Source organism: Aedes albopictus, chromosome 1, assembly GCF_035046485.1.
Source record: "Aedes albopictus strain Foshan chromosome 1, AalbF5, whole genome shotgun sequence".
In the NCBI taxonomy this organism is placed as follows: Eukaryota; Metazoa; Arthropoda; class Insecta; order Diptera; family Culicidae; genus Aedes; species Aedes albopictus.
In genome coordinates this window covers 330,462,449-330,534,537 of record NC_085136.1, presented here as the reverse complement: position 1 = coordinate 330,534,537, position 72,089 = coordinate 330,462,449, and the positions used below count along the sequence as shown (strand labels likewise).

Genomic DNA, 72,089 nt, shown 5'->3' with positions numbered 1-72,089 from the left:
AAAACTGAAAAAAAAAACACTCCCCCGATTTACGCACTAATTCCCAAATAGCGCTCCCCCCAAGTTACGCTCCCCCAATTTACGCTCCCCCCGTTTTGAGCGTAAATTGGGGTTTTAGTGTATTACAGTTTATTCTGATTTAACGTCATGATCACCAAGGAAACCTTTGATAATGTCATTTGCAATTTCATGAACTTACCTTACCAATCAGGCTAAGACCGGGGTGGCCTCTGCTGTACATAGTAGCCTCCTCCATTCCACTCGGCCCATGGCAGTTTGTCTCCAGTTCCGCACTCTGCGTAGGGTCCGCAGATTGTCCTCCACTTGGTCGACCCACCTAGCTCGCTGCGCTCCACGTCTTCTTGTACCGGTCGGATGACTCTCGAGAACCATTTTAGTCGGGTTGCTATCCGACATCCTGATAAGGTGCCCCGCCCACCGTAGCCTCCCGATTTTCGCGGTATGGACGATGGTTGGTTCTCTTAGCAGCTGATGCAGCTCGTGGTTCATTCGCCTTATCCAGGTCCCGTCTTCCATCTGCATTCCGCCGTAGATGGTACGCAACACCTTCCATTCGAAAACTCCAAGGGCGCGTTGGTCCTCTGCACGTAAGGTCCATGTTTCGTGCCCATAGAGGACGACCGGTCTAATCAGCGATTTGTAGATAGTTAACTTCGTGTTACGGCGAACTTTATTCGATCGAAGAGTTTTGCGGAGTCCAAAGTAAGCACGATTTCCTGCCACAATGTGCCTCTGAATTTCTCTGCTGGTGTCGTTATCGGCGGTCACCAGTGAGCCCAAGTACACGAATTCTTCAACCGCCTCGATTTCATCACCGTCGATATAAATTTGGGGTGGCGGGCGCGGTGATTCCTCCCTGGAGCCCTTTGCAATCATGCACTTCGTCTTCGACACATTAATGACTAATCCGATTCGCCTGGCTTCACTCTTTAGTCGGATGTGCGTTTCCGCCATCGTCTCAAATTTACGAGCAATAATATCAATATCATCAGCGAAACCAAGCAGCTGAACGGACTTCGTACCACTCGTGTTAATCCCCGCTCTCCTTATTACACCTTCTAACGCAATGTTGAACAGCAAGCACGAAAGACCATCACCTTGCCGTAACCCTCTGCGAGATTCGAAGGGACTCGAGAGTGTCCCTGATACTCGAACTACGCACATCACTCGATTCATCGTCGCCTTGATCAACCGTATCAGTTTATCCGGGAATCCGTATTCGTGCATAATCTGCCATAGCTGTTCTCGATCGATTGTATCATACGCCGATTTGAAATCGATGAACAAGTGATGTGTGGGCACGTTGTATTCGCGGCATTTCTGCAACACCTGGCGGATGGCGAACATCTGATCCGTTGTAGCGCGTTCACCCATAAATCCAGCCTGGTATTGCCCCACGAACTCTCTTGCAATCGGTGATAGACGGCGGCATAAAATTTGGGAGAGTACCTTGTAGGCAGCGCTCAGTAGTGTGATCGCGCGGTAGTTCCCGCAATCCAACTTGTCGCCCTTTTTGTAGATGGGACACACGATACCTTTCATCCACTCCTTCGGTAATATTTCCGCCTCCCAAATCTTGGTAATGACCCAGTGTAGTGCTCTCACTAGTGCTTCTCCATCGTATTTTAGAAGCTCGTTTGGTAGTTGATCTGCTCCAGCGGCTTTGTTGTTTTCAACCGGCTAACATCCTCCTCAATCTCTTGGAGGTCAGGGGCCGGAAGTCTTTCGTCCTGTGCACATACTCCTAAATCTGTTACCACGTCACCTTCGCTACTTGCAACGTCGCCATTGAGGTGCTCATCGTAATGCTGCCGCCACCTGTCGACCACCTCACGATCGCTCGTGAGAATATTCCCGTGATTATCTCGGCACATGTCGGCTTGTGGCACGAAGCCTCTGCGCGAGCGGTTCAGTTTCTCGTAGAACTTTCGTGTGTCCTTAGCGCGGTACAGCTCTTCCATCGCTTCGCGATCTCGTTCTTCCTGCTGGCGCTTCTTCATCCGGAAGACTGAGTTCCGCCTGTTCCGCGCCTGTTTGTAACGTGCCTCATTCGCTCTCGTACGGTGTTGCAGCATTCTCGCCCATGCTGCATTCTTCTCGTGTTTCAACTGTTCACATTCGCCGTCGTACCAGTCGTTTCTGTGATTCGGAGTCACGAAGCCTAGTGCTGTAGCCGAGGTACTACCTATGGCGGATCGGATGTCCCTCCAGCCATCTTCAAGTGTAGCTGCGCCAAGCTGCTCTTCCGTTGGTAGGGCCACTGCTAACTGCTGCGCGTAGTCTTGAGCCACTTCTACGTTACGCAGCTGCTTGATGTTGAGCCGCGGCGTTCGACTTCGACGCGTGGTGATAACTGTCGAAAGTTTTGAGCGCATGCATACAGCGACTAAGTAGTGATCCGAATCTATATTCGCACTGCGGTATGTGCGGACGTTGGTTATATCCGAGAAGAATTTACCGTCGATTAGAACGTGGTCGATATGATTTTCTGTTTGATGGTCGGGTGATCTCCAAGTGGCTTTGTGGATATCTTTGCGGGGGAAAAAGGTGCTTCGGACTACCATACCACGGGAGGCTGCAAAGTTTACGCATCGCTGGCCGTTCTCATTCGATACGGCGTGCAGGCTGTTTCGCCCGATTAAAGGTCTGTACATTTCCTCCCTTCAGTCGTATTTTCTCCTATGTTATTCGCAATGGGGATTTTTACGGGTGGCTTATTGGGCCTACGCCAACACTCCTGTCTCGCCGGAGGGCCATCGTGCCAGTTCTGTTTAACGTCCCAACCAACACTAGGACGACCACGCTGATGGGGATGGATCTAGCTGGGCGTGGTGCAGCGTTTCTTACTCAGCCGCTGGATGCCAGAACAGACGCTGTTTGAGCCGCACCTCCTTGGTGAACAGACGCTCGGATCGTACCTCCTCAATCTAGCTGAAGTCAGAAGGACAACAGTGCCCAGGCTGCACTACCAGCTAAGCACACAACTCTTAGCTGGCGGTCTTTGTCATCGCATGACCCGTGGAAGCATGCGGTGGAACTTGTGAGGATCAGAGCTATGTTAGACGCTCTCCTTATCGACTCACCGTATTGCAGCCCATTTCATGAAACATTTCAAATAACAGAAAATCATGGCTTACGCAGCAATTTAAACTGTTTAGTGAGTCCCCTTATTACTAAAAATGGAAATTGACCGAAGGAATGACTCACACTTTCCAGAACTGTACCAATAAATTAATGCTGCCGCTGCCAATTAAATTGCGAAAAATCTCAGACTCCCTGCAACAGGTACGTTTGAAAACTATAGCACAGAAAAATGTCCACCAAAGTAAGGACAACGAATAAATGCAGAATCACCAAACCCAAATCCAGCTGAAAGTGGTTGATGCACTAATTAAAATTCCACTCTGCGCATTGCGAAGCAACCAACGACCACGGCAAACGAACCTGCCTACTTGGATAGAGTACGATCCTCGCGCTGCTTCGCGCTCACACGGTCATTTGCATAAATCAATAGAGATCGCCGCGAAGAAGAGCGCTTGAAAGTTTGCAAACTTTCGCGCAAATTCTTACCGATGATGGGATGGGACCCTCTTCTTCTGCCGGCCCGCGATGCCGAGTGAACCGAAAAAGTCGCTCCCGAAGCGGAATTATAATTTCAACACTTTTATTGCTTTATGGGTCCATATTTTATTTCAATTTATTTGTCTCTCGGGCGAATCTCAATCACGGGCTGCTTGGGCTTGTTCGGCTCCCCCCAGTCAGTGGACAATAAAGAGTCTGATTGTCTATCCCCGCTTCGCTGTTTAGCCGATTGTGTTCATGTCTTTATTCCTCCTCCTTATGGCTAGTTTCCACCTGGTAAGTACTGTGTAAAAGGATAGGACAAGTAATGGTGAAGTAAAACTTTTGCAATCAAAATTACTTTAGCGTTCGCAGTTGATAAGTAATTCGCAGCCAAAAAGATTTGCCAACAGATGGCACTGTCATGCGATGCTGTCAGTCATGTTGTTAATTTTCCGTACGGAATAATATGTCGATGTATTATTCCGTGAGTAAACGTGACATTTTCTCTTTCTTTTTGTTTCTTCTTTCGCACCAAAGACATCAGTGTGCATTAAGCTGTTAGTACACAGGGGCCTTAGGCCCAAAGTACACAGTGTTAAAGATTTGGCAAGGGAAGAACTCAAGATAAAACATCTGTTTGAAGTGCAACGGAATGCGGAAGTACTGTGGTATGTACTCAAAAAAATTCCGCAACTCTGTCACTGCGGCAAAACGCAATGAGCGAGCGGGGATTTCCTGCAGTTAATTTCAAAACAACTTCAGTTTGGTGAATAAGTTTGTTTCCTAGAAGAAAGTACTTATGTGAGAATCTGCAGCATTGCTCTTGATTTGTCTCGCTCTATCAGTGGTAATTGTGGGACGATCTTGGGGACGATAATGGGGTTATAGAGAGAAAATTAGTGCAGTAAAAATCCAAAGGTAAATCCATGAGATATAAAGAAGTTAATACGGAAGGAAATTCCAAGAATTCCATTCTCATAAAAGAAAGTTATGATTTTATAGGAGTCCGGGTATTGTCCGAGATTCTGCAGGAAGCGGGAAATACTATAAAAAAAAAACTAATAATTCGGCGAAGCTCCTCAAGTTCTTCAAAGAAGCTATGGGTCCAAGAGAAGGTAATGATTTCAAAAAAAAGTTCGGGACTCTGGGAGTTTTAGAAATATAGTGTTTTTAAGTTCCTTATGAAAATAACTCTTAATTCCAGGAACAAGCTGGCTAGTTCTCGAGAATTTCTAAAAGAGTCTATCAGGAGTTCCTCGATAATTCCTTTAGAATGACCCCCAGGAGATTATCAGGAATTCCTCCGGAAATTCCCGTGGGAGTTCCCCGGGAGTTCCTCCAGGAGTTCTCCGGGAATTCCTCCGCAAGTTCCCCGGGCATTCCTCCAGGGAGTTCCCCGAGAATTCCTCAAGGAGCGTTCCGAAAATTCCTCCCAAGGATTTCCCAGGAAATCATCCAGAAATTTTCCTGAATCCTCTAGGAAATCCCTCTAGGAAATCCCCGTTAATTCCTTAAGGAGTATATCCATGAGTTCCTCAGAAATTCTTCCAGGAGTTCTTCGGGAATTCATCAAGGGGATTTTCGAGAATTTCTGCAAGAGTTCCCCGAGAATTCTTACAGAAAATCCCCTGGAGTTCCCCAATGAGTTCCCAGGAAATTCCCCCAGAAGTTCTCCAATAATTCCACCATAACTTCTTCGGGAAATTTTCCAATAGTTCCTCTGAAATTCTCATGCAATTCTTCCAGAATTCCTGCAGGATTTCCCCGAGAATCCCCGGATGGATTCCTGGAGAAATTTATCGGAGAAATCCCCGAAGCAATTTCTTGAGCAATCACCAGAGGATCTCTGGAGCAAATCTCCAAAATTCCTTCTAAGATTCTTCCAATATTATGCGTTGCGCGAAAATTTATACGCGCAAGCGCCCATACATCTCCGCCTGTAAGAAAAATCATTTCGATGTTTTCGGCGCAGTATTCTATTTTCTTGCAACGGGTAATAATTCCCCCGGAGATTCCTCCAATAATTCCTCCGGAGATTTCTCCAGGAATTCCACCGGAGATTCCTCCAGGAATTTCTCCGGAAATTCCTCCAGGAATTTCTCTCGAGATTCGTCCAGAAATTACCGCAGGAATCTTTGGGGGAATTCTTGGAGGAATCTCCGGAGGAATTCCTGGAGAAATCTCCGGAGGAATTTCTGGAGGAATTCTGGGAGGAATTTCTGGAGGAATTCTGGGAGAAATTTCTGGAGGAATTTCTCGAGGAATCTTTAGAGGAATTATTGGAGAAATTTCAAGGAGGTATTTCTGGAGGAATCTCCGGAGGAGTTGAATGAGGAATCTCCGGAATATTTTTGAAGGGATCTCCGGAGGAATTCCTGGAGGAATCTTTGGAGGAATTATTGGAGAAATCTTAGAATGCATTCCTGTAGTCCAAGAAGGAACTCTTGGAATGATCCCAGAAGGAATTTCTGCGGGAATCTCTGAATAAATGTCTGAGTGAACCCCGAAAAAAAATACTTCAGAAATCCCTCATGGAGGGATTTTTTGTAGAACTTCTAATGAAAATCTCAGAGACATTTCAAGACAATCCTCGGCGAACTCCTGGTGGATTTTCTGGTGGAGCACCTGGAAGAATTTCAATAGAATTTTCTGCGAAATCTCAAAGAAAAACCTTCGTACGGAATGCCAGAAGATTCATCACAAAGAATCCTTCGTGGATCTTCATTCAATTCCCTGTGAAGCTTTGTCCCAAGAACTCCATGAAGTAACCGCCAGAGACCCAGCAGAATTCCTCACACCGTAGTGCGAATTCGTAGGCTGGATTTTCCCCAGAAGCCCACCCAAAAGTTATAAATTAAATCATTTTCCCAAACGCGCGCGAAAAAGTACATTTCAATTTCAATAACATTTCCTGAGGAAACGAACGAAATTTCTTCAAGTTCAAATCGTAAACAACCTGGTGTCCTTTTCTTTCATATCCTTCTTACAGCATCGTTTCGTTAAAATGCTGTCAGTTGAACAAATGTCAAAATTACTTACGGAAAAAGGAGGAATTTTACTTGAGCGCTCTACTTGGGAGCAGGAAACCAAGCTTTATCTAGAAGCTCGCCTCGGGAGAAAGTTATTTGCAGCGGCTCTGGATGTCTTCCATCCACCACACCGCACCGTGGTTTAATTATATACGATGAGAAATTCTCCACAAGTCCGCTTATTTGCGACGATGAACTCGGCGATCACCGCATTTTGCGACCGGGGAGCCTCGTTTAAATCAAATTACCGTCAAGATTTATCATTTTCGCTAAACACCATCCGGGACTTCAACCGGTCATTAGTAGGTGGCGTGGGGCCTTTGGTATCCCTGGCCTGCCTGTCGGAGGAAGCTGAAGCGGTCGCCAATGTCGGTAGTCCTGCCTCTTGCGGTGGTAGTGGGTAGCATCAGTAGGCGATGCCCATATGCATCGACTGTTCGCTCGCCTAAGCCTACTGTGGGAAACCGCACCCCTCCTGGGCAGCAGCAGCAGCCACCCGTCATGGTTGCAGTAGGCTGCGATTATGAGCCATTTTGAACGAGCCTCCGACACTCAAAGATGCAGCGCGATAATTGTTAATTATAGAGTTCGGATTAGAAATGTGCAGATTTCGCATAAAAAAGCATGAAGCAGATTGGAAAACGTGACCCGTCTCCGCTTCAATTGCTGCTGTTAGCAGCACACTACTGGAGGAGGAAGTTTCCCCGGCGCGTAATTTTCGTTAAAGGTTAGAAACAGATGACCACCACCGTACCGCGCGATTTGAGGCCATAAATTAAACGAATCATTGCCGGCCGATATACAATGTATACCTTTGAAGAGCACAAAAACTGGCCAACTTTGGGCCGCATCGCGTCAATCCCAGAAGTTGGTCCGTCGAAACAAAGGCCGCCTTTGATTTGGGACAGTTTCATTTTTTTTTTCGGGGTTCTCATCGAGCGCAGGCGGCGGGATTCGCTATCGCAGTCTACATATCGGCATAAAATCACGCCGTTTGGCAGTAAACTAATAATCATAAAATTGACCACGGAGAATCCGGTCAGAGCGGTTGTCGCTTCTGGGACAAAGGATTGCTTCTTGTTTTGGGACGGCGTGTTTTGTCGACTAATGCACCAATTAGCGACTTCATATTTTATTCGACGAAACTATTCAGCGAGTTCTTTCTAATTTAATATGTAGTTAAAATGATTATAAAATCAATATAACTTCAAATGAAATGATGCCTTGCATGTCATTATTTCTCTTGAGAATGGATCAACGTAGGATTTTTATCTAATTCCCGTCCATCTAACCACCGATCAATAATAATCGAACTTATTCATGCCCTGTGCCTAACGCCTCATGTCTGGACTGATTTGTTATCAATTACTAATTCATAAATTTGCTTCCATTTCAAATAAAAAAATATTGTGAAATTACTTCAATTTCCTTAAAATAACATGATTGCATAATTGGCCCTCAAATACTGTTCCCGGCTAGATCACGTCTATTTTGGACACAACCTGAATTCAATTCCCGGCACACCTTCTACATAACATTATGGTACATAGGATGGTCAAAAGTAATGATTTGACCGTAGGTAAGTTAGACAAGTTGGTCAAATTCTTCGCTATCCAAATGAAACTGTGTGTTCGAAGTACTTTTGAGCAGAAAATTTTTAAATTGAGATGGATGTAGCTTTGGAATAACGACTAAAATATTTCAATATTTTGCCCACCAGATCATAGTACGCCATCACAGTGCAACAAAGAAATCTTTCACTGTGGTTGTGAAATATTTACAATGTTTTGTATGTAGAAAGTCCACGCACACACTCTTCGAGCTAGGTCTCAGGTAGGGATGCCATATATACAGATTTATCTGTATTATACAGATTTTGGAGCATCTCGTTTTAAATGAAATACAAATTTTTAATCTAGAGGGGCTATTTTGTATGGTATAAACATTTTTGAAAAAAGCTGGCATCCCTGCTCTCTTGTAACCAGGTAAGCTGAGGGACTACACGAACAGGAAGTGCTGTGTACGGTCACCTGACTAGCACTATTACTAATGCGGATTGATAGATTGAGTTTGGAGGAATATCTTGAAATTTATTTGGAAACCAGATAATTGAGAAAAATGTTTCTATGGCGGTTATTAAGGGTTGTATTTTGTGTATTGCAATCAATGTGTTCTGGGTGGTTGTGGAATGTTACACTTAAACCTCCATTTAGGTAAAACCCATTTATGTAATAGTAGTTTACGCAACAAGGTGCAGAATGACGATTTTTACAGCACGAGTCGTGCATTTATCCAACGAGGCTTGCCGAGTTGGATAATAACGACGAGTGCTGGAAAAATCGAGTTCTGCACCGAGTTGCGTACAACGTTTTTTGCAATTTCATAAATTACGGGTTACGTACAAAAGGCTGAATCACATAAGGGTGAATGATCAAAAGGCTGAAACACATAAGGCTGAATGATCAAAAGGCTGAAAGCATCAAAAGGCTGAAATATATCAACATGTTGAAAAGTTTTGAAAGTTGTAGAGAATCGAATGAAATGACATTTTGGACATTTATGACTAATCTATTTGTCTTTGATAAACATTTGACTCGACTTGAAAATGATCATAGGAAACAAAAGAATCTTTGCTCGAAAGTACATTTGGTCAAACGGTCATTTGGTCAAAACCCATTTTACGGAAGAGGAAGTATATGACTTTCAATCGATTTGACTATTCATCGAATGGACATCTGGTCACGTGAGCTAACTCTAACTGATAAAAGGACATTCAAGTGGAACATAATCTTATGGATTTCAAGTGGAACATAATCTTATGGAACCTTTGATAAAAAAAACCCTAATTAATCCACCTAGCGGTGATGGCGCCTTTCTCGTGCCTTCTAAACCCCATTTCAATAAAACTCAAGCGAAATGTTGATGTATATCGCACTTTCATACAATAGAAATCCATTTCATGATACCAGAAATAATATCGTTTATCTGGCTTTAAATGTTTGAGCCTCAAACTCTTAAGAAAAAGACGCTATCTTGAATTTGAAGCTGCCATTTAGGATTTAAGATTGTCATCTTGGATGTTCTGGTCGCCATTTTTGGCATCTTCCCTACGAAATATGTACTTCATTAAACAGCCGCCATCTTGAATTTGGAGCCGCCATCTTGGATTTTAGACCACAGGATATTCTAGTCGCCATTTTTGGAACCCAGACATCATCCCCATACTAAATATACCAATAATGCATTGTTTCAGGCCCTAAAACTCCATTCAACAGCCGGGATTTTGAATTCTGAGCCGCCATCTTAAATTTTTGATCGCCATCTTGGACTCTGGAAGTCTTTCCCATATCAAATATACCAACATTGCATGGTTTTAGAGAGCCTAAAACTCCATTAAAAAGCCGCCATCTTAAATTTTTGATCGCCATCTTGGATATTCTGGTCGGCCTTTTTGGTCTCCGGACATCTTCCTTATTCCAAATATACTCATATTGCATGGTTTTAGAGCCAAAAACTTCATTAAACAGCCGTTAGAGCCTAAATCTCCATCAAACAGTCGCCATCTTAAAACTGAAGCCGCCAGCTTGGATTTTAGATCGCCATCTTGTACATTCTGGTTGCCATTTTTGACTTCGGACATCTTCCCCATACCAAATATATTGCATATATTGCACCGGAGTACGTGGATTTCTTTTCATAATTTCAAATCTCAATTTGTTCATCGAGCACATGTTCTGTTGTGCACATGGATGTCAAAGCATTTTCAACAGTGTAATTTCCCACATGGCTTGGTCAGCCAAAGCAAAATCAAGAAATTGACATTTGTAAGGTGCTACGGTCACCCTTACCGTATTCGGTCGGCCGAGGACCGACCCGTCGAGAGTCCGACTGCACACTAATTGCCATACCAATAAGTGATTGGAAGGCAGTGCCCGAAGCTCTCGACAATTAAAAATAACTTCCTCTCCCGCTTTGACATACATGTGCACAACAGACAATGTGTTAGATGTTCATCTAATCCCATCCGAAGGGGGTTTGGATTGTGAAAAGAAGATAACCATGTGCGATTGTGGAATCGAGTTCAGTTCTAGGCCTGCTGGCGACGGAGATAGTCGAGTGACTCCGTAGCTTGAAGGAATAGAAGCGCCCGTCTAGCGAATTGGGAGTCGTGAGTTCGAGTCTCACCGGAGTACGTGGATTTCTTTTCATAATTTCAAATCTCAATTTGTTCATCGAGCACATGTTCTGTTGTGCACATGGATGTCAAAGCATTTTCAACAGTGTAATTTCCCACATGGCTTGGTCAGCCAAAGCAAAATCAAGAAATTGACATATATTGCATGGTTTAGGGCCTTAAACTTCTTTAAACAGACGCCATCTTGAATTGGAAGCCACCATCTTGGATTTTAGACCGCCATCTTGGATATTCTAGTCGTAATTCCAGGAGTCCAGACATCTTCCCCATATCAAATATTCCCATATACCATGCTTTGAGAGCCTAAACTTGAATTTTGAGCCGCCACCTTGAACATTTGGCTGCCATCTTGAATTTCGGACCGACATCCTGGAGTTTCTGGTCTCCAGTGTTGATTTCCGCACAAAACTCGTCAACCATGCTAAAGGTTACAAAAATCGCCGCAGTTTAATGTATCGCATGATGGGACTAGTTCAGTTTTATATACGGCTAGTTCTACCGGTGCTGGTCCGGGATCACTGAAATGGCCATAACTCCGGAACGCCTTGGACGAGCTTGACCATTTTTGATAGCAAACCATTCCGGTTCGATTCAAGCTATAATCCGAAAAATCGGCCAATAGGAAGTGTCTTAAAAGTGTGTGAACTTATTTTGCGTACATACATACATACACATATACAGACATAATCTCAATTCGTGGAACTGAGTTGATTGGTATATGCGACTTGATCGTCCGAGCCTTTTCTCGAAAAATCGTCTTTTGAGTGAACATATAGTTTTTTAGTACACTAAGTGTACAAGAAAGGCAAAACACTACTTTCGAGCTTTTTTGCTTTAGTTATCTAACTAAACCAATAGATTGCAAGATCTTTTTTGGTAGCAAACTTAATAATCTTCAAATGCGATTAGTTTGCCCATTTTCAAGTTAGAACCTGTTTGCTTGCTAACGTTCATAAGGTTATCAACAAATCCGAGCTTTGTTGTGTCGCATACATAGGCTCAGTTCAATTTTATATTTGGCCGCTTTCGGAGGGACATCCGGAACTACCGGCTGTCCCTAATGTGGTCCTAACCTATTTCCTTGATAACCAGTCATCAGGTTATCAGAAAAGCCGTTATTTGTTGTATCGCATGCATGGGTTTGGTACTCTTATATATTTGGCCACATTCATCGGGACCCCCGGAACCGGTTCCGGAACACTACCGGTTCATATATGGTCTATACTGTTTTCCTGCTTACCTTTCATCAGGTTATCGAAAATGCCGCTGTTTGATGTGTCGCATACATGAGATTGGTTCACTTTCATATTTGGCCATTTCCGGCGAGACACCCGGATATGGTTCCGGAATACAACCGGCAGTCCCGTATGTGGTCTGAGCTTACTTCCTTAATAATCGACCATCAGGTTATTGGAAAAACCGCGATTTGATGTGTCGCATGCATGGGTTTGGTTCACTTTTATATTTCGCCACTTCCGGTGGGACATCCGGAACCGGTTCCGGAACATTACCGGTTCAGATATGGTCTGATACTGTCTTCCTGCTTACCGTTCATAAGATTATCGAAAATGCCGCTGTTTGATGTGTCGCATGCATCGGTTTGGTACTCGTTTATATTTGGCCACATCCGGCGGAACATTCGGAACCGGTTCCGGAACACTACCGGTTCAGATATGGTCTAAGACTATTTTCCTGCTTACCGTTCATCAGATAATCGTTAATGTCGTGGTTTGATGGGTCGCATGCATGGGTTTGGTGCATTTTCATGTCTGGCCCCTTCCAGGGGTACCGACCCGGAACACCTCAATGGCCATAACTCCGGAACGGCTGGACCGATCCGAACCATTTTCAATAGGAAACAATGGGACCAGATGTCGCGTCGAATGAACTGTCGGTCATTAAAACCGGTTGAGGTTTACTGCCAAAAACTGATGTGAGTTTATTTGTACACACACATACACACACACACATACACACATACACACACACAGACATCACCTCAATTCGTCGAGCTGAGTCGATTGGTATATGTGACTCGACCCTCCGGGCCTTCTATCAAAAAGTCATTTTTGGAGTGAACATATAGCCTTTCCAGTACACTTAGTGTACGAGAAAGGCAAAAAGATGCAGCTATAACATTCAAACACAGTAAGAACAGCCTATGTTCAAACGAAGGGGAAATCTCCGATGAATCGTTTTTAAGGAATATGCGCACGCAGAAGCTCGCTGCATTTTACACATTGGTAAGAATTCCAACACTGAATTTATGCAAATACCTCAAAAGAACAACCTATTTTTAAAGAAGGAAAAATCACTCACGGGAGAGTTATTAGTATGCAGATATTATCATCAAACCTTTCCGCATGATCGTTATAATGTACTATTTGCGGCCACAATACTTACTCTTCCATCAGAGATTTTTCCCGCTTTTTTAGAAAGGCTGTTCTTTCGAGGTAAATGCATAGATCATAATTTAACCATTCAACTAGGCTGCCTAGTAAACCTCCTTTGCATTAAAATCATTATAATCCATTCGCCTTAGTGGCATTTGAGGCCTGATATCCTTCGGCATAATGAAACAGCACCAATGGGAACGACATTTCGGCAAATGCCACTCCGGGGAATAGTATTCCGGAAAATATAATACCTTGTGTAATACCATCTTTTAAATCATTAAACCCTCAGCTCAGATTCTATAGAGTTCATTATTATGCATATTTCAAGTTTTGGAATTTGCCATGTTTTCAGCCTTTTGTTATTTCAGCCTTTTGTAATTTCAGCCTTTTGTTACATATCCGTAGTTTCAGCCTTTTGTATTCAGCCTTATGTGCATTCAGCCTTTTGAAATTCAGCCTTATGTTACCATCCCTAAATTACTCTTGAGGATAGTTATTAACAAAACTTTTTCATCAAACTGCACAATGATGTGCATAGCCATGTTTAAGAAAATCTGATCATAACAGGTTATACTTTGCAGTTGTCACAATTTTTCAAAACTGCGTCCAAAAAGCATCAAGAAGTTGACCAAAACTGAAAACAGTGCTGTAATGGTTCATTACGCAACGCAAATCAGTGCTGTAATGAACCATTACAGCACTGTTAATTTGGTGTGGGAAAGTAGGCGTTTTCCTGTCAGATTTGCGTGAGGTAAAACAGCCTATTACGATGAGAAATTGCAAAAAATATATTTAGGTTCCTTCATTAAGGTAACATTACATAAATAGAATTGTATTTTGTTCACAGCATTGGGAGTGCCGTGAACGCTCCTTACTCTAAGCTCTTTTTTTATCATAAACTAACGTATCTATAAGTTTATGATAAAAAAAAAGAGCTTAGAGTAAGGAGCGTTCACGGCGTATTTAAGGGTCAAAAGTTAAAGAGTATCCGAGAACTCCCAGAGGTTTAAGTCATCTGATCTATAAACATATTTGGTTGTATCTACTTACACTGCTTTTTTTGATGATTACGTTCAGTAATACACTGAAACCTCCATTTAACGTTGAACCATTCGTCATTGAAATCATCGTCATCATTAAACATTTGAAAGCAGTTTTTTCGTTCAAATCAAACATTTTTGCAACGAAAATGGATTCACTGTGTTTCACATGAGGAATAGAATACAGTGAATACATTTTCGTGGTCGTTGTTTTGATTTACAGCGAAAAAACTGCTTTTCTATTTCCGAAAAATGATGACGGATGCTTGAGCCTTAAGTCGATGCATGGCTGATCGAAAATATTTTTTTTGTAAATTCGTTGCGAAAGTGATTGTTTTTCCATCGGCTAATAGGTAGCGAAATGGCCTACTTTTCCATACTTGAACAAGTGTGCCGAAAAGTACTACTTTTCGGCACTGTTTCTCAAACGGCCAATTCGACGTTAATTTAACACTCATTTTCACTGCTAATAAATCAAAACTGCCTGCAGTATATCCCTTTCGTGTCCAGGAATTTCCCGTGAGTCATTTGTGTTTTAGATGCACTGTTCTTTGTAGGAAAAGTACCAGACTGAACTGGACGAAAGCTTGAAAATTTGTGACAGTCATGCCGACGGTATCGACGGCCTACTCAATTGCCTACTTGATCGGAAACATTGGCTAATAAGTACACGTGGTCGCCAGTTAGCATGTTTTCTCAGTATGCGTTCGTGTAGGAAGTAAGGATTGTACTCAATAGCTGTTTTTTCGTAATTACAAAAAGCTTTGTATGCAACTCGTTGCAAAACTCGATTTTTTCAGCACTCGTCATATTTATCCAACTCGGCAAGCCTCGTTGGATAAATGTATGACTCGTGCTGAAAAAATCATATTTTGCAACTTGTTGCATAAATAACTATTACCGTACAAGCAATGACAAAACTAAAGACTTTTATATTTTTTAACACTTTGCATAACAAAGGAGATTTGTCAAGAAATATAAAACTGTATATGTAGTTTAGTCATTGCTTGCACGGTAAAAATTATTTTCGATCAGCCATGCATCGACTTAAATGGAGGTTTCAGTGTACGCATTATTGCTGCGTATCATCCTTTTTTTTGGTTTGCTGAAGTATCCAGCAATTTTAACAAGATGACCAAAGTACATACTCACAGAGCCTCAGGAAGCTATGATCTATCAAGCTCAATGCTTCTTTAAGGGTAAGTAAAGACCATCGAATCCACGAGAGCTACAAGTTGACTGTCTCTAAGAGCTTTATTTCTATGGTTCATACTTACACAGCCGCAGATAACTGTGGTCTGACACTTCGTTAGGCTAGTTGTCTACGCCTCCGCGAATCCATTGTATCTATAGTGTCTAAAGTAGGAATTGAGTAGGCAATGAAACAATGAAGTGCACCAAACTATCGCTGTTAGACAAGCTGTCAAAGTAATAGCGCGTCTGCAAGACGAGCAATTATAGAAAAGGCAAGTGGGCCTCCACTTTCCCCTGAAACGCCTCTGAAACCCCCATGAAACCTCCGTGAAATTAACCTTTGAATTAGCATCTGAAGCCTCTCAAACCCCTTGGAACGCCCTGAAACCTTGGAGTGGTTTCTCCTGAACTCCCGTAGCACACTTCTGAAACCTCCTAAAACGCCCTGAAACGCATTGAAACCTGGCCCTGAAACGTCTCTCAGTGAAATTTACCTGAGAGCCGCTGAAGCCTTCTAAAACCCATCTGAAATCTTCTGAAACGCGCTGAAACGCCTTGATATGCCTTTAAAACCCTCATGAAACCTCAATGAGGCACCCTAAGCCTCCATGAAATCTCCCGAAACGCATTTAAACGCCTTGAAACAGCACGAAACGTGTTGGAATGCCTCTAAAACCCCCATGAAATCTCCGTGAAATCAACCTGCGAGCCTCTGAATCCCCTTTAACTCTCGAATAATCGCGCTGTTGTATTTAGTACAACACGTTGAAAAAATCTCGCCTTTTGTATGTATCATTGGCTTGGTGCTGGCGGAGGTGACCAACTCCTGAAACGTCCTGAAACGCATTGAAACGGCTTGAAACGCCTAGAATGCTTTGATACACTTCTAAAATCCCCATGAAACCTCCGTGGAACCCAACTGCGAGCCTTTGAGCCTCGCTGGAAGGTGAGCGCCCTGAAACGCATTGAAATGTTTTGAGATGCTTTGAACCGTTTTGCAATGCTTTGCAACGCAACTGGAACCCCCATGAAAGAAACCTCCGTGAAATTAAAGGGAGAGCCTCTGAAGGCCCCTCAAATCCTCCTGTAACTTCCTGAAACGCCCTGAAATGTAGTGAAACCTCAAAACGCTTTGAAGCTCCTCTTAAACCTCCGTGAAACCTCCATAAAGTTCACCTGCAAACATCTGAAGCTAACTTAAACCCTTCTGAAACCTTCTGAAATGTTAAGAAACGCCCTGAAACGCCTTAAAACGCCACTAAAACCTTTTAAAACCTCCGTGAAATTTACCTGAGAGCTTCTGAAAGCCCCCAAAAACACATCTCAAATGTTCTGAAACGCATTGAAACGCTTTGAAACGTCTCTGGAACCCCTCTGCAAAACGCTGCCTAAAGCTTCAGTCTAGGGATCGACAGCCGCTTTAGAGGAGCAATCTTGGCCTTGGCCGCCACCAGGGAACATCGCGGCTGGCCACGAACGATGACTCGGAAGCAGAGTTTTAAAATGTCACAAATATGTCATTTCTAGTCATGGCTAGTTCAGATGCGGTACAAGAAGTGGTCCAGGGGTTCGGAGTCGGCTTCGTAAGTCATACCGGTGCCATGCGGTCGAGATCGACCCTTACAGCGATTAAGTGGCCGCGGAGAGGAAGTCCCGGTTGCAGTGCTGTCGTGGCGTCAGTCTACTGGGTTGGATCCGGTTGGAAAGGGGTCCCCGGCAAGGGTCGGGGCAGGTGAGACCTTGCTGTCAGCAAACTTCGGGGGCATCTGATAGGACCTGAAGGGTAGTCAGATCGGGTTGCACGGGGGCATCAGTTCTTGATGTCTGCCAAGCAGTTGGTCGCGGGCGGAGTTGATCCTGCTCGCCTTGCGAGGACAAAGGGAGTGGTGAGGACCACTCGGTAAATTGGCTAAACGCCAGCATGGTACCATGATGGACTCTCCAAAGCGAGTCGTCGATGTTCGTTGCTGCAGGCTACGCAGCTAACCTTGAGGGTGCGATGTGCACTAGCCCCTCTCTGAAGCAATGCCTTCATGGTGATTCCGGAGAGACGAAGGGTTTGGCGACCATAGGAATGTGTTTTAGTGGGTCGAGGAGAGAGTAGTCCTGGCTTTTACTATTGTTGTAGAAGACGGCCTTAACCCCACACTACCCTAACATTCCTGTTAGGGTGTCCGTTGAGCAGATTTTTCCCCCTATGGTTTAGAAGAAAAAAAGGGGGTGCTCGTATAACTGTATACATGTCACAGTAACTGTGATATTGATAGAGTTGAGTTACTCAGAGAATATGTTGAACACCGCAGATCTAAACCAAACGTATTTCTGGACATTACAATTCGATCCGAAAATGGAGACGGAGCCTTCTCGATGTGCGGAACAAACGTAGCGCCGACATTGCGGCCGACCATCATCTCCTAATCGGCAAGATCCGACTGCACATTGCTAGGATTCATCGACAGGAGGGGAAAATCGGACACCAGTTCAACACACGCTGCTGTGAAAAAGTCCTTCATCGAGGAGCTGGAGAACCGTGCTGCGGATATTCCGGAAGGTAGAAGCGTAGAATATCAATGGAGCGCCACCTAGAACGCTTTCATCACCACCGCCGAGAGTAATTTGGGTGAGCTACGCATCCAGAGAAAGCAGTGGATCACAGATGACACATGGAGGAGGATAGAGGAGCCAAGGAACGCCAAAGCCACGATAGAGCGAGCGAAAACATGAGGAGCCAAAGCCGTAGCCTGTCAGTGCACGTCAGCAGCACATCCCCGTCACGTTGTCGAAGCAGGCGAGAAAGCCGCAAATACCGGCGACATTCTTCTCCTCTACAATGTCTCACGTCGCCTTATTGGGACTAAGATAAATGCTACGATGTCCGTGAAAGACATATCTGGACAGCTATCGACCGACCCGGCTGACCAGCTGAAACACCTCAGCATGTTTTGAGGTTATGGCTTTCAGTCTTGGAAGAAAAACTTCCAAAATCTGAATTTTCAACTCGAAGTTGAAATCTGTGCTACTGTACACCAGTGAAACTTGGTATGTATCAGCGGAGAACACTCAACGGCTGCAGATCTTAAACAATAGATGTCGGCAGCCTATTTATTGCACCCATAAACAAATAGAAACGATCCATAGAAAATCAAAAAGCACTCCATAAAGAATGAACATATGTTCCATGAAAATTTGCAATGTTACCCATAAATAATTGAGAACGTTTCATATTTTATGAAAAATGTACCGGTAAAACATAAAATTTTCTCATTAAAAGTGAAATTTTGCGCCAATAAATAATACTGAAATGCTCCATATTAAAATACAAATGCTCCAAAGAAAAATGCAAATGCTCCATAAAAAATTAAAATTGTACCCATAGAAAATTGAATATTGCTTCAAAGAAAAATTGAATTACACCGTAATACATTGAAATAGCACCATAGAAAATAGATGAATTCTCCATAAGTATTATCAAACTGCACCATAGAAAATATGAATTGCTCCATGAAAAATTAAAAATCCTTCATAGATAGCATATTCTCATAATTTAATTCGACAGGGCTGAATTTCTTTACATTGCACTGCCTCAATGGTACAAATGTTTAAAGTTATGGAGCATTTGTCTATTTTCTATGGTGCAATTTCAATTTTTTATGGTGCAGTTTAATTTTTCTATGGAGCAGTATTCAATTTTCTATGGGTACAATTCGAGTTTTTTACGGAACGTTTGCATTTTTCTATGGAGCATCTGTATTTTATTATGGAGCATTTCAGTGTTATTTATTGGTGCAAAATTTAACTTTTAATGAGAAAATGTTATGTTTTACCGGTACATTTTTAGTATGAAACGTTTTCAATTATTTATGGGTAATATTGCACATTTTCATGGAACATATGTTCATTCTTTATGGAGCGCTTTGAGATTTTCTATGGAGCATTTTCAATTTGTTATGGTTGCAATAACCTTTTGCCATAGATGTCTGCGGTATATAATTCGTGCATGGTGGCATCACAATTGGATCTCCAAAGCAGAGTACTTCTGCCACTGTTATCAAATGTCAATATCATCAGAAATTCGGAAGCAGAAGTGAAGACGGATGGGCCACACTCTACGCAGGAGCGGGAACGAAATCTGCAGGCTAGCGTTGGACTGGAATCCAGCACGATATCGCAATGAAGGCATGCCCAAATTATGTATGAAAATAGGGAAGTAGTCATACAATCGTTGATATGGCCACACGTAAGACAGGTTTTGTTTATAAAGTGAATGAGTTCAGAATTTGATGAATAGAGTTCGTAACGATTTTTCGTATTCACAGAATTTTAGTTTGACAGGATCACAAGCTAAACAAAAAAGGGAAGGTAAACGATAAAAGTGAAGACCGTGATCCCCTGTCCTCTTCGCTCAAAACGACAATATAATATCGAAATAAATAAGCAATAAAGTTCGGCTGAGTAATTCATGGGAAACTTAAACGACAAGGTGGCGATCAGTTGCGTGTTGTCATTGCAATCGATTGCAGTAGGCATAGCATGCTTAATATTCTGGCTGCGTGACCTCTCCGGAGAACTTTGAATGGGGGGAACGTTCTGGCCTGCTTGGATCATGATCAACAATGTTGTTCCCAGTCGATGGCGATATGGTGGCAACGACCATCCAGACGACGACGACGACAGCCTGATGCGACGACAAGAAGTCATTTTCGGGCGTAATTTGCATTGGAATTATTTCTCACTTGCACTTCGAAGCGTGCAAGCTACCGAATTTTCGACAGACTTCGAGGGAAGAAATTCCCTGGACGAATGGAATTTGAGTCGGACACGAACGCGCACGGTGCGGCGCAGCGCATCATTATCGCGACAGTTGGATCATAAATTTTTGGTCATGTCGATCAGTACGGGCGGACAATTTCCTGTTGTGACTGTGGATTGACGGCGAAGGGTGACACTTCGGGTATCGAGGGTATAGGTATCGGCGTAGTGCCCCGTCGGTTTTTATTTTATGGACCATTTGGTCGTGATGGATTGGATCACGAAGAGGATGTTTTGAGGGCAATTCGAAGGTTTTTGGAGGCAAAAAAGTCGTATTTTTTCATGCAATGACATGCTGCGATCGGAAGAATGTGATATCGATGGACTGTCGATGATTTCATTTCTCGTTGAATTCTAACCTTGATGACAAAGACTGATTGTCAAATTTAGTATTGTAAGGCCGTATTGATCTAAAAGCTTCATCATTCAACTTGTCGATCGTTAACCAAATTCCATTTGGCCGTTTATTTTCTTTGGGCTTGGATAATCTTTTCAAAAGTTAATAACATAAATTGGTAACTGTAAGTCATACGAAGCAAAGTATTCTCAGGAGTCGTATTTCTAACTTATACTTGAAACTTGAAAGAAAAACCCAGATTAATCCACCTAGTGGTGATAGTGCCTTTCTCGTCGAATATGTACTAAGCCGAAGTGTTCCTGAATTCTGAGAATACTCTAGAACGGAACAAATCTCATTTTCTTCTTTTGTAACAGTGCTCGTTGACTTATCAATGGGGGAGTAGAATTGATAAATAATTAATGTATTTGATGGAAAAATACCCAAAAAATAAATAATTAATGCATTTAATGAAAAAATACCCAAACTCATCGGATTTGGGACTCTAATTTCACTTTACAATTTAAAAATTTATTGGTTAAGGTGGATTAGGGGCATAATGGACACTTTAAGCAAATGAGTACGTTAGGCCTGTATAACAGAGAAAACCTTAACATATTATCAGATGGCTTACAACTTTAGTTTGTTTCCTGCGTATTTCAATCATTTACAGCAAGAGACGAACCAGCCAAGGGCTGAAAGTCTCTTTAATAAAGACAAATCAATCAATTATTTACAGCAGGTTGAATGTATTTATTGTGAATTTCTTGAATGGTAAATCGTGTGTTTTTAGGGCTGGCAAAGAAGGTACGGGGCGAAATGGATACCCCTGCATATTTTATGCCATTTCTTTGATAACATCGATCAGTTAAGTAATTTGCCCACGGAGATCGATACCACAGATTAAATACTCCATCTTAGACGAGTTTACATAACATCAAAGTTTGTTAAATAAACTTTAGGCTAAAATAATCCAATTGATTTTTTTCCAAACACTCTTAAGCGCCTAACAGTATGCAATGAGCTTACATCCATTCGTGATTGCCAGTGTTCATTTTGCCCCAAATCGACTACAACATTGAAATTTCTATTTTGAGTAAATTCTAACCACAAATAAAATACTTTATCCATTGCTAAAACTTCGTATACATGCAGATAAGGTAGCAATTCACTTGTTTTTATGGTGGAGACACTCAAACACTCGTAGTTCCTTATTTGCTGCTGCGTTGAAATTATAAGAAATTCACCATATGAAAAACATATTACAATTTCAATGGTTTTTACGTTGGAGGCATATGGGTGGTACTTTTGAAAAAATAGAACGATGACTAGTTCCTTTATACTTATGCATTAAAAGTTTAGCATAAAAGTCAACGGTTTGGACAAAAACAGGGGTGTTCATTTCGCCCCAGGTGTCCATTATGCCCCGATCTCCCCTATTTATTTGTGCCCTTCCTCAAAATGATGAATTCCGAATAAAATTTCCAAGGAAGAGCCCTCATGACTTATGAGAAAATCAAAATTTGTGTCAGCCTTATTCAGAAAAGCAACAATTATATCAAAGCCATAATCGAATTTGGAAACTTATTGATGGCTCACATTCCGAAGTTATGTATTATGTTAAATGTATAAGCAGAGCTGAAAAATATCAAATCTCAGTTGATTGCTTGACCACCTTCACTAGCACTGGATGCCGATCATTATCAAGATATTTCGGCATTTTTTTTCTGCAAACTTTAGCCTTTATTTTATTATCGTTGGTTATAAGATTTATGTAAAATTTGACAAAAAAAAGTGCAAGCTAGTGAAATTTCTCATAATAAACCCCATTTAAATTTCAACCGTGTTACAGAGCGCGAGGGCTCAACCAGTAGCATCAAAATTGTGCGTAGTAATTTCAACCACAAAAGGAGATTGATGCTATAAAATTAAAATTTCCCCATACAACGTTGATTCATCCGACTGTATAATTACGTCTCAGGAATCTAAAATGGTGTGATTTGACAAGATCGCTTTGATTTTTATTAAGATTTTGTTATTTTACGCACCTTCGTAATTTCAGCAATGCATTCAATCCTGATTCTGCAACACTGCTGGTAATCTTAGGTATGGTCAGAGACTATTTTCTTGCAGACCGTTTATCTGGTTATCCAACATTTTTGATGATTTGATGTTTCATGTGCATGGGTTTGCATGGCACTTTTTTAACTGGCCACTTCCGGCGGGACACCTGGAACCGGTTCCGAAACACAACCGGTTCAGATATGTTATTTGTGGATTGATTGGTAATTATCGGTGACAAATATCGGAAAGAGCCTGTTGAGCGTTACGCGTTTCGATCTACTATTCTTCGGTTATAGTCAGACGCATTCAGTTGGATTCACCTCTTCAACTTCGTCAGTTTAATATACATAAGCGGTTCAGATATGGTCTGAAACTATTTTCCTGCTTACCGTTCATCTGGTTATCGATCAAGCCGCTATTTGGTGAGTCACGTGCATAAGTTTGGTTCAGTTTTTTAATTGGTCACTTCCGACGGGATACCTGGAACCGGTTCCGGAACACAACCGGTTCAAATACGGTATGAAACTATTTTCCTGCTAACCATACATCTGGTTATCGAAAAAACCGCTCTTTGATGTGTCGCATGCATGGGTTTGTTTTAATTGGCCACTTCCGGCGGGACACGTGGAACCGGTTTCGGAACACAACCGGTTCAGATCAGGTATGAAACTCTTTTCCTGCTTACCGTTCATCTGGTTATCGAAAATGCCCCTCTTTGATGCGTCGCATACATGGTTCACTTTTTTAATTGGCCACTTCCGGCGAAACACCTGGAACCGGTTTCGGAACACAACCGGTTCAGATACAGTATGAAACTATATTCCTGCTTACCGTTCATCTGGTTATCGAAAAAGCAGCTCTTTGATGCATCGCATGCATGGGTTTGGTTCATTTTTTTTATTGGCCACTTCCGGCAGGACACCCGGAACCAGTTCCGGAACACTACCAGTTCAAATATGGTCTGAAACTCTTTTCCTGCTTACCATTCAACTGGTTATCGAAAAAGCCGCTCTTTGATGTGTCGCATGCATGGGTTATGCTCACTTTTACATTTATCCACTTCCGGCAGGACACCCGGAACCGGTTCCGGAACACTACCGGTTCAGATATAGTCTGAGATTATTTTCCTACTTCCCGTTCATCAGATAATCGAAAATGCCGTGGTTTGATGGGTCGCATGCATGGGTTTGTTGCATTTTCATATCTGGCCCCTTCCTGGGGTACCGATCCGGAACACCCAAATGGCCATAACTCCGGAACGGCTGGACCGATTCGAACCATTTTCAATAGGAAACAATGGGACCAGATTCCGCGTCGAATGAACCGTCGGTCGTTAAAATCGGTTGATGTTTACTATCTAAAAATTAGGTGACCTTTTTTGTACACATACACACACACACACATACATACACACACACACACACACACATACATACACACAGACATCATCTCAACTCGTCGAGCTGAGTCGATTGGTATATAACACTTGACCCCTCCGGGGGCTCTATCAAATTTTCGTTTTTGGAGTGAACATATAGCCTTTCGGTACACCTTGGTGTACGAGAAAGGCAAAAACGGATTAAATAACATGAGAAACAGTCAAAAACACATGTATCATTCGGTTTGCACCAGAAACCGTTCCATTTCGAGTAATAATTTAAATCGTCTGCAGCCTTCAGCCGTAAAATAACCGTAATCAGCCGTCGATTCCGTGATTGAAGTTCATTTGACTGTCCCTATTATCTGCGCATCCGCATCATCATTCGTACTACTAACCAAGCAGTGCGACGCGCCAGTCACACAAGGGCTGTCAATGCAACTCGAACTCCAACTGTTTTAACAGTTTCACACACGCATCGAGAATTAATCAAGAAATCTTCGGCGAATTAAGCAGTCCACACAGCTCGAGACACCCATACCATATCAACGGTTGCTGGTGCCAGAAAAGACCTTTTTAAGGCATTGCAAATCGTTCTTCCTGCTTCGGCGTTGCCACTCGCCAGATCGCTCTGCCAAGAGACGACCCAAGAATGAAAGTTGAAACTATGAAGCCCCCACCGAAAAAAAACGGACGTGAAATTCAAATTACACACCAATTTCCCATGTCTGTGAGTGAATGGAAAACCGAGGAGGAAGAGTCGCCCTGCACTGCACCATCCAATCCAAGTAGCTCATCATTCGTCATCATTCGACACCATCTCTAAGGGGAAGAGCACTGACAACGACGACGACGACGACGACGGAGCAGGCTTTGACTTTGACGGCTCATCGTTCGGGTCGTAATTCGGAAAATTATAGTTTAGGGTCTCTGGGCTGCTTGCCGGGTTGCAGCTACCGTTGTTTTTTTTTTTCAATTTTGCAATTCACTAGGAAACCTAACTGTTCTTTTCGTTTTCTGTAGGGAAACTTTAAATGGGCAGAATGGATTGACAAGAGGGGAAAAATTGGAATTGAAGCAAAGCCAATTTGCCACAAATGAAGCTGCTGTTAAGGGTATTATTGGCTGCAGGTGACCGACGTTCGGCTTTTAGTAACCCGATATCCAATTTTATCAGGAACATTGTGGTAATAATAGTCAGTAAGCAGCGGAAGTGAAGTGCAATAGTCTGGAAGAAAATTCAGAGAATGACCAAAAGGTTGATGCGTGCCAAATATGTTCCAAAATTTTCAATATCGCTTCTGTTACGGCAGATTCAGCATCATCCGAAATGGAAACGGAGCCGACATTGCATACGACCATGATGCAAAGTCATCATCCTGAAATCGACAAGATCTGATTGCACATTGCCAGGGCTTATGAACTGGAAGACAGAACCCAGACAAGCAGGAATCACATAAGGATGCACGCATTGCATCGTATGACGTACTGTAGAATACGAGGTACCGTGATTTCGGGTGAAATTGATCACTTTTCGCATTTTATGGCGAATAATTTTTGAATATTTCTCGATATGGTTAAATTTCATGCTTTAAAACAAGTACGACCATGGTTTCCATCAGTCAAAGAGGTTGAAATTTCCACTGCAAATCACTTTATTACAAAAAATATCATTTGAAATGAAAAATCAAAAATTTTACTTTCGGGGTGAAATTGATCAGTCAGTGAAATGTTGTTGTAAATGTTGAACATATTTTTTCCACTTGAATTAACCACCCCGAAATGCGAAAAGCTTTGCAAAACTTTTACAAGTTTACTAAATTTTTAATTATTTAAGTTTGAAGTTCCATAAATCTAATGAAAACGCCTGAAAGTATGCAATTGCCATACTAAATATGTTATAACTTCCAGAAAAGTGCAATTTTATGCATAAATTTCAATATTTATAGAACTTTTGATGACGAAATTGGGTTTAGCAAATACTGGGCAGCTAGGAACATTCATTAGAATATTCATTACATGTGCGATACAGCTACGGTAACAAAAGTTTAAAAGTGTCTTTGAAGTTCGCCTAACACGCAATTTCGAAAAATATTGAATTTTATACAGAAATATGTGACTAATTGGTTGTAAAACAAGTGAATTCATCATTCAATAACTCTTGAGCAGGATGATGGTAATTTTTAACAAATTGTTAAAGGTTTAAAGCGTTATTTTTAACAAATAACAATGACCCTCACGACGATCAATTTCACCCCACTGATCAATTTCACCCGAAATCACGGTACTCGGAATATTTATATAGGGATACCAAGTTCTTACAGTTTTGAATAATATCCAATCTTTGACACACATGTTTATTATCGTACTTTCCGCTGTCACTTTCCGAGTCTAACTGCCTATCAAATTCAACGCTTACTATGTTCTCCCGAACCCAACACTTTGTGCTTAGAGTGAGACCCTATACGTACTATTTTGGGTTACTATCGCATACATGTATGGCAGAGTGACAATTTTCATCGCATATGGTTTTATTTTATTACTGATTACTCTTTCAAAAATACAAGCCATCAATCATGTGACATATGACTTTTTGATAGAAGGTCCGCAGGGTCGAGTCACATATACCAATCAACTCAGCTCGACGATTTAAGGTGATGTCTGTGTGTGTGTATGTGTGTGTGTGTTTTTTTTCCTTCTAAACCATAGGGGGATAAATCTGCTCATCAGACACCCTAACAGGAAGGTTAGGGTAGTGTGGGGTTGAGGCCGTCTTCTACAAGGCCGGTAGCAGCCAGGACTACTCTCTCCTCGACCCACTAAAACACATTCCTATGGTCGCCAAACCCTACGTCTCTCCGGAACCACCAAGAAGGTATTGAGGGTATCAGTAGGTCGGCTCTAGAGGCACGTTCTCCTCCATTCGGGAAATTTGTGCCAGGTATTGAGGGCCCATATAGCCGAGGCAGTAAACGCACGGGTATTCAGCATGACCATGCTGAGGGTGACGGGTTCGATTCCCGCTCGGTCCAGGATCTTTTCGTAAAGGAAATTTCCTTGACTTCCTTGGGCATAGAGTATCTTCGTGCCTGCCACACGATATACGCATGCAAAATGGTCATTGGCAGAGGAAGCTCTCAGTTAATAACTGTGGAAGTGCTCATAGAACACTAAGCTGAGAAGCAGGCTTTGTCCCAGTGAGGACGTTACGCCAAGAAGAGGAGAGAGGAGGTATTGCTTCAGAGAGGGGCTAGTGCATATCGCACCCTCAAGGTTAGCTGCCGTAGCCTAGCAGCAACGAACATCGATGACTCGCTCTGGAGAGTCCATCACGGTAGCGTGCTGGCGCTTAGCCAGTTTCCCGAGTGGTCCTCGCCACTCCCTTTGTCCTCGGAAGGCGGGCAGGGTCAACCCCGCCCGCGCCCTACTGCTGAGCGGACATCAAGAACTGATGCCCACGTGCAACCCGATCTGACCTGCCCGTAAGGAAGGTTATCACTACCCTTCAAGCCCTATCAGATGCACCCGTAGGTTGCAGACAGCAGGATCTCACCTACCCCGACCCTTGCCGGGAACCCCTTTCCAACCGCGGGCTCGGATCCAACCCAGTAGACCGACGCCACGACAGCACCGCTACCGGGACTTCCTCTCCGCGGCCACTTAATCGCTGTAAGGGTCGATCTCGACCGCAGGGCACCGGTATGACCTACGAAGCCGACTTCGAACCACTGGACCACCTCTTGTACTGCATCTGGACTAGCTATTCTCCGAGTCCACGCGCCACCTCCTCTGTAGTTCCCAGACGATATGGGTGATAGCCGTTGAAACGGCATTCCAGCTAATCTCATCCCTACACATTCTCTGGACCTAGTTGTCCGGAGTTGTGTCCTCCCCGCATGTGGCAAGCATGCGGTCACGCATTGTGCGAAAACGCGGGCACACGAACAAAACGTGTTCCGTCGTTTCCTCTAAACCATTGCACACTGGGCATTCGGGAGAATCCGCATGCCCGAAACGGTGTAGATACTGTCGGAAGCAACCATGACCTGTAAGGACCTGTGTCAGGGAAATGTAACTTCCCCATGGCGCCTATTAATCCAACTATCTACCCTCGGTATCAACCTATGGGTCCACCTTCCTTTGGTGGAACTGTCCCACACGCGCTGCCATTTGACCATAGAGGCCATCCTGACAGTCTTGCGTATGCCTCTTGTGCCGCGCATTTCGAAGCACTCCATGTCCTCACTGATAAGAATGCTGATAGGCACCATACCAGTAATGACACAGAGAGCGTCGTGTGACACGGTACGGTACGCGCTTGCATCCCTCAGACACATGAGCCTGTAAGTACTTTCCAGCTTCCGTCGGTAGCATTCAGTACTTAGCGCGGTACCCCACACCGGGCCGCCATACCTAAGTATGGACGTAGTAACACTAGCCAGAAGCTTGCGCTTACTGGCGTATGTATGTGTGTGTGCGTGTGTGTATGTGTGTATCTCTCTCTCTTCTTGGCGTAACGTCCTCATTGGGACAAAGCCTGCCTCTCAGCTTAGTGTTCTATGAGCACTTCCACAGTTATTAACTGAGAGCTTCCTCTGCCAATGACCATTTTGCATGTGTATATCGTGTGGCAGGCACGAAGATACTTTATGCCCAAGGAAGTCAAGGAAATTTCCTTTACGAAAAGATCCTGAACCGACCGGGAATCGAACCTGTCACCCTCAGCATGGTCATGCTGAATACCCGTGCGTTTACCGCCTCGGCTATATGGGCCCTGTGTATGTGTGTATGTGTGTACAAAAAACTCACATCACTTTTTGGTAGTAAACCTCAACCGATTTTTATGACCGAGGGTTTATTCGACGCGGCATATAGTCCCATGGTTTCCTATTGAAAATGGTTCGGATCGGTTCAGCCGCTCCGGAGTTATGGCCATTTTGGTGTTCCGGACTGGTACCCTTGGGAGGGGCCAGACATGAAAATGCAAAAAACCCATGCATGCGAAACATCAAACAGCGGCATTTTCGATAATCTGATGAACGATTAGCAGGAAAACAGTATAAGACCATATCTGAACCGGTAGTGTTTCGGAACCGATTCCGGGGGGTCCCGACGGAAGTGACCAAATATAAAAGAGAACCAAACCCATGCATGCGACACATCAGAGGCATTTGCGATAACCTGATGAACGGTTAGCAGGAAAACAGTATCAAACCATATATGAACCGGTAGTGTTCCGGAACCGGTTCCGGATGTCCCACCGGAAGTGTCCAAATATAATGGTGAACCAAACCCATGCATGCGACACATCAAACAGCGGCTTTTTCGATAACCTGATGAACGGTTAGCAAAAAAATAGTCGCAGACTAAATTTGGGGGAACAGGTCCTATCCGGGATCCGATTTTGGGGGCTCGTCATAAGTGGTAAATATAAGAGTTAACCGAATCTATGCATGCGACACACCAAATCGCGGCTTTTTCAATAACCTAATTGACAGATTGTCAGCAAAAAGCCTCAGATTTGGGACAACCGGTAGTGTTGAAGAACAGGTAACGAGTGCCCGCCGGAAATGGTAAAATATAGAAGTAAACCAAAATCATGCTTGAGGCCATCCATTGAGTACGTCACGATCCTAGGGGGAGAAGGGGTTGTTAAAGTGTGACAAGCTATTTTACCCCTCGAGCAGTCGCGTCTTCAGCCACCCTCAGCGACACTACGCACACGCTTTGTACTACAAGTGAGCTTTTTTCATGGTGCGTGTACTCAGTACACGACGCGACCGCTCCCGGGTTAAGTATAGAAAAAAAAACCGTACGAAGAGGGGAGGGGGAGCTCGAAAATTCCCAATTTTAGCGTGACGTACTTAATGGATGCTCCCCATGTAACACATCAATTCGCGGCTTTTTAGGCAGCTTGATAACCAGTTGACAAGAAAATAGTCATATGCAATATTTGGGACAACCAGTAGTGCCATGGAATCGGTTCCAGGTGTCCGCCGGAAATGGTCAAACGTGAAATTGAACCAAAATCAAGCATGCGGCACTTCTAATAGTGGAATTATGATTGTGAACAAAACCAATGTTAGCAATAAATCAAATCGTGGCTTTTTTGATAGCCTGGTAAACGTTAGGTAAGATTAATAGTGAAGAAATAGTCAAAGTCTTCATATATGTACAAGAAAATAAAATTGTAACCAAAGTAATCTTATCAAACCATACCATTTCAAATTCATGTGGTGTTAATACAAAGTAGGATGGGAAAATTATAATTTGATCGCATCACCACTCAATAAAGTTTTTCCAATCTTCTTTTGTGTCTAAAATTGCTGTGCACAATTTGGTTCATAAGGAGGTCAAATTTTACATGAATCGTATTAAGCGTATAAGTGTTCTCAGGATCGGCTTATGTCGACGTAAAGATCATGAGTACATATTCGACGAGAAAGGCACTATCACCACTAGGTGGATTAATCTGTTTTTTTTTTTTTCATTTTCATATTTGGCTTGGCCACCTTCGGCGGGACACCCGGAACTACTACCTACCGTTCATTTTTATTCTCTCCGCCTGAAGCTGCAGCAAAGAGTTTTCTGAACAAAATACTATTGCTTTTACACTGTATCCATAGCGTATAAAGGTGCCATTTTTCTCTATCCTCGATTCTGGTCAAATTCAATCCCACGATTTCAGCTGTCAAGCTTAAGTGATTTGTATACTTTTTTCAGAATGTATGAATAGTAGAAAGGAAAATCAAATTAAACACTTGCGATGCGACACGTTTAAAAATAAAACTTGACTCTTTATTAGCTGACGGCATTGAATGGGGATAACAACAACAAAAACACGGAGAAGTTGTCCCACCAAACTGGCACGACGACGCGAAACAGCGCGACTTGATTGACAGCATTACAACCAGGACTTCCCCCGAAAAAAAAAACAACGCAAACCACCTCCGAAGGAGCAGAACAACAGCACCCAGAATAACATCGCCGGGCATTAATTACCGATTTATTTACGAGGTGCAATAAAGTTCCCTGTCCACGGGCGATCCGCAGTGGACGTTTCTGCGTGCTTGGGCGCTCTGGAACTCTGGAAGGAAATCGATATTTAATGGTAATTTAATAGATTTTTTCTGTGTCGCGTCGTGGTAGTCACCGTCGTCGTCGCTCGCAAACAAATCGGTGAGAAAGTGTTTTTTATGTGACGCACCCTAACTGGTCGTCAATCGAAGCAACCCATCTCGCATTGCCGCTGAAGAACTGCTTCGCTAATGTCAAACTGCTCTCCACGGCCTACTACTGACTGGTGCAACACGGGCGCAATTACGCTTCATCAGCCCCAAAGGTTGATGGTAGCACTCGCGATTTACGGGCTTTTAAAGATGCGCCACTTTGCCACCTTGCTCTAATGAACCGAACGGTCAGAGATGCTGTTAGTTCATGCACGCATGCTTGACTCAAATTGCGTCAAAATTACCGCGCGTTAATGAATGCCAAAGTGCGTCGAAAAATTGCAAACTTCGCGCTCAGACTCAGGGAATACTCATATCATCCATTCCGCACTTACTCACATGTTTGCCCGCAGCAAACAAAAAGCGTGAATTTGAATAATGAAATCATTTTTGCCCCCTCGATCATCAATGTTTACCTCTACTCTGCTTTTTGCTTGCGACGACGCTTCAACCAACTTTGTTTCCATGGACACAGTTCCGACACTTCACCGCCCGCCTGCCAAGACCTTGACTAATCAATATTTTCTGAAGTTCGGCCCTAATGGAGCGCAGACTGCGGCATCAGACGATAAGGAACTTCTTCTCCCGGGTGGTCAACCAGCAGCCACAACACTAAACCATTTTGCAACTCGTTGAACACCTTACGAACCGGACAATGTTTGTCTTTTATTATCTGCACTGCACGCTGCTGCTGTTGCTGCAAAACACGCCCGAGTTGCGCGGGTTTCACATTTCAAGGATAAAATCTCAAGCATCGTTTAGGTACTTTTCAACGAGAGACCCCCACCACCACCATCCTTCCCGTTACGGAAAGCAATACCCGAGCACGAAGTGCTAACAAAATGAGGATTTATTTTAGACGCTTGTGGGTGACAATTCACCACGTTTGTTTTTCCCAATAGGTTCATTTATGTAAAAATTGCCACTAGAGGCGCTGAGTACAAAAAAGTGATAAAGAAAACACAAAACTGTCAAACGCGTGGTTCCGCACAAAAATTTCACTAAATTGTATTTTTTAATACTTTTGGGTTGAATTTTGTCGTTTTCACTGAAAAAATTATTGAATAACGGTTATCGTCCAGCTAATGGTAAGCGAAGAATTAATTTACAGCCAACTTTTAACCAAAAAAACATCAATGTTTACACTTTTGAACAGCACTCAACAATGAACTACGGAGCCCACCACGAAGGAATGCGAGGACAGAATTTCTGCATCATCGAAAGATGCATGAAAAAAACCGGTCAGCTATTTCCTGTTCCGCATAAGAACAGTTCTGTTTTCAACAAATGGATTAGGATAGTCTCGCTCAGTGGATACCCTGGACATCGTATATGCGGGGATCATTTTAAGCCCGACGATTTTCTCATCGGTAAGTTTTTTGGTGTCTACGAGCGGAAGTGAGATTTACAATTTTGTTTATTTGCAGTAAAACGGGTAAAACTTAAGCCAGCTTCGGTTCCATCCATTCTTCCCAATCGGGAAGACAAGTTCTCACTCAAACCGGGATGTTGCGTGAAAGGATGTAAATCACGCAAAAGGCAGTTACTGCAGAAGTTTCCTCCGGCGCGTTCATCGAGACTTAAACTGTGGAATTTAGCACTCGGACTTCCAAAAGGCGAAAGGCGATCCCTCAAAATTTGTCACCTACACTTCAAGACCTCGGATTTTGTACAGAGTAAGTACTCCCTTGCGTCATAGTGTGGTGCGTTCACACAAGTAACTGTCTTAAAATGGCTGGAGATACCGGAAAAGTGTCGTGTCGTCTGCGACACGTATTATCAATGCATTTCAGGCAGTTACTGTTGTAAAATCAGACACTAGCACACTCTCTCGAATTTCATTCTATTAATCTATTCTATTCTTTGCAGCAACCCGTCGGTATCTTAAGCCGAATTCAGTTCCCAGCCGTGGTATCAATTCGATAAAATCAAGGAAACTTGTTATATACACCAAGGAAGATTCAGATGAGAGCGATAACGAAGAGCGGGCTGTCCCGGAACATGGATACTGTTTGCCATTGAACCTTCCATGCAGCAGGACTATTTGCTTCGTCTCTAACTGCACAGCTCGGGCTGGAAATGGAATCAAGTTGCACAAATTTCCCCTTGAAGACCAAGCGTTTCTGAAAAAATGGACTGCTGCAATCAAAACTAGAAAGAAACCAAGCAAATATTCAAGAGTTTGCAGTCGACATTTCAAGAACGATGATTATTTACCAGGTATGTATCGTTTGATGATTAGTAGTGATATTGTCGCGGTTGAAATACGAAGTTTCCCCACACGTGACAATCGATTTCTCTCCAAATCCTTACGTGAGGCGATTCTACCTTACCTATTCATTGCTCAAGAAATCGCATGAAAAAATCACTTTGGCAAGTGCACGTCTGGAAAAATCTCTGCTTAACTGCTTACTGTAGTAGAGGAGCGGTTTCTTGAATGTTTCCTCACTTGAATTTGCCACGCATCGAACTTTGTTTTGAATTGTAAACCTGATTTCTTTTGTGATATTTCAGGAGGCAAGCGGCTAAAACCACAAGCCACTCCATCTCAACACCTACCGCTGATTGATTTGTTGAAGCTTCCGAATCCATATAAACGCAAATTCACATTGCGTGAACGGAATTTGTCTCCACCTAGGAACCCACACTCGAGTCACGTTGTTGAGCAGCATTCACCATCACCAACATCACCATCGGCTAATGATGAAAATGGCTGTATGTTTGGAGAAGTATCATACGTCGATACCGATACGAGTCGATATGTGACTAATGAGCTATCTGAAGTCATGGAATGTGAATTCGATCCTGCTGAAATCAATCACAATTCAACATTCGCTAATCCGGCTAACCCGTGCATTAAGCAATGTGATGCTGAACGTACTACGCACGAAAAATCGAGGACAGATAACGTCGAACAGAATTTCGGAAACGGATCAGAAAATCCAGACGGTGTTTTGAATCGGCTGATTAAGGAGTTAAAGGGAAATTCAACTGTTAACAACACATCGACCAGTTCATTGAACCACGAAAAAGCGTTCACCTTAACAAGCTTGATAAAAACTGATAAAGACGCGATTGTCTGGACTGGATTGACCTCTCTGGGCCAGCTTGATGCAATTTGTATATCTGTGAAAATTATCGAGGATCAGCTTTATAAGGAACAACACAAAATGTCTGCGATAGACAGAGTTATTCTAACTTTGGCGAAGTTAAAGCAAAATATATCTTTTGCGGCGATTGCAACGCTTTTTGGTGTATCATCTGCTACGGTAGCGCAGTACTTCAACCACACAATTCAGGTAAATATATATTACTATTGTTTAAAGGGTGCAGTACTGGTTCACTGTTATATCTACGATAAAATGTATAAAAAAGTCCTTTCTAATTTTGATTTGCACCTCGTACGCAACGCTCTCAACAATCCATTTCAGACCCGATTAGCATTCTCTTAGGCAAATCTTATTAAATATATGAGCTCCAAGAATTAAACCGTGAATTCCGGGCATTACAGGCTCCAGTGCCCTCAAAGGGTACATACACATTTTTGTGTAGAGGATCAGTTCGATTGTTCAAATGGCGTAGTTTTTCATATGAGTGTCTGCGTTTATCAGTGCATGAGTGCATTTGGCTATACCCGGGTATTCCGGAACCGATTTCAATATCCGATATCCAGAAAAATTTTATCGCATGACCTAACTAGTGTACAGACTCTATCACCCCATTTGTTTTGCATGGTGTGAACCGAATTAGGAATCGAAAAATAGTGATTGGAATTAGGTGCTGTCACGGTAGTACCATTGATAAAACTGGTCCATCCGCGGCCTCCAGGGATTCCTCCAAAAACTCTTCTAGGGATTCCTCTTGATTCTCATCAAGGGATTCCTGCAAGAATTCATCCAAGGATTCTTGCAGGGATTCCCCTTGAAATTCCTCCAGGAATTCCTCTAGCAAATCCTACAAGAATGAATAAGGACAAGTGAGCACTCTAGTAGTCTAGTGAACCCCATACGAATCTGTATTGAAAATATTCTTCCAGGAATTCATCTAAGGATTAGTCCAGGAATTCCTTCGGAGGTTCGTCCAGGAATTCCCTCGGGGATTCGTTCCGGAATTCCTTTGAGGATTTGTCCAAGAATTCCTTTGGGGATTCGTCCAGATATTCCTTCGAGGATACATTCAAGAATTCCTTCAGGGATTCATCTAGGAATTTCTTCGAGGATTCCTCTAAGAATTCCATCAGGGATACCTCCAGAATTTCCTTCAAGGATTCCTCCAGGAATTCTTCCAGGGATTATTTCGGGGATTCGTCCAGGAATCAACCAGGAGTATCTTCAAGAATTCCTCTACAGATTCCTCCAGGAATTCCTTCGGGGATTCCTCCAGGATTTCCGTCAGGGATTTCTCCAGGAAAACCTTCAGAATTTCCTTCAAGTATTCCTAAAGGGATTGCTTCGTGAATGCCTTCAGGATTCATCCAGGAATATCTTCAGCATTTCCGCAAGGAATTCATTCGGGGATTCGTCCAGAAATTCCTTCGGGAATTCGCCCAGGAATTTCTTCGGGGATTCGTCTAGGAATTCCTTCGGGTATTCGTCCAGAAATTCCTTCGGGGATTCATCCAGAAATTCCTTCAAGGATGTGTTCAAGAATTCTTTTGGGGATTCGTCCAGGAATTCCTTCGAGGATTCGTCCAGAAATTCCTTCGGAAATTCGTTCAGGAATTCCTTCGGGGATTCGTTCAGGAATTCGTCCAGGAATTTCTTCGGGGATTCATCCAGGAATTCCTTCGGGGATTCATACAGAAATTCCTTCGAGGATTTGTCCAAGAATTCCTTTGGGGATACGTCCAGGAATTCCTTCGAGGATTCGTCCAGAAATTCTTTCGGGGATTCGTTCAGGAATTCCTTCGGGGATTCCTCCAGGATTTCCTTCAGGGATTTCTCCAGAATTTCCTTCAAGTATTCCTAAAGGGATTGCTTCGTGAGTGCCTTCAGGATTCATCCAGGAATATCTTCAGCATTTCCGCAAGGAATTCATTCGGGGATTCGTCCAGGAATTCCTTCGGGAATTCGCCCAGGAATTTCTTCGGGGATTCGTCCAGGAATTCCTTCGGGGATTTGTCTAGGAATTCCTTCGGGTATTCGTCCAGGAATTCCTTCGGGGATTCATCCAGAAATTCCTTCGAGGATTTGTTCAAGAATTCTTTTGGGGATTCGTCCAGGAATTCCTTCGATGATACGTCCAGAAATTCCTTCGGGGATTCGTTCAGGAATTCCTTCGGGGATTCGTTCAGGAATTCGTCCAGGAATTCCTTCGGGGATTCGTCCAGGAATTCCTTTCGGGATTCATACAGAAATTCCTTCGAGGATTTGTCCAAGAATTCCTTCGGGGATACGTCCAGGAATTCCTTCGAGGATTCGTCCAGAAATTCCTTCGGGGATTCGTTCAGGAATTCCTTCGGGGATTCGTTCAGGAATTCGTCCAGGAATTTCTTCGGGGATTCGTCCAAGAATTCCTTCGGGGATTCGTCTAGGAATACCTTGGGATATTTGTCGAAGAATTCCTTCGGGTATCCGTCCAGGACTTTTTTCGAGGATTCATCCAGAAATTCCTTCGAGAATTCGTCCAAGAATTCCTTTGGGGTATCGTCCAGGAATTTCTTCGGCGATTCGCCCAGGAATTCCTTCGAGGCTTCATCCAAGAATTCCTTCGAGGCTTCATCCAAGAATTCCTTCAGGGATTCATCTAGGAATTCTTTCGAGGATTCCTCTAGGAATTCCTTTAGGGATTGCTCCAGAATTTCCTTCAAGGATTCCTCCAGGAATTCTTCCAGGGATTACTTCGGGGATTCCTCCAGGATCGAAGCAGGAATATCTTCAAGAATTCCTCCAGGAATTCCTTCGGGGATTCATCCAGGATTTTCTTCAGGGATTCCTCAAGGAATTCCTTCAAGTATTCCTCCAGGAATTCCAGGGATTGCTTCGTGAATGCCTTAAGAATTCATCAGGAATATCTTACGCATTTCCTCCAGGAATTCTTTCGGGGATTCGTCCAGGAATTCCTTCGGGGATTCGTCCAGGAATTCCTTCAGGGATCCTCCAAGAATCTCTTCAGGGATTCCTCCAGGATTAATCTATTCGGGGATTTCTCCAGCAATCCCTCCGAGGATTACATCCAAGGATTCCTCCAGGGATATCTTCAGAAATTCTTCAAGGGATTCCTTAAAGGATTCCTTCAGAAACATCTTCGGAGATTCCTCCTGGAATTCCTTCGGGGATTCCTCCAAGTAATTCCTGAAGGAATTCCCGAAGGAATCCCTGAAGGAATTCCCGGAGGAATCCCTGAAGGAATTCCCGGAGGAATCCCTGAAGGAATTCCCGGAGGAATCCCTGAAGGAATTCCCGGAGGAATCCCTGAAGGAATTCCCGGAGGAATCCCTGAAGGAATTCCCGGAGGAATCCCTGAAGGAATTCCCGGAGGAATCCCTGAAGGAATTCCCGGAGGAATCCCTGAAGGAATTCCCGGAGGAATCCCTGAAGGAATTCCCGGAGGAATCCCTGAAGGAATTCCCGGAGGAATCCCTGAAGGAATTCCCGGAGGAATCCCTGAAGGAATTCCCGGAGGAATCCCTGAAGGAATTCCCGGAGGAATCCCTGAAGGAATTCCCGGAGGAATCCCTGAAGGAATTCCCGGAGGAATCCCTAAAGGAATTCCCGGAGGAATCCCTGAAGGAATTCCCGGAAGAATCCCTGAAGGAATTCCCGGAGGAATCCCCGAATTAATTCCCAGAGGAATCCCCGAAGGAATTCCTGGAGGAATCCCCGAAGAAATTCCTGGAGGAATCCCCGAAGATATTTCTGGAGGAATCTCCGAAGGAATTCCCGGAGGAATTCGCGAAGGAATTCCCGGAGGAATCCCCGAAGGAATTCCTGGAGGTATCCCCGAAGATATTTCTGGAGGAATCCCCGAAGGAATTCCCGGAGAAATCCCCGAAGGAATTCCCGGAGGAATCCCCGAAGGAATTCCCGGAGGAATTCGCGAGGAAATTCCCGGAGGAATCCCTGAAGGAATATACGGAGGAATCCGCGGAGGAATCCCCGACGAAATTCCTGGAGGAATCCCCGAAGATATTTCTGGAGGAATCCCCGAAGGAAGGAATTCCCGGAGAAATCCCCGAAGGAATTCCTGGAGGAATCCCCGAAGGAATTCCTGGAGGAATCCCCGAAGGAATTCCTGGAGGAATCCCCGAAGATATTTCTGGAGGAATCTCCGAAGGAATTCCTGGAGGAATCCCCGAAGGAATTCCTGGAGGAATCCCCGAAGGAATTCCTGGAGGAATTCCTGAAGGAATTCCCGGAGGAATTCGCGAGGGAATTCCCGGAGGAATTCGCGAGGGAATTCCTGGAGGAATCCCTGAAGGAATATACGGAGGAATTCCGAAGAAATTCCTGGAGGAATCCCCGAAGATATTTCTGGAGGAATCCCCCAAAGGAATTCCTGGAGGAATCCCCGAAGATATTTCTGGAGGAATCCCCGAAGGAATTCCTGGAGGAATTCCCGAAGGAATTCCTGGAGGAATTCCCGAAGGAATTCCTGGAGGAATTCCCGAAGAAATTCCTGGAGGAATTCGCGAAAGAATTCCCGGAGGAATTCGCGAAGGAATTCCCGGAGGAATCCCCGAGGGAATTCCTGGAGGTATCCCCGAAGATATTTCTGGAGGAATCCCCGGAGAAATCCCCGAAGGAATTCCTGGAGGAATCCCCGAAGGAATTCCTGGAGGAATCCCCGAAGGAATTCCTGGAGGAATCCCCGAAGGAATTCCTGGAGGAATCCCCGAAGGAATTCCTGGAGGAATCCCCGAAGGAATTCCTGGAGGAATCCCCGAAGGAATTCCTGGAGGAATCCCCGGAGGAATTCCTGGAGGAATCCCCGAAGATATTTCTGGAGGAATCTCCGAAGGAATTCCTGGAGGAATCCCCGAAGGAATTCCAGGAGGAATGCCCGAAGATATTTCTGGAGGAATCCCCGAAGGAATTCCTGGAGGAATCCCCGAAGGAATTCCTGGAGGAATTCCTGAAGGAATTCCCGGAGGAATTCGCGAGGGAATTCCCGGAGGAATTCGCGAGGGAATTCCCGGAGGAATCCCTGAAGGAATATACGGAGGAATTCCGAAGAAATTCCTGGAGGAATCCCCGAAGGAATTCCTGGAGGAATCCCCGAAGGAATTCCTGGAGGAATCCTTGGAGAAATCCTCGAAGGAATTCCTGGAGGAATCCCCGAAGGAATTCCTGGAGGAATCCCCGAAGGAATTCCTGGAGGAATCCCCGAAGGAATTTCTGGAGGAGTCCCTGAAGGAATTCCTGGAGGAACTTCCGAAAGAATCCCTGGATGAATTCCTGGAGGAATCCCTGAAGGAATTCGCGAAGGAATTCATGGAGGAATCCGCGAAGGAATTCCGGGAGGAATTCGCGAAGGAGTTCCTGGAGGAATTCGCCAAGGAATTCCTGGAGGAATTCGCCAATGAATTCCTGGAGGAATCCTCGATTTCATTCATGGATTCTTTAAGGAATTCCTCCTAGATTTCATCCAGGGATATCTTCAGGAACTCTTCCAGGGATACCTTCAAGGAATCCTCCAGGAACTCCTCCAGGGATTCCTCCACGGATTTCTCCAAGTATTCCTCCAGGAATTCATTCAGGGATTCCTCCACGGATTTCTCCAAGTATTCCTCCAGGGATTCCTCCATAGATTTCTTTCAGGAAGGTTATGAAGAAGGAATGTTAAAGTGCTAAGAATGCCTATATACTTTGATGCTTGCAAATCCCTGAAGATATTAAGATTTAAATATTTTTTTTATATTCATTACAGGTCCTCGCAGAGGTTTTACAGCAGTTCGTCTATTGGCCTGATCGGGATGAGATAGCAAAAAACATTCCGTTATGTTTCCGCGGAAAATACGAAAATGTGAGATGTGTCCTTGACTGCACCGAGATCCCTGTTGCAACAATGAAGTGCATAAATTGTTGCATAGCATGTTATTCCAGTTATAAAGGAATGAGAACGGTGAAATTTCTCATTGGAATAACACCAGCCGGATTGATCAATTTCGTAAGCAAAGCGTACAGTGGAAAGGCGTCCGATAAGCAGATTTTCAACGATGAAAATGTGCTGGGTCTCCTTGAACCGTTCAAGGATGAGTTGATGGTAGATAAAGGATTTAACATTCAGCAAGAGTGCCTTAATTATGGAGTACGCCTGCACATTCCACCATTTCTGCGATCAGCGCAACACACCGCAAAGGATGCTGTACTGAACGAAAGCATTGCGAAATCAAGGATCCATGTGGAGAGAGCGATCCAGCGTATAAAGCTGTTTGGAATTTTTCAAGACGCAATTGATGCCTCGGTTTTGGGGTTGATTGACTACATCATGAAAGTTGTATGTGCAATCGTAAACCTATCAGCCCCAATTTTGAAGGACAAAAGATTTTAAGAGTATTTCTTGGAGTATTTACCAATAGGCTTAAGACCGAATCGCGATAGTATATATACATATATTGAAGTCGACCACACCTTGAGCCACACTATCCCAACCAAAAGAATAAAAAAACGTATTTCAGCTTAAACTTTTCAATCATTCTTTTATTTGATATGTAATCGAAAACAGCAATAAAAAGATTAAACTACACTGAATCACCCTGATGTTTTTTAACGATTTGAGGCAACATAAATTGGAAATATACCAGTTTTAACGCACCTATTAGGCTTCTTACATATTCTTCATTGAACTGTATCTCTACAACTAAGAAATCGTTCGCGAGTTTGGAATATACAATGAAATCACACATATTACACCCCAAGACATACATACTCAGTTGTACTTGTGCGTAATATTTGTGATTTTTATTCAAAGAAAGAGAAGATTCCTGTTTCTTAAGATAAACATTAGTTGCTTTACAATTATCTAGTATCCACTGCAAATCATGTTCTTCTCCTGATACTGGACATTTTATTTCAATTAAAAGATTACATGAAGCATCGATACCGTCAGGACTAACTCCGATCCATGGTTCCTTCAAACATACAACAAATCCAGATTTCTTAACTAATGGATTTCGTTTTGCCATGTAACAGTCAAGGGCCAATTGTTCAGTTTGCTTCCCATAGTCTAGTGCTTTGGATCGTATCAATTTGGGATTCAAATACTGCTGAATCTTCCTATCCCAATCCGCATTCTTATTACGAGTGTATGTAAAGAGATCATAACATGAACTTGCCGTTATCCTAATTGAGCGATGTAAATACCAAGCATCATTTCGCTGATCTTTGGTCTCTTCTGCTATATCCAGGATTGTTTGATCGTCTTTCTCAACAGTTTTTTCATAAAAGTGTTTAATACTATCAGTATCAAACTCCGCAATGTTTGAGATTTGCTCTACACTCATCATCAATTCGTACAGCTCATTCCTGGTTACATATACGTTAACGTCAGGTTGATTCAATGGTCCTGCTATGGGCAATGGCGCACTCAGTTCTCTCCCGGTAATATGTTTCTGGATTGCTGAATTTGGAGAAGCTGTAAGTTGAAATTAATCATTAGCGTTATGATGGTTTACCACTTGAAACGTACATGTTAGAAAGGCAAAAACAGTCATGTGCATCAAAACAAATTTTTCAGCATCACACGAAAATTGTTGACGAGTTTTAATAAAGTGATATTAAAAACACTATTTACTTCATTCGACAGATTTTTTGCAGACAAACTGACAAAATTGATTTTATTTCGTCGATTTTATTTTTGTTAAATATATCAATATGACATTAATTAATAGCTGTAAAAGTGCCCAAACAACACTAAGCTAAAGAGAGACGGGCCAAGTTCCAGTGGGTATGTAGAGCCAGAAAAAAGAAGATTGAGTTTTTCAATTACTATTTCATTAAGATCTACAGGAGACGAATATTGCTTTACGATGAATATTGTGTGGTCAATAGTTATTAAAAAAGAATCGCCTTGACAAAATTATATAATGGGGCCGTCCATGAATGGCATGCATGGCTCGTAGCAATTTCAAGGGCTCCCCCCTCCATCCTAAAATGCTACGTCATTTATGGAAAATAAACTTATTTGCCTGCTGAGTCCAAGGTTGACCCTTATGCTCACTCAATACCATCAGCGGAGCCAGCTTTTTCTTTTTTCTTACTCACTCTCCTAAACATACACGAGAAAGAAACAGATGGAAGAGGGGCAGCTTGCCTCCTCTTTCATCTCGCTCATTTTCCTGCATGTTTAGGAGAGTGAGTAAGAAAAAAGAAAATGCTGGCTCCGCTAATGCTCAATACCCAAGGGAGTCAAGGAAATTTCTATTACGAAAAGTTTGTGGATTGACATATCGAGCTCACCCTCAGCAAGGTCATGCTGAATACCAACGCCTTTACAGCTGGACACTCAGGACACTCCAGTTGTCTAACGGTGTCTAGCGCAGGGAGAAAACTGGCCCAAACCAGAAATCATTTAATGTACACATTTAACAAAAAAGATTGCAAATCTAATCTTCGGAGGGTTCAATGCCCTGTCACATCGGTCCAGGAACTTTTCATTATGGAAATTTCCTTGACTTCCTTGGGATAATAGTATCTTGCTGCCTGCCATACAAAATACAAATTGGTCATTTGCAGAGAATGCTCTCAGTTAATAACTGTGGAAAAGCTGAAAGAAGACTGCTGAAGGCTTTGTCTTAGTTGGGACGTTACAAAAAAAAAGAAGAGAAGATCACACCCACGTTCCGCCTTTGTAACATGTGGGTATAATAACTTATACATGGACACGGAATAGAATTACCTCGTAAAATTCTGTTGAATTCCTGTTGCAGCAGTTCTCGTTTATTGGGTGCCTCTGAAGAACAAACGGGTGGGTGTTTCCGAACACAACACAATTGCAACACGGGTTTGGCGCGCCACTGTGTAATCTCCGCTTTACTCCGACCCCAAGCTTGACGAGAGTCGGTGCAAGTCATGTACTCCACGAATCTGAATCTAAAATTTGTTTGATATGATGCTAGGTTACGATCCATAATATCACTATGGGGCCATCCATTAAGTACGTCACGGTCCTAGGGGGGAGGGGGGGTTTGTGAAAGTGTGACAAGCAATGTATTAAGTATAGAAAAAACCCGTACGAAGGGGGGAGGGGGGTCGAAAATCCCCAATTTTAGCGTGACGTACTTAATGGATGCTCCCTATTACTTACTGGCACAGGTGCAAGAGGCATGCAACAATGTGCTTGCAGCGCGCAGTTCCTGCCTTGCAAGAGCACTTTAGCAACCATTTACGGTAATCCGTTCCGATCTTCAGTTCTAGTTCGTGTGGAATATCTGACGGGTGGGAACTCTGCAAAACATACGCAGCCAAGCGCAGATAATCCGGAGTTTTCTGATTGTATCCAATGCAAACGATGTGGCCAGAGTCAAACACATTCTGACCTTCCCGCAACGGTCGCACTGAGTCTCCGACGTAATCAAGTACCTGTCCAAGTGAGACAGATACCTTTTCCATACTCGAGCATCCGGAAGCTAAAAGAAAACAAAACAAATAACCTCAATGTTGCGGAAAATCATTAATTCCATCAAAATCAGTATACACAAGTACTGCGTGTAGCTATATTTCATCAGAGAAGAGAAAAATGATGTTTTACCTGGTTGTTCCATAGTGATAGAATATATTTTCAGTAATATTACCAAAAAATTGATGAAAATTTCCACTTGCTCCTGAACCACCAGCCAATGTTTTGGTTGCGATCACTCATTTCGTAGTTGCTTTTTTTACCGATAGGTGGCACTCTCTTTGGGTTAGTTTCAAATAAATTTACCTATTGTTCTGAAATTGAGCTTTACTGGACAAGGCAGTTTCGCAATTTCAGTTGAATAAAAGTGTAGGGATTGAGAGGGATAGCGAGAAAAGGACCAACAGGGCATATGGCACCAGCAACGGCGATGCGCTACCGTATAAAAGGGCTGTTTGCAGATCATGGCTAGTTTCCACCTGGTAAGTACTGTGTAAAAGGATAGGACAAGTAATGGTCAAGTAAACTTTTGCAATCAAAATTACTTTAGCGTTCGCAGTTGATAAGTAATTCGCAGCCAAAAAGATTTGCCAACAGATGGCACTGTCATGCGATGCTGTCAGTCATGTTGTTAATTTTCCGTATGGAATAATATGTCGATGTATTATTCCGTGAGTAAAAGTGGCATTTCTCTTTCTTTTTGTTTTTTTCTTTCGCACCAAAGACATTAGTGTGCATTGAGCTGTTAGTACACAGGGGCCTTAGGCCTATAGTACACAGGGTTAAAGATTTGGCAAGAGAAGAACTCATGATAAAACATCTGTTTGAAGTGCAACGGAATGCGGAAGCACTGTGGTATGTACTCAAAAAAAATTCCGCAACTCTGCCGCTGCGGCAAAACGCAATGAGCGTGGATTTCCTGCGGTTAATTTCAAAACAACTTAAGTTTGGTGAACAAGTTTGTTTCCTGGAAGAAAGTAATTATGTGAGAATCTGCAGCATTGCTCTTGCTCTGTCTCGCTCTATCGGTGGTAATTGTGGGACGGTCCTGGGGACGATAATGGGGTTATAGAGAGAAAATTAGTAGAGTAAAAATCCAAAGATTTTAAGAACGAACTACCTGGTCAATCCATGAGGTATAAAGAAGTTAATACGGAAGGAAATTCCAAGAATTCCATTCTCTTAAAAGAAAGTTATGATCTTATAAGAGTCCGGGTATTGTCCGAGATTCTGCAGGAAGCGGGAAATACTATTTAATAAAACTAATAATTCGGCGAAGCTCCTCAAGTTTTTCAAAGAAGCTGTCGGTCCAAGAGAAGCTAATGGTTTCAAAAGAAAGTTCGGGACTCTGGGAGTTTTGGAAAGATGGTGTTTTTGAGTTCCTCATGAATATAGCTCTTAATTCCAGGAACAAGCTGGCTAGTTCTCGAAAATTCCTAAAAGAGTTCTATCAAGAGTTCCTCGATAATTCCTCCAGAATGTCCTCCAGGAGTTCACGGGAATTCATCCAGAAGTTCTCTTAAAGTTCTTCTTCCAAAAGATTATCAGGAATTCCTCCGGAGTTCCCGGGAATTCCCGTGTGAGTTCCCCGGGAGTTCCTCCAGAAGTTCTCCAGGAATTCCTCCAGAAGTTCCCCGGCCTTTCCTCCAGGGAGTTTCCCAAGATTTTTTTTTGTCTGTATTAACAAGAAAAAAAAAAGAATTCCTCAAGGAGTGTTCCGAAAATTCCTCCAGGGATTTCCTAGGAAATCATCCAGAAATTATCAGGTAAATCCTATAGGAAATCCCAGATAAAACTTCCGAGAGTTCCTGGGTATGCCTCCAGAAGTTCCCCGGTAATTCCTTAAGGAGTATATCCAGGAGTTCCCCAGAAATTCTTCCAGGAGTTCTTCGAAAATTCATCAAGGGGATTTTCGAGAATTTCTGCAAGAGTTCCCCGTGAATTCTTGTAGGAGTTCCCCGGGAATTCTTGCAGAAAATCCCCTGGAATTCCCCAATGAGTTTCCGGGAAATTCCCCCAGGAGTTTCCCAGGAACTCATCTAAAATTACCTCGGTAATTCCACCAGAAGTTCACCAATAATTCCACCATGACTTCTTCGGGAAATTTTCCAGGAGTCCCTCTGAAATTCTCGTGCAATTCTTCCAGATTTCCTGCAGGACTTCCCCGAGAATCCCAGGATGGGTTCCTGGAGAAATTTACCGTAGAAATCCCCGAAGCAATATCTTGAGCAATCACCAGAGCATTTTCTGAAGCATATCTCCAAAAATTCCTTCTAAGATTTTTCCAATAATTCCTCCGGAGATTTCTCCAGGAATTGCACCGGCAATTCCTCCAGGAATTCCTCCGGGGATTCCTCCAGGAATTTCTCTGGGGATTCCTCCAGAAATTACTGCAGGAATCTTTGGGAGATTTCCTGGAGGAATCTCCGGAGGAATTCCAAGAGGAATCTCCTGTGGAATTCCTCGAGGAATCTCCGGTCGAGTCTCCGGTGGTATCCCCGGAGGAATCTCCGGTGAAATTCCTGAAGAAATCTCCGGAGGAATTCCGGAAGGAATTTCTGGGAGGAATCTTTAGAGGAATTATTGGAGAAATTTCATGGAGGTATTTCTGGAGGTATCTCCGGAGGAGTTGAATGAGGAATCTCCGTATTATTTTTTTGGAGGGATCTCCGGAGGAATTCCTGGAGGAATCTTCGGAGGAGTACCTGGAGGAAACTTCGTAAGAGTTCCTGGAGAAATCAGCAAAGATAATCCGGAGGTATCCCCAAAGAAATTCCTGAAGGAATCCTCAGAACAATTCCTGAAAAAATTTGCGGAGATAATCCGGGAGGATTTTTCGGAGGAATTCCTTGAAGAATCCTCGGAGGAATTCCTGGAGGAATTTTCGGAGGAATTTCTGAAGGAATCCTCGGAGAAACTCCTGAAGGAATCCTCGGAGAAATTTCTGGAGGAATTCCTGGAGGATTTCCTGGTGGAGCACCTGGGAGAATTTCAAAAAAAAATTTCTGCGAAATCTCAAGAAAAAACCTTCGTACGGAATGCCAGAAGATTCATCACAAAGAATCCTTCGTGGATCTTCATTAAATTTCCATTCAATTCCCTGTGAAGCTTCGTCCCAGTATTTCTTCAAGAACTCCATGAAGTAACCGTCAGAGACCCAGCAGAATTCCTCCCACCGTAGTGCGAATCTGTAGTCTGGTAACAGCCCTAGAAGCCCACCCAAAAGTTATAAATTAAATTATTTTCGCCACACGCGCGAAAAAGTACATTTCAATTTCAATAACATTTCCTGAGGAAACGAACGAAATTTCTTCAAGTCCAAATCGTAAACAACCTGATGCCCCTTTCTTTCACATCCTTCTTACAGCATTGTTTCGTTAAAATGCTGTCAGTTAAACAAATGTCAAAATTACTTACGGAAAAAGGAGGAATTTTTCTTGAGCGCTCTACTTGAGAGCAGGAAACCATAGATTTAACACTAAGATATCAAAGTCAGGAACAAATTGAGTTCGATTTTTGACGCCATTCGCTCCCCCAGTGTTTTCGCCTGCTCGGCATTTCGCTTGAAGCGACCCGTTAAATCTTGAGTTCGCCGCCCTTTTTCACTTTTCTATCAAAGCAAACTTATTCCAGAAATCTTGTTACCAAGATAACGAGATTTGCTTGTTTATTTATCCCAAAAATGGAACGTCATGAATCTCTATAGGGCACTGCATGAAATTCTTGCCTTCTCTTTCACTCTTTCAGAAATTTTGTAAACAACAAGGCCAAGAAACGTCAAAATCCCATATAAAATCAAAACAATGCAGTGCCCTATTCTACTCCGCATCGTGCGCCGTTTATAATTAAGTTGCTGGTAGCGCTAAAAACAGATTCTGAGGCTTCTGAGGGAAATAGCTCTATCGACTCCGGAAAGTGGTGGACCTAGTAGACAATTTGGTGTAGCATGCTTGACGAACAGCATATGTCACCGGTCATAAGGTTCCGACAAAATGTGGCATGACTTCTCATCTGAAGTTGGCTGAAGTGCGCAACGTCCAATCATAGCACAGATTCCCCTCCCCTCCTGTTTGCTGAATGATCGAGGAACTGCTAATCATCAAAAAATATCATGCTATAAATGTTGAATTCCCAGCGTTTAGGTATGATCCGACTTTAGAGCTCCATATGACCTGCATAGGGGCTTGTTAATACACAGTGCTTTCCGGCGGCAATCGTGGAATCAAACCTCTCTTTCTCGGGCACTTCACTGATTGCCCAAGGACCGTGGACCGACCACCGCTCCCGCTCCATCTACACGAAAAGAAATTTTCATATCGAATGTATAAGAAAATGTTATACATTTTCGCCATTTCGTTTTCCTAATATAGCTCATCTGAGAGTGTAATATGAAGCATAACACATTATTAATAGAATGTATAGAATGAATAAATCACTATTTTTAATAACGGTCACGAATCGGTTCCGCTGCGCTCAATTCCATCTTGAACTGCTCCTCGTCGGCTAACACTTGGTGAAAGGCTGACCTTCTCTCAAGATCCCGACCCATGATTCCTCGGCATCCACGGAGACGACACCCATGACTTCTGCTGCGGATGCGTCTGGCATTACTTGCGAAACCGATAGCTTGAATGAAAGATCCGGACAGGCCATTTCGATGGTATTAAAGGAAACTTTTTTAGGACCTTGCTTATGACCGCGTTCCAGGCAGAGTGTTAATTGATCCAGGGATACTCTGTGAAAGAGAAAAATGGTGTAAAGTGCATCATAAACTAATCATAATTTTGATTCAGGTAATACCTACCGGGATCTGCAAGCGTTATCCTTGTGTGAATATAATTTTCAAATGTTTTCAACGAACGGAGAAAAATAGGGTTGACAGTACGACGCGTCAAAAGCGCCGCCTTCTTATGGCCATTCAAAAATGATGTACTGGGGGAATGGGGTCATTTAAAAATGATGAAACTGGCGTCAAGGGCGAATTTCCAGTTTCATATTGATTGTTGAGGAAACTAAGCTTCAGAAGGAATATCTCGGCCTATCTTGATGCATGGGAAATTCCTTGCCTGAATCGCCCAAGAAACCATTTTTCTTCCATCGCAGTATGCAGTTACGAAGAAATGACAATTCAAATGGCAGTCACCGTAAAACCAACATTAAGTCTATGGTAGAACGTTTCTGACAGGAATCGCTCAAGAAGTTTCTTGAGCGATTCCTTTTGAACTCGAAACTGCGCTAAACAAAGCAAACAAAACAAACGATCAAGATGAGATGAAAACTTCAGTCTTGTAAAATATTTCACGCGAGTAGGTTGCCTAATTTGCATCCATCCTCGTCAAGATCCTCGTTGGTGCAAAGATTCGGCCAATTCGGTCATTTGAGTTGATGAGTGACCACTTTGTCCGTCCGGACACTACAATGACACAGCCGGTAGGTAAGTTCCTATAGTGACTGCTCCCCTATAGTGACGAATTAGTTGTCGGAACGGGCTTGTGGTTTTTAGCAGCGACTCAATTCGGGCACAGAGAACAGATATCCAAGTCCAGTTCCAAAGCTGTGTAAGGAATTTAACGGTCATTTGAAATGGCAATACAAGTGGCAACTTCGTGGTGGCGCTGCTGTCGCAAAGTTCCCACGCTGTTGTCGGTGGTGAATATAAAGCTTATCTATAGATATGCGTACTCACCACTGACTGTGGCAATTTGGATGTCTGTTCTCTGTGGTTTGGTTTGGTGCGAAAGAGGATTGTCATATTATTATTTGTGATTGTTTTGCTTTGATGTTGCGTGTCCAGATAAATGCGAGGTAGGGAATCGCGCCACTTGGGCGATGGCTTCTATTTTGGTCTGTTTTCCGCTATAACCCAGTCAAATTTTAACCAATTGATACAATTTTTGGAATGGAATGCGGTGAGATAGGTATAGTATCTAACCGTGTACAACATTTCAAGTCAACTGGTTCAAAATTGACTGAGTTATAGCGGAAAACAGACGAATATAGAAGCCACCGCCCAAGTGGCGCGATACCCTATGCACTTCAAACGGAATTGGTCAAGTAATTTTCGTTCAGTGCATTATTTTTCCGTGACTGGAATGGTCAAGAAATTTAACACAGCAAGCCCCATTTGATTTGACGTTTCGTTTCAGCTCCGTACTAGGATCTGGAATAAAGCGACGCTTTCTTATTTCTTGAGCGAATCCTTGCCTGAATTTCCCACGCATCGGGATAGGCCAAGGAATTTCTTGTGATCTGCGCTGTTTGCAGTTCAGAAGGAATTTCTCAGCCTATCTTGATGAATGCGAAATTCCTTGCCTGAATAGCTCAAGAAATCACCTTTTCTTCGATCGCAGTACGCAGTTGCGAAGAAATGACAATTCAAATGGCAGTCACTGTAGAAAGTTTCTGCCAGGAATCGGCCAAGAACTTTCTTGAGCGATTTCTTTTGAACACAAAACTGGGCTTAAGGAGTTTTTGCAGGTGCAGAGCGCGAGAAAAAAGTACGATTAGAAGAAAAAGAGGGTAAACCGATGGTAAGTTCTTCCGAGAGCGTAAGCCATAAAAAAAAACAAATTCCCCTGAGAGGGTAAGTTGACGGCGAATTCTCCAGAGAGGGTAAACCATAGTAAAAAAAACGAATTCCCCGAGAGGGAAGGCTGATAATGATGACGAAAATGATTATGAGTGATGATGGTAAGAGATGAGAGATTACAGGTGAGATGATGATGCTGACGATGAGAAAAGAGAGATTTTAGATGAGAGATGCTGAAGCTGATGATGATGAGGACGATGAGAGATGACAATGATGAGAGATGCAAGGTTAGAGATGAGAAATAAGAGATAAGAGCTGAAAGATGAGAAATGGTGTGAGATGAGAAACGAGAGTTGAGACATGAATGCTGAGATATAAAATATAAGAGGTGAGAGATGAGAGATTAGAGATAAAAAATGAAGGATTAGAAGTGAGGGATGCGATATTAGTGGATGAGAGATGGTATATGAAAGATGGAGAGATGGAAAATGAGCGATGATAATGAAAGACGAAAAATTAGAGGTGAGATAGGTGATAAAATATGGGAAATGAGAGATGGGACAAGAGAAATAAGAGATGAGATATGGGAGGAAATGAGAGATGCAAGATGCCAGGTATTGAGAGATGAGATATGAGAGATCAGTGATGAGAGAAGAAAGATGGTGATGAGATATGAGAGATGAAAAACGAAAAATGCTAGATGAGGGATGAAATATCAGTGATGAGAGATGATAGATGAAAGACGAGAGATGAGAGATGAGAGATCAGTGATGAGAGATCAGTAATGAGTAATGAGAGATGGAAGATGATAAATGAGATGAGATATGAAGTATGATAGATGAATGATAAGAGATGATGATGAGAAATGTTAGATGAAAGATGGTGATGATAATGATGATTACGATGAGGATGATGAGCGATGAAAGATGAGAGGTCAGATGTGAGAGTTGAGAAATGAAAGATAAGAGATGAGGGATGAAACATGAATGATGAGAGTTTAAATGAGAGATGATGATTACGAGAGATGAGAAGGGAGACCTGAGAGATGGGAGATGAGACATGAAATGAGAGATAAGAAATGAGAGAGGGAAGATGAGCAATTCGATATAAGTAATGAGAGATGAGAAATCTCAATTGAGTGGTAAGATATGAATTGAGAGGTGAGAGATGAGATAAGGTTGATGAGAGATGAAATATAAGGGAAGAGAGATGAAAAATGAAAGATTAGGGTTGAGAGATGAGAAATTAAAGATGAAAGATAAAAGAAAAGAGATGAGAGAGTGATGCAAGATGGAAGTTGAGACAGATAAAAGATGAGAGATACGAGATGAGAAATGAAAAAAGAGAAATGAAAACTGAAACATGAAATGTGTGAGGTGAGAGACAAGAGGTGAAAGGTGAGGTATAAGATATGAGTATTTAGGAAGAGATGAAGGATGAGAGATGATGATGATCAGATATGAAAAATGCGAGAGGAGATGGGAAAAATGAGCGATAGGAGATGGGATATTAAAGATGATGAATGAGAAATGAGAGTTGAGGAATGAGAGATGCAAGAAAAGAGATAAGAGATGAGAGATTAGAGATGATGATGAGCACGATGAGAGATGATGATGATGGGAGATGGAAGGTTAGAGATGAGCAATGAGATAAGAGATGAGAGCTGAGAGTTGAGAGATGTAACCCAGAAATTATTTTTCAGTATGGAAAAATTTACCTCCATGAGTCGATATCGAGTCAAGGAACATCGACTTATGGAAGTTCGACTGTAAGAGATGAGAGACGAAAAATGAGAAATAAGAGATGAGAGTTACGAGATGAGGGATGAGATGAGTGATGAGTGATAAAAGATGAGAGATGATGATGATGAAAATAGATGAGAGATGCGAGAGAAAACATGAGGCATGAGAGATAAGAGATGGGAGATGAGAGTTGGAAGATAATAAATGAGATAAAAGATGAAATATGAAATATGATAGATAAATGATAAGAGATGTTTATGAGTATGCTGATACTGGTAGGAACATATTCAAACGTGACAAAAATTTTCTGCAGGGGTCGAATACGGTGCAAAAGAATCTATAAGAGATAAGAGTTAAGAGAGAAAAGATAAGATATAAAGGATGATAATGCCTTATAATGGGATGATGAGTAATGAGAAATAACTCATAAAAGATGAGAGATGGTGAGATATGAAAGAAGATAGAAATGTAAGAGAGATAAGAGATGAGAGTCGATGATGATGAAAGATGAGATAAAAGATAAAAAAAAATATATGAAATGTAAGAAAAATAACAAAGAAGTTGATTGGAAATGAGGATGATTGTGATCTGAGACGAGACTCGCGAAGAGGAAAAAAAGCAATGTCAAGTGTAGCTCAACTGATCTGTCAGTTGTAGCCCGTTTGATTACGTTACCTAAAACGAGGAAAGTATTGCTATCCGAGATAAATTCTGAAGCTAAAATTCACTCCAAGCAGCATTTTCTTCTCCTGTATTATCAAAAATAAATTGAAAACAAAATATTTCAATGATTACTTTGCTTGACGATTTTTGGCGATGCAAAATTTCATCAAAACATGATTTTGTGCGTGAATGGGATTCAGTTACACTGCATGCGAGGTGATGCGGTCACGTACGTGTTTGAACCACCAGCCCAAAACATAATGTCAACGCAGATAGGAGGAAGAAAAAACATCAAACTGGAGAAAAAGAAGACCGTCTTCGCGAGTCTCGTCTCAGATTGTGATGATGATGAGTGATAATATCCTATTTAGAATGACGGCAATTGTAAGTTGTGCTACAATTAAGGCCGGACGGGACGGTGGCTGAATCGTCCGCCATTGCTCTGTTGTTAAAAAGATGCAAATCTCAACTTCTACTTCATGTTTTCGACTAGAAATTTGATCGTTCATTTGCTCACTTTCGGTGCACAATCGACTAAAGTTTCAGCTACGTCAGTGCAGTAGAAATTGACATTTCCTTCTTCAAAATCGCGAGGCAAATTGTTAGAAAGAGAGGCAAGATAGCAAAAATTACACGTCGTCCCGTGCGGCCTTAAGTGAAATATAATCGAAATGAATATTGTTGATGGGAAAAATTGAACTTTTAAAATAATGAGAGAGTAGGACAGAAGGAGAATGTAGGGATTGAGAGGGATAGCGAGAAAAGGGTCAATAGGGCACTGCACTGTTTTGATTTTGTATGGGACTTTGACGTTTCGTGGCCTTGTTGTTTACAAAATTTCTGTAAGAGTGAAAGAGAAGGAAATAATTTCATGCACTGCCCTATAGGGCATACCGACAATGATTTTTCTTAAGGGCCTAACTGACTTGATCGATTTCTCTTCATCGACTCTTTCTTTCGCTAATAACTTGATCAAAACAAACGAAATCATTATTCTTTTTGTTTCTAGAGTCGTCGTCTGCGCTTTTCAACCAAAAAATCTTTGGAAAACTTAATACACTTTCCGTAATAACACAAAGAGAGGATCGATGAAGAGAAATCGAAAATGTCAGTTAGGCCCTAATGAAGAACCAGTGTCGATATGGCATCAGCAACGGCGATGCGCTACCGGATAAACAAAGCAAACGATCAAGATAAGATGAAATCTTCAGTCTTGTGAAGTATTTCGAGTAGGTTGCATAATTTGCATCCATCCTCGTCAAGATCCTCGTTGGTGCAAATATTCGGCCAATTCGGTCATTTGAGTTGATTGGGGGTCACTGTGTCCGTCCGGACACTACAAAATGTATGATATCTTTTTCTACTCGGGTGAGCTTCCTTTGCTTGAATTTGACTCATGCACACTGCATCTACAGAGCAGCAGTAGGTAGGCAACGATCGCCAGTAGTTACCGCGTGTGACGGTGGTGTGCTGCCACCGCCGCCACGAGAGCGATTGTGCTAGGCTTAATTTCCAATTCCGAACCATTTTTCATTCAATCTTATCTCGGGCTAGTTTACGACAAGAATTATGTTACTACATTCTCATGCACACACGCGGCGGCTGGCCCACAGTCAGTGTGTCCAATCCAGTCTATGGTGGAGCCCCAGCAGACAGCCAGTCTCTTGCTCAAGCGATCCCCATACATAACCGTACCGCCGTAGCTATGCAACAACGACGGCGACAGGTAGGGCTCACATTCCACCTGCGATCACTAGGATCGATTGTGCCATACGACTGAAATTTATACCACCCGATTAGAGGACTCTCACGATCGCGGTTGGCGTTGACACCTTTCGGTTTGGTTTGCCTGTAACAGGTGCCAACATTTTTCGCACACTCGCAGTAGGCGAAATCTCCTTAGATTGGCACTGTTTAAAATACTCCGAATCAAACTCATTTTCCGCGCCTCACGCTTCGGGATTGACCTAATTGAGTGACTGACTGCCAGGCACTAGGCTCCTGATTATGTGAACTCCGCGGGACCGAGTCATGAATCAACCATCAATCATGGCCAATTCTGGCCGGATACCGCACCGGGAGTGCCCTCTGGCCGACCAGCCAGTAGTGAGTGAGTGGCGCACCAAACTTCCATTTTCCTCTTCGTCTAATTTGAATTCAATCGAATTCCAATCCAAAATCAAGAGTCCATTCGAACAAACAAAAAAGACGAAGTGATTGTCTGTGATCGATGTGATGGATGCTGCTGGATGCAGTACTGCACTCTCCGTGTTACAGAGTTCAGTCTCTTTGTGGCTCTTAACGGGTGTATGATTCCACTACTGTGTGTCGTAAAGTGATTTGAATTGAATTCCTCGCGTACGCGCGCGCGATCGGTGAAAAGTACAGTAGGAGTGAGAAGAAAGGTATGATGGGGAACCATTTCCAAGAAACCATCCAAACCAGTGTTATCACAAACCAGTGTAAGAATCACAAGATTTACAAGAATCAAAAGAATCGGAAGAATCAGATGTATCAGAAGAATCAAAAGAATCAGAAGAATCAGAAGAATCAGAAGATTCGGAACAATCAGGAGAATCAGAAGACTCAGAAGAACCAGAAGAATCAGAAGAATCAGAAGAATCAGAAAAATCAGAAGAATCAGAAGTATCAGAAGAATCAGAAGAATCAGAAGAATCAGAAGAATCAGAATAATCAGAATAATCAAAAGAATCAGAAGAATCAGAAGAATCAGAAGAACCAAAAGAACGAAAAGAATCCGAAGAATCTGATGAATCCGAAGTGTTCGAAGAATCCAAAGAATCAGAAGAATCCGAAGAATCAGAAGAATCAGCAGAATCAGAAGAATCAGAAGAATCAGAAGAAACAGAAGAATCAGAAGAATCAGAAGGATCCGAAGAATCAGAAGATTCAGAAGAATCAGAAGAGTCAGAAGAATCAGAAGAATCAGAAGAATCAGAAGAATCAGATGAATCAGATGAATCAGAAGAATCAGAAGAATCAGAAGAATAAGAAGAATCAGAAGAATCAGACGAATCAGAAGAATCAGAAGAATCAGAAGAATCAGAAGCATCAAAAGAATCAGAAGAATCAGAAGAATCAGAAGAATCTGAAGAATCAGAAGAATCAGAAGAATCAGAAGAATCAGAAAAATCAGAAGAAGCAGAAGAATCAGATAAATCAAGAAGAATCACCGCCTGGTATTGCCTCGTCTCTCGTCTCTCGTCACTCGTCTCTCGTCTCTCGTCTCTCGTCTCTCTTCTCTCGTCTCTCGTCTCTCGTCTCTCGTCTCTCGTTTCGCGTCTCTCGTCTCTCATCTCTCGTCTCTCGTCTCTCGTCTCTCGTCTCTCGTCTCTCGTCTCTCGTCTCTCGTCTCTCGTCTCTCGTCTCTCGTCTCTCGTCTCTCGTCTCTCGTCTCTCGTCTCTCGTCTCGCGTCTCTCGTCTCTCGTCTCTCGTCTCTCGTCCCTCGTCTCTCGTCTCTCGTTTCGCGTCTCTCGTCTCTCATCTCTCGTCTCTCGTCTCTCGTCTCTCGTCTCTCGTCTCTCGTTTCGCGTCTCTCGTCTCTCATCTCTCGTCTCTCGTCTCTCGTCTCTCGTCTCTCTTCTCTCGTCTCTCGTCTCTCGTCTCTCGTCTCTCGTCTCTCGTCTCTCGTCTTCTCGTCTCTCGTCTCTCATCTCTCGTCTCTCGTCTCTCGTCTCTCGTCTCTCTTCTCTCGTCTCTCGTCTCTCGTCTCTCGTCTCTCGTCTCTCTTCTCTCGTCTCTCGTCTCTCGTCTCTCTGTCTCTCGTCTCTCGTCTCTCGTCTCTCGTCTCTCGTCTCTCGTCTCTCGTCTCTCGTCTCTCGTCTCTCGTCTCTCGTCTCTCTGTCTCTCGTCTCTCGTCTCTCGTCTCTCGTCTCTCGTCTCTCGTCTCTCGTCTCTCGTCTCTCGTCTCTCGTCTCTCGTCTCTCGTCTCTCGTCTCTCGTCTCTCGTCTCTCGTCTCTCGTCTCTCGTCTCTCGTCTCTCGTCTCTCGTCTCTCGTCTCTCGTCTCTCGTCTCTCGTCTCTCGTCTCTCGTCTCTCGTCTCTCGTCTCTCGTCTCTCGTCTCTCGTCTCTCGTCTCTCGTCTCTCGTCTCTCGTCTCTCGTCTCTCGTCTCTCGTCTCTCGTCTCTCGTCTCTCGTCTCTCGTCTCTCGTCTCTCGTCTCTCGTCTCTCGTCTCTCGTCTCTCGTCTCTCGTCTCTCGTCTCTCGTCTCTCGTCTCTCGTCTCTCGTCTCTCGTCTCTCGTCTCTCGTCTCTCGTCTCTCGTCTCTCGTCTCTCGTCTCTCGTCTCTCGTCTCTCGTCTCTCGTCTCTCGTCTCTCGTCTCTCGTCTCTCGTCTCTCGTCTCTCGTCTCTCGTCTCTCGTCTCTCGTCTCTCGTCTCTCGTCTCTCGTCTCTCGTCTCTCGTCTCTCGTCTCTCGTCTCTCGTCTCTCGTCTCTCGTCTCTCGTCTCTCGTCTCTCGTCTCTCGTCTCTCGTCTCTCGTCTCTCGTCTCTCGTCTCTCGTCTCTCGTCTCTCGTCTCTCGTCTCTCGTCTCTCGTCTCTCGTCTCTCGTCTCTCGTCTCTCGTCTCTCGTCTCTCGTCTCTCGTCTCTCGTCTCTCGTCTCTCGTCTCTCGTCTCTCGTCTCTCGTCTCTCGTCTCTCGTCTCTCGTCTCTCGTCTCTCGTCTCTCGTCTCTCGTCTCTCGTCTCTCGTCTCTCGTCTCTCGTCTCTCGTCTCTCGTCTCTCGTCTCTCGTCTCTCGTCTCTCGTCTCTCGTCTCTCGTCTCTCGTCTCTCGTCTCTCGTCTCTCGTCTCTCGTCTCTCGTCTCTCGTCTCTCGTCTCTCGTCTCTCGTCTCTCGTCTCTCGTCTCTCGTCTCTCGTCTCTCGTCTCTCGTCTCTCGTCTCTCGTCTCTCGTCTCTCGTCTCTCGTCTCTCGTCTCTCGTCTCTCGTCTCTCGTCTCTCGTCTCTCGTCTCTCGTCTCTCGTCTCTCGTCTCTCGTCTCTCGTCTCTCGTCTCTCGTCTCTCGTCTCTCGTCTCTCGTCTCTCGTCTCTCGTCTCTCGTCTCTCGTCTCTCGTCTCTCTTCTCTCGTCTCTCGTCTCTCGTCTCTCGTCTCTCGTCTCTCGTCTCTCTTCTCTCTTCTCTCGTCTCTCGTCTCTCGTCGCTCGTCTCTCGTCTCTCGTCTCTCGTCTCTCGTCTCTCGTCTCTCGTCTCTCGTCTCTCGTCTCTCGTCTCTCGTCTCTCGTCTCTCGTCTCTCGTCTCTCGTCTCTCGTCTCTCGTCTCTCGTCTCTCGTCTCTCGTCTCTCGTCTCTCGTCTCTCGTCTCTCGTCTCTCGTCTCTCGTCTCTCGTCTCTCGTCTCTCGTCTCTCGTCTCTCGTCTCTCGTCTCTCGTCTCTCGTCTCTCGTCTCTCGTCTCTCGTCTCTCGTCTCTCGTCTCTCGTCTCTCGTCTCTCGTCTCTCGTCTCTCGTCTCTCGTCTCTCGTCTCTCGTCCGTCTCTCGTCTCTCGTCTCTCGTCTCTCGTCTCTCGTCTCTCGTCTCTCGTCTCTCGTCTCTCGTCTCTCGTCTCTCGTCTCTCGTCTCTCGTCTCTCGTCTCTCGTCTCTCGTCTCTCGTCTCTCGTCTCTCGTCTCTCGTCTCTCGTCTCTCGTCTCTCGTCTCTCGTCTCTCGTCTCTCGTCTCTCGTCTCTCGTCTCTCGTCTCTCGTCTCTCGTCTCTCGTCTCTCGTCTCTCGTCTCTCGTCTCTCGTCTCTCGTCTCTCGTCTCTCGTCTCTCGTCTCTCGTCTCTCGTCTCTCGTCTCTCGTCTCTCGTCTCTCGTCTCTCGTCTCTCGTCTCTCGTCTCTCGTCTCTCGTCTCTCGTCTCTCGTCTCTCGTCTCTCGTCTCTCGTCTCTCGTCTCTCGTCTCTCGTCTCTCGTCTCTCGTCTCTCGTCTCTCGTCTCTCGTCTCTCGTCTCTCGTCTCTCGTCTCTCGTCTCTCGTCTCTCGTCTCTCGTCTCTCGTCTCTCGTCTCTCGTCTCTCGTCTCTCGTCTCTCGTCTCTCGTCTCTCGTCTCTCGTCTCTCGTCTCTCGTCTCTCGTCTCTCGTCTCTCGTCTCTCGTCTCTCGTCTCTCGTCTCTCGTCTCTCGTCTCTCGTCTCTCGTCTCTCGTCTCTCGTCTCTCGTCTCTCGTCTCTCGTCTCTCGTCTCTCGTCTCTCGTCTCTCGTCTCTCGTCTCTCGTCTCTCGTCTCTCGTCTCTCGTCTCTCGTCTCTCGTCTCTCGTCTCTCGTCTCTCGTCTCTCGTCTCTCGTCTCTCGTCTCTCGTCTCTCGTCTCTCGTCTCTCGTCTCTCGTCTCTCGTCTCTCGTCTCTCGTCTCTCGTCTCTCGTCTCTCGTCTCTCGTCTCTCGTCTCTCGTCTCTCGTCTCTCGTCTCTCGTCTCTCGTCTCTCGTCTCTCGTCTCTCGTCTCTCGTCTCTCGTCTCTCGTCTCTCGTCTCTCGTCTCTCGTCTCTCGTCTCTCGTCTCTCGTCTCTCGTCTCTCGTCTCTCGTCTCTCGTCTCTCGTCTCTCGTCTCTCGTCTCTCGTCTCTCGTCTCTCGTCTCTCGTCTCTCGTCTCTCGTCTCTCGTCTCTCGTCTCTCGTCTCTCGTCTCTCGTCTCTCGTCTCTCGTCTCTCGTCTCTCGTCTCTCGTCTCTCGTCTCTCGTCTCTCGTCTCTCGTCTCTCGTCTCTCGTCTCTCGTCTCTCGTCTCTCGTCTCTCGTCTCTCGTCTCTCGTCTCTCGTCTCTCGTCTCTCGTCTCTCGTCTCTCGTCTCTCGTCTCTCGTCTCTCGTCTCTCGTCTCTCGTCTCTCGTCTCTCGTCTCTCTTCTCTCGTCTCTCGTCTCTCGTCTCTCGTCTCTCGTCTCTCGTCTCTCGTCTCTCGTCTCTCGTCTCTCGTCTCTCGTCTCTCGTCTCTCGTCTCTCGTCTCTCGTCTCTCGTCTCTCGTCTCTCGTCTCTCGTCTCTCGTCTCTCGTCTCTCGTCTCTCGTCTCTCGTCTCTCGTCTCTCGTCTCTCGTCTCTCGTCTCTCGTCTCTCGTCTCTCGTCTCTCGTCTCTCGTCTCTCGTCTCTCGTCTCTCGTCTCTCGTCTCTCGTCTCTCGTCTCTCGTCTCTCGTCTCTCGTCTCTCGTCTCTCGTCTCTCGTCTCTCGTCTCTCGTCTCTCTTCTCTCGTCTCTCGTCTCTCGTCTCTCGTCTCTCGTCTCTCGTCTCTCGTCTCTCGTCTCTCGTCTCTCGTCTCTCGTCTCTCGTCTCTCGTCTCTCGTCTCTCGTCTCTCGTCTCTCGTCTCTCGTCTCTCGTCTCTCGTCTCTCGTCTCTCGTCTCTCGTCTCTCGTCTCTCGTCTCTCTTCTCTCGTCTCTCGTCTCTCGTCTCTCGTCTCTCGTCTCTGCATCCACTCTGTATCGCTCTGTCTTGATTATTATCGCTCGTTTTCACGCTGTATTGATCTGCATCCACTCTGTATCGCTCTGTGTCGCTCTATGCCGCACGGTGTCGCACTGCATCGCTCTGCATCCACTCAATATCCCTCTCTTTAACGCTGTATCGCTATGTGTTGCTCTATGTTGTTCTGTATCGCTTTGAATCGTTCAGTGCCGTTCAGAATCACTCTGTATCGTTTTGTATCGTTCTGCATAGCTCTGAATCGCTCTTTGTCACTCTGTTTCACTCTTATCGGTCATTTTTCCCTGAATCGCTCTTTGTCACTCTGTTTAGCTCTATATCGCTCTGCATCGCTCTGCATCGCTCATTATCACTCTGTACCGCTCTGAATCACTTTGTATCACTATGTATTGCTCTGATTCACTCCGTAACGCTCCGTATCACTCTGCACTGCATCTACTCTGTATCACTCATCGCTCATTTTTGCTCTGTATCGCGCTGTATCGCTCTGTGTGTCGCTCATTATCTCTCTGTATCGCTCATTATCGCTCATTTTTGCTCTGAATTGCTGTTTTGCACTCTGTTTCGCTCGGTATCGCACTATATCGCTCTGGGTCGCTCATTATCACTATGTATCGCTCTGTGTGTCGCTCATTATCTCTCTGTATCGATCACTATCGCTCATTTTTGCACTGAATCGCTCTTTGTCACTCTGTATCGCTCACTATCGCTCTGTATCGCTCTAAATCACTTTGTATCGCTCATTATCACTCAGTATCACTCTGAGCGTCACTCATTATCACTCTGTATCGCTCTATATCGCTCATTTTTTGCTAATTTTTACTCTGAATCGCTCTTTGCCACTATGGTTCGCTCATTATCGCTCATTTTTTGGTCTGTTTCGCTCTTTGTTACTCTGTTTCGCTCTGTATCGCTTATTATCGCTCATTTTCACTCAGTTTCGCTCTGAGTCACTTTGTATCGCTCTGTATTGCTCTGATTCACTTCGTAATGCTCCATATCGCTCTGCATCTACTCTGTATTGCTCTATATCGCTCTGTTTTTCTCATTATCGCTCATTTTTGCTTTGTATCGCTCTGTATCGCTCTGTATCGCTTAATATCGCTCTGTATCGCTCATTTTTGCTATTTTTTACTCTGAATCGCTCTTCGTCACTATAGTTCGCTCATTATCGCTCATTTTTTGGTCTGTTTCGCTCTTTGTTACTCTGTTTCGCTCTGTATCGCTCCGTATCGCTTATTATCGCTCATTTTCACTCTGTATCGCTCTGAACCACTCTGTATCGCTCTGTATCGCTCTGTTTTACTCTTTATCGATTTGTGTCTATCTTTATCATTATGTAACTCTGTATCGTACTGCATCATTATGTGTCCGCTCTGTACCGCTTTGAATCGCTCTCCATTGCTCTGTATAGCTCTCCCTGCATAGTATCGTCCTGTATAACTCTGTATTCATTCTTTTTCGTTCTGCATCACTTTGTTTTGTTCAGTGTCATTCTGCATCTTCATTGCTGTCCATCGTTCAGTATAGCTTTTTATCCCTTTCAATCGCTGTTTATAGTTATAGTTATTGTTTTTTGATTGCCCAAACCATCTTATTCCAAATGCTTCGCTTCTTCTCCCCAGTTTCCTCTAAAACGAACTGATGCTTCCTTAACAGCAAAAACAGACTTCACTGCACATGATCGCTTTAGTAACTCCATAAAGCCTATCACTGTGCTGCAACTGCACCTTTCAAAATGCAAATTTTCCCCTTTCGCTGGTGCTGCAACCAACCATTCGTGAAGCAAAAGAAAAACTCCACTCACGCCATTCATCTTTCGCTATCGACAGTTTTCCATAAGGCGATCGATCGATCGATCCGGGGTTCGCGCTCTGAATTTGACCACCTCTGCTGCTGGATCCACATGACACATGACACACGTGACAATGATGACGACGCGGATTGCAACGGGATAGAATAGGCTACTGCTACCTACTCGATTGTGACCGATTGTACGCGCAGGTCCCTGATATGGGAACCCTGGCCGTCGGTGGAGTTTATTGCCATCTGCGCTCCGGTTTGACAGGTTGGCGTGCGAAACTCTTCTAATCCGAAAATCAACCCCGGCCGTATAAAGTCGACTGTCACGGAGAATATATGTAGTGCTTTTTGGGATGATGTGACCCTTGGGTTTTTTTTTTCATACAAAAATTGACTTTTCCAACCTTTTGTTCCCCTATCCTCTTGTTACTCTCATCTTTCGAAATTGTACATCAAAAACTTTCGATGTGTTCTCCTAGTTAACATCTATCAGATACAGTCGGTCAATTCATTCCGAACAGCAGTATACTATTGGTGTTGCAAACGCTAGAAGCAGACAAGTCAATCGTTTTCGCCTCCGCAAAAAAAATAGTAACAACCAAACATGCGATCGGTGATGCGAAGCAGGCGCGGAATAATCCAGATCAATTGACACATGCGCGAAGTGGACTATGCAACGAAGCCTGCTATGAGATTGCTAAGAGCTTCTCGTGCTACTATGATGATCACACATAATAGATGTCTGCTTGGATCTCCGTGCGGTGACGACAGCAGCGCCATCGACGAAGGAACAACCAGGATGAGAGCCTCATAAAGCATCTTTAACAAAAGATTACGACTAATAGTGACAAAGTATCCGAGATATTTTCATTACACCATTAAACGGTTTATAAATTATATGGTAAGGCAATCCGCTTCCCTTTTCTGGGTCCCGACTCCGATGGTGGTGGAGCCGGTTTGTGTCCGTCCCTTGAAGAGTGGACGACTTGGAGTCTAGTCGTTGTCCGTACGAACACAGCTGCCTGGTGAGAACAAATGACTTATAAGGCAAAGTGGCGAGGAAAGAATCTTGCTCCTCATCACATCGTAGTAGGCGAGCACACACATTGTGATTGTCGACAGCACCGCGCCGTTGTCGCACCGATTTGTTTCCAAGTTGCTGTCATAGTTACCAATCGTGTTTGCTCTACCAGTTGAAGTTCTAAATACTATATATTGATCGTTTCCAAAATCTGGGAAAAATCTACAAGAATCTAAGTAAAAAGAAACAATCTATTGGCGAAGTTAGAGTCGTGGGATCGATTCCCACCAGACCACATGGATTTCTTTTCGCAATTCAAATTTTTTTTTCATCCAACCCGTGTTTCTGTCGTGTGCATTTCCAATAATCCATTTTAATTCAACAGAGTCTTGAGAGTTGCCTTTTGCAGCGCTGCAGCTAAATGATATTTTTTTATCTTTTTTTTTGTTCTATACCCCTCTGTTTTGATTTTCCTTCAGTGTTTTTTTTTATTTATTTCACTCTCATCCACTTTTCTTCGATGTAATTAGTTTTTTCTGACTCCCTGTCGCTCTTAATAAATTCTATAGTTCTCTGAGATACAAAAGCGCTACTTGTCGCTTCTCATTCCATTCTAACAAATTCAGTCGCTCTATTTCACTGTTTCTCAATGTTTATCGCTTTCGATTGAGCACAATTGTTTTTGTTGTTATTCGCTTTGTTTAACTTTCTATTGCTGACTATATCTCATTATCGATCTTTTTGAATTCTTCCTCTCTATTTGCTTACTTTTGGCTTCTACCACTCTGCATTTTACTATCTTTTGCACTAAATCATTCGCTTCTGCACTACAGTGTACAGCAGTGATCCTCAGGCCTATTTGTTCAACTGCTTGTATTGCACCTCCCGGATCCATTTGTGAAACGTCACACACGTTATTCTAGATTATTTTGGGAGTAGAACAACCTTTTTAAGAAGCATTGCAAGAAATTCTACGGCAACAAAAAGAGCTCGGCATCACGATCGGGCCGTGGGCCGCACTTTAGTGACCACTGCACTAAGGGCCAGAATCGCAATCTAGCGGAACTAAATTAATTACTCCAAAACGAAGCATTTCCGACACATGGTGTCTTCGACAAAGTTGTTTGACATCAGCAGAGGCATCTATTGCTAAGAACGTAGTAGTTCGCAACTCGTCCGCATAGGTGGCGCCACCATCTAACTTCTTTGTTTTACGTCCTAGAGACTTGGCGTCTTCGGCAAAGTTGTTTATTTTGGCAAAATAAACAACTCTTTCTCAGACGTCAAAATTCCACAGCCTACTGTTTTCGAGTTATTTCAAAAATAAAAACCAATCAATGAAAAAACAGTTTTTTAAGCTAATTTTGACATTTTTACCAGAAACCATGTGAGTTTATTTTTTTCCTAATGCATATGTGTCAAACCAAACACATTGTACGGGAATATGTTGAATATTATCATTAAAAATTAAAAATAAAAATACAAATTGGTCAAAACAGTGTGAATTTCATGCCTTAATATCTCACAAAGCGCAAAAAATCGCAACTTCAAATTTTCAGCAAATACGAAGCAATATAAGGTGAACATACTGCCAAAAATTTGGAGAGGTATTTTTTGGTGTTTTTGAGATAATAGCTTTTTAGTAACAGTATAAATATAAGTAGTGCCAGCATGTAACTTTTTACTGTTACACATTAGAGAGTTTATGTCTTCGAAAAAGTTGTTCATTTTGACTAAATAAACAACTCTTTCTTGGACGTCAAAATTCCACGGCCTACTGTTTTCGAATTATTGCATATAAACTAGATTATATTGATAAAAAATGACTATAAAACACATTTTGATGCAATAGTATGAACTATTTTTATTGTTTTTACTTTTACGATCATAGTAGGTCAAGCAAATGTCAGTTTACTATTGTCAGCATGGGTCAAGATATCTTTTAATTTTTTGCATGTCATTTTCAAAATGTTTTAAGCTTAACCTATTTGGTCAATTATTTTAAATTCAAGAGCGCGAAATATCTTGTCGAAAGCTTGTGGATCTGTTCCTGGATGGAAAGGACGTTGATAGAAGATTGTGAAACTCAAGCTCCACGAAACTGACATGTTCATGACCTACTATGCATCAGAAAAGTAAAAACAATAACAATAGTTCATACTATTGCATCAAAATGTGTTTTATAGTATTTTTTGTCAATATAATCTAGTGTATATATAATTAATTCGAAAACAGTAGGCCGTGGAATTTTGGCGTCCAAGAAAGAGTTGTTTATTTAGTCAAAATGAACAACTTTTTCGAAGACAAACTCTCTAATGTGTAACAGTAAAAAGTTACATGCTGGCACTACTTATATTTATACTGTTACTAAAAAGCTATTATCCCAAAAACACCAAAAAATACCTCTCCAAATTTTTGGCAGTATGTTCACCTAGTATTGTTTCGTATTTGCTGAAATTTTGAAGTTGCGATTTTTTGCGCTTTGTGAGATATTAAGGCATGAAATTCACACTGTTTTTTCGAATTTGTATTTTTATTTTTAATTTTTAATGATAATATTCAACATATTCCCGTACAATGTGTTTGGTTTGACACATATGCATTAGGAAAAAAATAAAACTCACGTGGTTTCAGGTAAAAATGTCAAAATTAGCTTAAAAAACTGTTTTTTCATTGATTGGTTTTTATTTTTAAAATAACTCGAAAACAGTAGGCTGTGGAATTTTGACGTCTGAGAAAGAGTTGTTTATTTTGCCAAAATAAACAACTTTGCCGAAGACGCCAAGTCTCTAGGACGTAAAACAAAGAAGTTAGATGGTGGCGCCACCTATGCGGACGAGTTGCGAACTACTACGTTCTTAGCAATAGATGCCTCTGCTGATGTCAAACAACTTTGTCGAAGACACCATGTGTCGGAAATGCTTCGTTTTGGAGTAATTAATTTAGTTCCGCTAGATTGCGATTCTGGCCCTTAGTGCACTGGTTTACAGCATAGTTGTTCCAAGTAACTTTTTGAAAATGTTGAGTATTATCGCCAAATCAAAGGCCAAATGGTCTATTTTTACGTATACTTTCAGAAACCGCTCTCGATTAGTATAAGGACTGTTCATTTTATAAAGAGGACAACTTTGCAAGGCTGTAAAAAGAAAACGCGTAGTTCAAATTTGAGCAGCTTTGGTTAGTTGTTCAGTACATTATATTAGCAGATAATAATCATAATTAAATTAGGTTAAAATTATTGAACTTCATAGAAATCCAATCCAATCCAATTTTTCGATTCCCAAAAACTAAAGATAAAAACAAAATTACTGTAAAACATCGGTGTATCGTTTTAAATTTCATAAAAGTGTTTGCCATACTGCAGCAGTATGAGTGATAGATATTCTGGCAAAATATAAATCTAATCGGAATATTAGTTGTTGAGATATTAAAGTTACAAGTCGGACTCGATTTTCAGAACAAAATTTATTTGTTAAACAAAAATGTATGAAAATATAAAATTTTGAATGTTTTCAATGGATCTAGTCGAAAGTACTAATAATGCAATTTCAAATGCAGAAAACCGCTACTTGATAGCATTGTTGGCTCGGTTACTGTGCTTTATGGAAGTTACCGGAGGTAAAACAGCTTCATTCTTTGAAGGTTCTTCTAAATAACTATGTAACATTTTGCAAATACAACTTAACAATGATGGCGAAAATAAAACTTAACATGTAGTTATGTTCAAATAAGGTATATAATCACATAGGGTCAAGCCTTGCTGAAAATAAACAATAATAAGCTTCTCTAGAATCGAAAACTTGCATTTATGGAGCAAAAAGTATGCAATTTTTCACTATGACCATCATGAAGGATTAAATTTATGATGAAGAACGTACTTTAAAGCATATTTTTCTTCAGTATCATTTAGAATGCGATTCTCTTCTGTACTGGACAAATTTTTAACTGAATCCATAGTGTTATTGCATCACTGGACTTAAATAAGTATTTTTCATCATTTTCATTGATAACAAGGTAACTCACTATATCAAGTTGTGTAATGCTTGGTGCATTATTACTGACCAACTATTACGCTCTACCTTTAGGAGAATGGTATTAGATCCCAACACATTGAAAAGTTCATGAAAATTTTAAAGTTATGTATGTGGAAAGTTGTGTAGAAATTTGAGAAATGGGGTTTTATTGAGTTTTAACGAAAACCGCTTCAGTTCCATAACTAAGGACAATTTGTGTAATGTTATATTTTTCCTACACTGTAGAATACCTATGGAAATTTATGCAAAAAACTGATAATGATTTTATTGAAAAAAAAAAATAGATATCACACAAATAAGGTGTCCTCTTTATAAAATGAACAGTCCTTATGTACTTCATTTGGGAACCCTATGGAAACAATATCAAGTTTGTTCCATGTTGGATTACTCAGCATAAGCTGTCCTATTTTTTTCATCTCAAATGCTGTTGCGTGTTCAATTTATACGCATGAAAAGCTGTCCCACAAATGATGAGGATTGAGAAGTGAGCAATTTGGAGTAAAGTGGGAGAGATGCGCAGTGTAAAATATGGGGTGAGAAGTTTGAGTAAGTTGTGAGGAATAACAAGTGAGCGGAGCGGTAAGTGAGGAGTCAGCTATGATTAATAAAAGGTGGGCATTGAATAATGAAGAGTGACGAGTGTGAAAGCAGAGGAGTGCGAAGCTTCAAAAAAAATCAGCAAATTAAATTGCTGAATTTCAGCAAAATTTTTGCTGAGTATCAGCACAACGTTGCTGATCAACTGTCAAAATTGCTGGATGGTTCAGCGAGTTGAAAAATAATTGCTGATACTCAGTAAATTCGTATTGCTAAATGAAATCAGCACAAAAAAAATCAGCAAAATTTGCTGAATACCAGCAAACAAAATTTGCAGTGTAGATTCATATTAAACCATACTCATATCCAAATACAGTCTAGACTCCTACTACACGGCTTCCGTCTTCACGGTCACCTATTACACGGATTCCTATTACACGGCTGTCCGTGTTGTGGGAATCACAGAGCTTATGGGATTTCGCCTAATTGGGGGTGTGAGCGAATATCTCAGGCGTATTACAAGATAGCACCATACTTTCTTTGGCAAAGTTGTAGTACTAGAATAGATCTACCACACAATGCCAACTATCATCCAATTAGTTGGCAATTTGGCCGATAGAGGCGCTATGTAGAAGTGGTTACTATGTACACTCGCCAGTAGAAGCACTCATAAGTTATCACATGCGATATCTCTAGATCTACTTTATTTGGAATAATGCTGTCTTCGGCAAAGTTCTACAGTAGGTCAACAACTATCTGGCGATTTAATAATTAGTTGGTGATTTCGCCGCTAGGTGGCGCTAGTTGTCAAGCAAAGCTTCAAACTCCGCTATCTCGAGATCCAGAGCAGATAGAAAAGTGCCGTCTTCGGTAAAGTTCTTCAGGAAGTCAAGAGCAATCTGGTGATTTAATAATTAGTTGGTGATTTCGCCGCTAGGTGGCGCTAGTCGTGAAGTAAAATTTTAAACTTCTCTAGCTCGCTAGAGATTTATAGGAACATTCCTACGTGGGTTCTTTCAGATTTTTTTCCGGTGACCCTAAAAAATCCCTCCAACGATTATTTCAGGAGTTCCTATAGAAATCTCTTCAGGAATTATTTTTTGACATTTCTCCAGGAATATCTCAAGAATATCTCTTCTTGGAACTACTGCACAACATTCTCCAGTTTTCCAGAATATTTCCGATTTCCGATGAATTGTTTTAAAGGAATCCTTCAGAAACTTCATAATGATTTTATTCAGAAATTCCTCAAGGATGTTCTTTAAAAATGCCTTCAGCGAATTTCTCAAACTAATTCAGGATTTTTTTCCTTATTTTTTCCAAATATTTCTTATGAAATTCTTCTATAAATTCCTCCAAAGCCATTTCAGTAGTTTTTGTGGTGAATCTCTGGAATTCCCCCGAGGAATTTGTCAGAAGCTCCACCAACGATTGTTTCTGAAATTGTTTCAATGAAATTAAATTTCATCAGGAAACTTTCGAACATTTCTTTAGAAATTCTTTCAGATAGCCCTCCAAGAATAACTCCTACATGTTTATGTAATTTTATGGACTGCTTCTGTAAATATCTGTGGAGTAATATCTCAAAGAATTCCCGGAAGAATCTCCTAAGAAATCCCAGGACATATTTCTGAAAGAACCGCAGGAGACATTCCAAAGAAAAACCTTCTAGGCATTTCTTTGGTAACCCCTGACGATATTTTCTAAGGGACTCCTTGGAAGAAAGTCAAGGAAAAATGTTTGAGGTAACCTCTTGCTGATATTAATGAAAAAATCCTTTAACTACTGAAGGAGTCTTAAGTCATATTTCAGATGAAATTCTTTAGTAGGCTTTAGATGAAATCCATAGAGGAATTTCTGAAAAAATCCTTGAAGGAATTTTTGAATAAATTGTTTATCTAATTCCTGAGAATTATGTGAAAGAATCAGGCGTGGCGCAAATTTATCGCACAGAACGTAAGCAATTTAATGACGTAAATTTAAAGATCTTAAGACTTATTAATACGTCATTCTTGTAAAATTGAATTCAATGTGACGAAAACAATTTGAGAATCGTGCATCATTACGTTACATATGACGAAAAATTCAGTTAAATGTAATGGAAAATAACGTCACTTGAGCATTTGTGGAAAATTTATGGAGAAACTTAAAACTCTAAAAAAATATTCGAATATTTTTTTTAAGAATCCTTGGAGAAATTTTTGTGTGAATTTTTATTTTCTAAAAATAAAACCCTGTTAGAATGTCAGGAATCCATGGATGGTTTTCTGAACAAAAATCCTGGAGAAATTTCTTTAATAATCCATGAGCTTCTCGAGCATGGAGTTGTTTTAGAAGAATTTATGATGGAATTTCTGGAGGGTATTGTATAGAAATTTCTGAAGATTGCATGGAATATATGCCTTGAAAAATGTCATTCGTAAATTGCCATAAAAATCTTCCAAGAGATAAACAAAGGGTATGTGTTTGTGAACCAATTTAGATGACCGCTAAGATTTTTTTTGATACACCAAAACCTCCATTTAGGTAATGAGTCGGGACTGCCTAAATAGAATGTTTACCTAATTGGATTCATTACCTAAATGGATTCAGTCTATTACCTAAATGGAGTACAAGGTTGAAAAGAAGTTCAAGAAGGAAGAGTGACTAGGAGATTTAAAGGGGGTCATGCGGAGTTTCAGAGGACTTTCAAGGGAGTCTCAGGAAAGGAGGGGCTTTAGGGGCATTTTCGGGGGTTTTGGAGGGTCTCAGGTCAAACTTGTCATTCAAACAACTAGATGGGCACGAAAAACGAAAAACCCTGCAAAATTCCGCCAGACTGAAAAATTATTCAATGTCGGGTCAAAGTCGGGTCAACTTTTATCGTATGTTGGGCCACTGTTGGACCAACATCGAACAACTGTTGGGTCTATATTGGGTTTGCCGGCCAAAATGAAAACAGGTCAATGATAGGTTGATGTCGGGTTTGACGTCATCAATGATGGTAAACACAATCAAATTCCATTTAGGTAACGTTACCTAAATGTAGGGACCTAAATAGATTTTACCTAAACGGATCCTACCTAATCAACAGATTTGACTTCCTGAAGAACTTTGCCGAAAGCGGCACTTTTCTATCTGCTCTGAATCTCGAAATAGCGGAGTTTGAAGCTTTACTTGACAACTAGCGCCACCAAGCGGCGAAATCACCAACTAATTGTTGAACCACCAGATTGCTCTTGACTTCCTGAAGAACTTTGCCTAAGACGGCACTTTTCTATCTGCTCTGGATCTCGAGATAGCGGAGTTTGAAGCTTTGCATGACAACTAGCGCCATTTAGCGGCGAAATAACCAACTAATTATTGAACCGCCAGATTGCTCTTGACTTCCTGAAGAACTTTGCCCACGACGACCCTCTTCTATCTGCTCTGGATCCCTGGAGATGTTTAAAATTTTACATCACGACCAGCACCACCTAGCGGCGAAATCACCAACTAATTGTTGAATCACCAGATTGCTTTTGACTTCCTAAAGAACTTTGTCGAAGACGGCACTTTTCTATCTGCTCTGGATCTCGAGATAGCGAAGTTTGAAGTTTTACTTGACAAATAGCGCCACCTAGCGGCGAAATCACCAACTAATTGTTGAACCACCAGATTGCTCTTGACTTCCTGAAGAACTTTGCCGAAGACGGCACTTTTCTATCTGCTCTGGATCTCGAGATAGCTGAGTTTGAAGCTTTGCTTGACAACTAGAGCCACCTAGCGGCGAAATCACCAACTTATTGTTGAACCACCAGATTGCTCTTGACTTCCTGAAGAACTTTGCCGAAGACGGCACTTCTCTATTTGCTCTGGATCTCGAGATAGCGGAGTTTGAAGCTTTGCTTGACAACTAGCGCCACCTAGCGGCGAAATTACCAACTAATTATTAAATCGCCAGATAGTTGTTGACCTACTGTACAACTTTGCCGAAGACAGCATTATTCCAAATAAAGTAGATTCTAGAGATATCGCATGTGATAACTTATGAGTGCTTCTACTGGAGAGTGTACATAGCAACCACTTCTACATAGCGCCTCTATCGGCCAAATTGCCAACTAATTGTATGATAGTTGGCATTGTGTGGTAGATCTATTCTAGTACTACAATTTTGCCAAAGAAAGTATGGTGCTATCTTGTAATACTCCTGAGATATTCGCTCACACCCCCAATTAGGCGAAATCCCATAAGCTCTGTGATTCCCACAACACGGATTCCTACTGCACCCCCGAACCAACCGTGTAGTAGGAGTCTAGACTGTAATCTTAGATTCATATTGGTAACACAGACAAACAGACGTATCACTTGTAACAAGGTGCAATTAAAATCATGGTCACAAAAATAGAATCACCCAATGCTTATTACATTATGTTTCGCAAACCCACTGAGTAGATGGCGGTAGTGAGCAAACGTCAAGCAGGAGCAAAAATGATGCGAGCGCCATGAGGGAGAAATTTGCGAACTACAGAATATCTGAATAGCCCGTTAAAAAGAGGAAACGATGGGAAGTGCGTA

General features: G+C 42.8%; 2 protein-coding genes across 3 annotated transcripts; one reads left to right on the top strand and one right to left on the bottom strand.

The window, feature by feature from the left end:
- The first annotated feature begins 32,160 nt into the window (after positions 1-32,160).
- On the top strand, positions 32,161-40,889 carry LOC115259482 (uncharacterized). Of its 2 annotated transcripts, XM_062847340.1 has the most exons (6): positions 32,161-32,344; positions 32,413-32,626; positions 32,684-32,932; positions 33,126-33,476; positions 33,771-34,555; positions 40,125-40,889. In XM_062847340.1, the coding sequence occupies exons 1-6, from the start codon at positions 32,342-32,344 to the stop codon at positions 40,746-40,748; spliced, it is 2,226 nt and encodes a 741-aa protein (XP_062703324.1). In that variant the 5' UTR covers positions 32,161-32,341; the 3' UTR covers positions 40,749-40,889. The 2 variants fall into 2 exon arrangements, with proteins under 2 accessions (XP_062703324.1, XP_062703325.1); XM_062847341.1 differs by having other exon boundaries at positions 32,161-32,626.
- A 59-nt stretch (positions 40,890-40,948) lies between these two features.
- Positions 40,949-44,121, bottom strand: LOC109412464 (uncharacterized). Its single transcript, XM_062848478.1, has 5 exons — positions 43,947-44,121; positions 43,503-43,824; positions 43,095-43,288; positions 41,214-41,831; positions 40,949-40,953 (listed from the first exon to the last, which is right to left on the bottom strand). Exons 1-5 carry the CDS (start codon positions 43,957-43,959, stop codon positions 40,949-40,951), a joined length of 1,152 nt encoding a protein of 383 aa, XP_062704462.1. The 5' UTR covers positions 43,960-44,121.
- Between the last annotated feature and the right edge of the window lie 27,968 nt (positions 44,122-72,089).

What these genes read in the sequence shown, in the direction of transcription:
- LOC115259482 (XM_062847340.1), top strand. An exon ending in GAACGATGATTATTTACCAG is followed by an intron (nt 33,477 to 33,770) that starts GTATGTATCGTT and finishes GTGATATTTCAG; the next exon opens with GAGGCAAGCGGCTAAAACCA. An exon ending in ACTTCAACCACACAATTCAG is followed by an intron (nt 34,556 to 40,124) that starts GTAAATATATAT and finishes TATTCATTACAG; the next exon opens with GTCCTCGCAGAGGTTTTACA.
- LOC109412464 (XM_062848478.1), bottom strand. An exon ending in TGCCTCTTGCACCTGTGCCA is followed by an intron (nt 43,289 to 43,502) that starts GTAAGTAATAGG and finishes AACAAATTTTAG; the next exon opens with ATTCAGATTCGTGGAGTACA. An exon ending in ATTCAACAGAATTTTACGAG is followed by an intron (nt 41,832 to 43,094) that starts GTAATTCTATTC and finishes TTCAACTTACAG; the next exon opens with CTTCTCCAAATTCAGCAATC.